Source organism: Hyaena hyaena, unplaced genomic scaffold, assembly GCF_003009895.1.
Source record: "Hyaena hyaena isolate Hyena2069 unplaced genomic scaffold, ASM300989v1 scaffold_163, whole genome shotgun sequence".
NCBI classification, from domain to species: Eukaryota; Metazoa; Chordata; class Mammalia; order Carnivora; family Hyaenidae; genus Hyaena; species Hyaena hyaena.
Window position 1 is genome coordinate 1431076 of NW_024080794.1, and position 72089 is coordinate 1503164.

General features: G+C 42.3%; 1 protein-coding gene and 1 long non-coding RNA gene across 2 annotated transcripts; one reads left to right on the forward strand and one right to left on the reverse strand.

The window, feature by feature from the left end:
• Nucleotides 1–410: 410 nt before the first annotated feature.
• Nucleotides 411–43697, reverse strand: KL (klotho). The gene is made up of 5 exons (XM_039239823.1): nt 42876–43697; nt 9757–10267; nt 8756–9024; nt 2707–3808; nt 411–2206 (listed from the first exon to the last, which is right to left on the reverse strand). The coding sequence occupies exons 1-5, from the start codon at nt 43695–43697 to the stop codon at nt 1869–1871; spliced, it is 3042 nt and encodes a 1013-aa protein (XP_039095754.1). The 3' UTR covers nt 411–1868.
• On the forward strand, nt 3608–11073 carry LOC120236811. Its single transcript, XR_005529776.1, has 2 exons — nt 3608–3766; nt 10800–11073. It is a non-coding gene; the product is annotated as an uncharacterized LOC120236811 (long non-coding RNA).
• Nucleotides 43698–72089: the final 28392 nt, after the last annotated feature.

Below are 72089 nucleotides of genomic sequence, written 5' to 3' on the forward strand. Positions count from 1 at the left end.
CTTAACAGTAATTAACAATAAGAAACTAGTCCAATGGATACGAATGGTTAAATAACTTGTGATAAATTTATAGAGTGGAATTACTCTACAATTATTAGAAATCATGTAAACAATTATTAAAACAATTATTAGAAATTATTTTGAAGACTAATGACAAAAGAAACACAATAAAAATTAATAAAGATACACAACTATTTACAATATGATCTGATTCTAATTATGTAAAATAAAATAAACAGGCTATGGTAATAGTGGCTACCTTGGTGAGATGACAGGTAATTTTTTCTCTCTACGTATAGTTTCTGTGTTTTTAAATTTTTTACAATGAATATATATTACTTTTATAGTCAGAAAAAATATATACATAAGAGAAACTATTGTTCTCTAGTTTCTAATTTTAATACTAAGTCCAATTTTAAAAAAATACCAACAAAAGCTTATCTTTCATGGAAAAAAATCATACCACCTCCAAAGATGATACATAATACAATACAGACTTTTTATTATACACTATAACCCTTTGTCGGCGAGATTAGTTATGCCTGATATGATCGTGGTTTACCTTGCCTGATATGATACTGGCTTATCTATAAAACAAACATTATGATCATCCACAACTCCAGTGTCATAGAAAGACCCCTGTTTGAAAGTCAGCAAACCTTGTTTAAGGGGCATTAAAAGATAAGACCTCATTAGCCGTTTCTAGAAATCAGTAGCATGTTTCAGTATGAAAGTTCAAAGCAAAACTTCTTCAAAGCTAGTTTCACAGACGTTGCAGCAAAAATAGAAAATAAACCTCAGCAATCACAGAAATAAATCTTCCAGTGTTATCAGACCAAAAGCTTTGGAACCTATGAAGAATTTTTAAAAACTTGATTGAAAGAAATCAGGGCACTTTCTAAAGAACAGAGAGTGAAGTCACTCTTCATAGGATGAGTGATTATTTCGTTCTTACAAGCTCAAGAAAGGTCACATCATTCATTGCAAGGAGTGCTCTAAAATCAAAGGGCTTCTAATCAAATTAATCATACTGTTGCTCATCATAAGTACTTTTTCCTCCTTCCCTCCCCCTAGAGCCACACTGTATAATGCACTGCATGATCGGTTTAGGCTTCCTGAAGAACCCAACATCTCATGATTCATATTTATTTTTCTGCAAACATTTAAAGCTCTCTATATACAGACCCTTGACAAGGCCCCTGTGACACAAAGCCCTCAAGGATCGCAGGGCCTGGAGAGCACCTCGAAAGTCACAGAAAATAAAATTCTACAATTTGCTTAAGTACATCATTAACCAGATATGTAAATTAATATTAGCAGCATTTGATAGAAACATTGCTTTTAAAAGGAATGTCCCAACCTAGAGACCGCTGTCATCTCTCCTATATTCTGCCCATTTCTTTTTTAAGGGAAACGTCGTTCAACAGAGCCCATTAGGCCAAATGATGGCAGTGTAGAGATAGTTACTTGGGACTTAATTTTTTATTCCCACATTTGCAATTATTACTTCAAGATAAACGCTACATTTAGGAACGGGCACTGATCTTGCCATTCAGTTTCTATAAAAATGTTACAGAATGGTTCCCACTTCCCATACATTTGTTACAAAATGTGTTGCAGAAATGATGGCCCCCTGACAATTTTTGATCACCCTCCAAGAAAGAACAAATCCAGGCACTATTCACTTTATGCAGTGTTTTACAATCACCTATGCCCATTTCCAAACCTCTGTCATATGCCACAAAATTTTTTCCTACAAGTCAGATAAATGAAATTCACAGTTTTACAACACTGATAAGTGCAAATGATTAACAGCTGATGTGTGTGCATAATCATTTCAAAATAAATGAACAAGATAATGTACGGGACTACTTGTAACTTCTTCTGCCTTTCTTAGAGTAGTAAAAAATCAGAGAAAGAGAAACAATAAAAGCAAAAAGTAGGAAAGCTATGAAAGCCAGTAAAGATTTACGGGTATGAAAAAAGCTGCATTCAGTGCACAGGGTGAATTCCTCTGGACAGAATCTCCCCGGAGTTCCAGCACCTGGGAAGCCATTGTTGTCAATCATTTTCCTGTAATGTTCCACCGACGGTTTGGGTTCAAACTGATTTGCAGCATAATGATAGAAGCCAAACTTCGGAGCTGTGCGATCATTGAATGAATAAGCAAAGTATCCACAAAGATTGACACCATCCAATATGTAGGCTAGAAAAACAAAAGAACAAACTAGTTATTAAAATTTTTCTGCCCACAGCACTTCACTTTTACACAGTCTTGGTGCATCCGGGAAAACTAAATTAGATTTAATCACAGAAGACTTCTTTCATGCGAGGTACATTGAGCTACATTTAACGTAGAAGGTTTTATATAATTAAACCCACTATGATGTACTTGGGCTAAATATTTATGCACATGAAGGAGGTAAGATTGCTGTGAAGCCATCTGAAATGGGAGACCAGAAAGTCCATACTTTCATGGGCCCCAGCAGGTGCTAAGCATTTTCCCTTCTTTGACTAAGGTTCCGGACTTCTGGCTAAGCTCCGTTATCCTGAGAGGAAAATACTAACTCTCTTTTGGACTTTTTCAGTGTGGCAAGGAATGGATAGCAAGCACTTTGCTTCGAAGGTGGCAGTGGGTGTATAATAGAGTCTCATGCCCTTCGGTGACATAAGCTTCAAGGAGCTTCTGTTTCTGGGGCTCCTTACCTTTCAGAGCTTCGTTTACGTAATTTTGAATGTAATACACCCTCAACTTGTCTTGAGCTGCCATTGGATCATCATCTATGCCGTTGGATATTATATACATGGGGACGTCTCCGTACTTGAACTTCAGCCAGTTGAGAACTTTGCGTAAGCCCCAGGGCACGACCGCCACCTGACTGGGAGAGTTGAGCCAGGTGATGTCCGTCATTTCCTGCACCTCCAGGTAATCATTGTATTTCATCGGATCTTCTTTTTCCCAGTCTGCAAGGATGGTGGTGTAATGGCTTAAAGCCAGGAAGTCGAAGGAACCCCGGATTAGCTTCTTCTCATCTTCAGTGAAATAAGGTAGAAGGAAATTGTTCCTTTGGGTGAGCCAGTCCCTCATCACACGTGGGTAATCCCCAGAGCCGAAAATGGGCTCTGCCAGCCAGCCAAGCTCAAATTCCAAAACCCTCTCCGCCACTTCTTTGTCCTTCTGGGAGAAGGGGCAGGCGGGCTCTACCCAGTCGGCCTGCAGGGCAATGGAGATTTTCCCTTTCTGAGAGGCGCGGAAGTGTTCGTCGTACACGCGCCAGGCCAACGCGTGCGCCTTGAGAAGGTTGTGCCCGGCGCTGTAGGTCATGTTCCGGGTGTGCGGCTCGCCCACCGTGATCCAGAACTTGACGTGGTGGCCGAGGTGCTGGAAGCACAGCCGGGCGTACTCCGCGAAAGCCCGGGCGGTGTGCGGGTTCTCCCAGGCCCCGTGCCGGGCCAGGGGCCGCGGCAGCCCGTGGCGCGGGGCGGCGGGCCGCCAGAGCGCCACCACTGGGGTGACGTTGGCGCGCACCAGCTCGCCCGCCACGCAGCCGTAGTAGTGCAGGACCGTGCGGTTCGGCTGCGACGCGCGGCCCAGCGGCAGGATCAGCGCCCAGTCCAGGGAGAAGTGAAAATGGGAGACGTGCATCTCCTGGAGTAAGGCTACCTGGCGCCGGATGGCAGCGAAGTCCACGCAGTAGGACTTCCGCTTCTTGGTCACCACGCCGTCCACCTTAATTAGCCTCTTACTGTGGTGGACATCCCACAGGTAAACGTTCGGGTCGGTAAACTGAGACAGAGTGGTGTCCACCTGCCGGGAGGGGATAAGCATTAGCTTCACCGGCCAGCCTGGACGCGCGATCCCGCGCACTCCCTCCCCTAGCTCTGACTCTTGAACGGTTACTTTAACGTTAAAAAAAAAAATTTTTTTTTAATTTTTTTTTTAAATCTGAAATTTTTTATCATTTTAGATGACAGTGTTTTCCACACACCTCTCGTCTGTGTTAAGCAAGCAAAGTACTTTTGAACGTTTGTATTTTAATGTTTAAAAATTACTAATAATATGAGACTCCCAAATTGAAAAAAAAAAAAGACAAAAAGATAAAGCCTAAAATCTGAGTGAGTTAGAGTCAGAAAATGCAAAATTACTAATAATATGAGACTCCCAAATTAAAAGAAAAAAAAAAGACAAAAAGATAAAGCCTAAAATCTGAGTGAGTTAGAGTCAGAAAATGCAAAATTGTGTTTAAACTTAAATCGTGGGGACACCTGAGTGACTCCGTCTGTTAAGCATGGGAGTCTTGGTTTGGGCTTAGGTCATGATCTCATGGTACCTGAGTTCGAGCCTCGAGAGGGGCTCTGATTGGGATCCGCTGTATCTCCCTCTCTCTCCCTCTCTCTACCCCTTCCCTGCTCTCTCTCCCAAAATATTTGTTTATTTTGAGAAATTTTAAATTTATAAATTTCATAAATTTTAAAATATATTAACTATAATATATCAATATATTATATATAATATAACTTAAATATAATATAATGATAAGTTATTATATATAATATAGTTTTAAATTTATGAAATTTATAAATGTAAAATTATTTAAATAAATAAGTAAATAAAATTAAATCATACTTCTTAAAATCATGTTCTAAACTGAAGTTTGCTGTAGGTAGAAAACATGCTAAAACTCCGTGACTGTTGCCTTTTATTGGCTTTAGTGTCAAAGACAGGATTTAACAAATTCAATCTGATGGTAAAAGCGATAGTGAAGGTGGAAAAGAGGAACGGCAGTTGTCATTTACACATACCGGGCTATTTTCACATAGCTTTTACGTCTTTCTAAATTACTTTTCTGTGATGATCATGATAGTAACGGTTGGCAATCACCTGATCCATAAGCCTCCAAAATGAAAAACAGGTATTTAGGAAAAGCAGACACATTGTAAAACTGAAATCATAAAATCCTCCCTCCACGTGTAAACCATGGAGGAAAATGCAAACTGAAAAGTCCATCCCAAGGAACCACTGGACTGAACCAGTTTTCTCCTCAGAAACACTCCCGGTCAAAGGGGTCCCTCGGTTTGACCCTCTGTCCGCAAGCAGGGGTCACACTCCGCTTTGGGATCTCTAGCAGAAGTTTCGCTGCATTTTGCGGGCCGGGGTTCCTCTGGAGGGGTGGGTGCCGTGTTTATAAGGGAAAGCAATAAAACCCCAGCGTGTCAGAGGGAAACGGCTTTCTCTGGAGAACCGCCTCCTGCGGATCACCCACGCTCGCGTTTGGCCTGGTCCGGTGGGAATGCCGGGAGAAGAGTTTTTCCACCGTGATGCACCCGCAAATCTTGTTTCCTCAGCTTTGCAAGAGAAAATATTTGCATGCTCTTTTGAAGTGAAAGTGTTCATAGCTTGAAGGATTTCTCTGGCTTATTTTTACAGAGCTTTGAGTTGACTACACTAAATGTATACATTTTCTACCATAATTTTCCCAAAACAACAGTTTTTATTCAGTGCATCTGCAAATAAATACGAGAGACTAAGGTACAATTTCTGGGGGGCAGGGGCATCTGTTCCTTGAAACTACAGGACGCTTAGGAATAAGGGCTTAGGCACAATTCTAGCTAACTTCCGTGAATTTGTTGGCTTTTCTTAACAAAAATGAAAAAATAAAGTGGGGACTTTATTGTTGTATCTGCCCAGGGTTGCTCTGCTCTTTCAAGGAAAGAGGTTGTCCTCTTAAAACTTTCTCACTCCTCACCAGTTCCCAAGGCAAACACCGTCGTGGGAGGGGAGGGGCTCCCTCCAATGTCCGCCCCCCTCCCTGAGAACGCGTATCTGCACAGAGATGCTGCTGGAAACTTCTTGTCCTGGAAGACTGAACCGGAAACTACTTGCCCAGGCGGGGGCTACTATTAGACATCAGGGCAGAGCATGAGCCCTCAGTGACAAGGGGCACAGAGCCCAGCAGGGAGTGGGGCCTGGAACAAGGTCACTGAAAGAGAACAAACACCAGCGACCCACCCTCCCAGAGCACAAATACAGGGGAGGAAGGGGGGAGGGGGTGCCCATCTCACTAGCACCACTTCTGTACCTCCAAACCCTATTTGAACCCACTGTGGATCCCACCGGAAGGAGAGAAATTAGGAAAGGGAGGTTCAAGAGCTAGGGCTGAGGGAGGAGAGAGGAGGGGGGCAGAAGACCCCAAACCCAACAGGGCAAAGCTGGCTAATACATGTCCCTCAGTTGCCTTTTAAATGTAAGAAGGGATTTAAGTCTGAGACTTAAACCTAAGTGGGTTTTTTTTTTTTTGATGTTTATTTATTTATTTTTGAGACAGAGAGAGTGCATGCACAATCAGGGGAGGGGCAGAGAAGGAGAGGGAGACACAGAGTCCAGAGCAGGATCCAGGTTCTGAGCTGTTGGCACAGCTTATTTATTGTTTATTCATGACCTGAGCTGAAGTCAGACGCTTAACCAATTGAGCCACCCAGGGGCCCCAAAACTAAGTCTTTTAAACTGAGGTCTTCAAAAGACCTAAGAGTAATACAACCCAGCAAAAAAATGTATGAAGGAATGTGTTAATTATTTATTATTAATTAATTATTTCCTTATAAATAAAAGACTGCCATTGGATGTTTACAAGAAAACGGCAACTCATTTCAACTACAAGATCCTCCCTCACTTCCAACCATTCTTCCAGATACTTGTTTTGAACTGAAGGGTAACAGAATATGCCACCCCAAAATGTAACTGTAGGAGTTCAGGGCCTGCCACCCCAAAATAGGCCCCTCTGGTGTCCTGATTATTTTGAGCTGTAGGCACTCAACCAATAGCAAATGCAGGGAAAGGCTTTCTCTGAACTCCCCTTACATCCCTAAAGACAGATGCTCCAAAAGGAACTCTATTGTCCTTTCCTGGGAGTTTTATCACCCAGGGAAGATCGAGTCTTGTCACAGGAGACCAGAGGCCACCACAAGACCAAGGCAGACTTTTTCAGAAACTCTTGTGGCTCCCATCTATTCTTCCAAGGGCCCATTCACCTTTCCTAAACATTTTTTATTCTTCCCTAAGAGATCTATATCTTACCTCTGCTTCCAGCTTTTTCTATTAAGATGGTATTTAAGCCTGAATTCTAAGTCACCTCAAGGACTTAGTCATTTTTCTCTGAGTATCTCTCATGTATATATCAGGTACACATGTTAATAAACTCTTGTTTGTTTTTCTCTTTTGAGTCTGGCTTTAATTATAGGGAGGTCTCAGCAAAGAACTCAGAAAGATATAGGGAAAGTTACTTTTGCTCTTCTACTGTACCAATGAGTTAGCTAGAAGCATCCAACAGCATGCTAAACGCCATTGTTTGTCTATGGATACCACACTTTGTCTCTGTCTCTCTTTTTAATGTTTATTTATTTATTTTGTGAGAAAGAGAGAGAGAGAGAGCGCAAGTGATGGAAGAGCAGAGAGAGAGAGAGGGAGAGAGATAATCCCAAGCAGGCTCCAAGCTGTCAGCACAGAGCCCTACACAGGCTTAAACTCACCAACCGTGAGATCATGACCTGAGTGATCATGACCTGAACCAAAATCAAGATTTGGATGGTTAACAAACTGAGCTGCCCAGGCACCCATGTCTCTGTCTTGATCTTTATTTTCACACTCAGACTGTTTCAACAACACCCTATCACCACCCTGCTCACTTAACACCATGCTCTGTGCACTCTATTATTTGTGTATCCATCATTTTCAGTAGACCTCTTTGGGTTTTTTGTTTTTTGTTTTTGAGAGAGGGTGCCAATAAGTGAGGGCAAAGAGAGAGGGAGAGAGAGAGAATCCCATGAGGGACAGAGAGAGAGAGAGAAAGAAGGGCTCACCCGAGGGGGGGCTTGTGTTCACCGGAAGTGGGGCTCGAGCTTACCCTATGCGGGACTCTAAATCACAAGCCGTGAGATCATGACCTGAATCAAAGTCAGATGCTTAACCAACTGAGCCACCCAAGGCACCCAGCAGTAGGCTTCATTGAAATCAGGGGTCAAGCTTAGTCATCTCAGTGCGCATTCCTCTCAACTACGCAACCCCAGCAATTAACACAGGGCTTTCTACACGCTAAGCATCCAATAAGAGCCCACTAAAATATTCCATCAAAGTCTGAAAAACAAATTCCTTTAAAATTGGGAAGTTAAAAATAATATTGAAGATTAAATAGTAAGTGCTCAATAAATATGGGTTGACCATTTTGAAGAACTTCCTTACCATGTCAGTAACTAGTTCTAGAAATGAAATTTCAAGCAGTGAACCATTGGAGCAAGAGTTTTCACTGCTTGACATGCTTTTGCAACAGGGTGCAGTTAAACCCCAGGAGGGCTCTGTCTGCTGTTCCTGCCTCAGGCTCAGCAGCTCCACTGAGATCTCCGAAAATTTGAAGTTCTTTGTCATATCTTGTTTATGGAAGAACTCAACTGCTGTAAAAAGCACCCAAAACCACTGTATTAAAAGGGAGTATTTTTATCTTCTTACTATCTTTTCAGATATTAAATATTCATATATTTAAGTTTGTTCCTCCTCTGGGACTGACTTAAAGTGCAAGATGAAGCTAAGAAGATTTTTGGAGAGAAGGGTGCAATGTTTCAAATTGTGCCCTTAATATTCTCATTAAGGAATCACGTTTGGCCTGAAGAATGGGCAATGTGTCATGACAACCTAATAAGGAAGCACTACTTACTAGCGATAGGGCTTGGTGAGACTGCTGATTGGTTTTGTCAGCTGACTTACTTGAATGTAGTTGTCAACAATTCCCCAAGCAAAGTCACAGGGAAATGTCCCTTCTAGAGGTTGATTTTCAGGTAAAGGAGGAAAGCCATTTTTCTCTATCAGCTTTTGGTAGAACAAGGCTGAAGATTTCGGCAACAGTTTCTTATCCTGGCTTAGAAAGTCGACATAGAAGAGTCCACGCCTGATGCTGTAGCCTCTGTGCCACTCAAAGCCATCCAGAAGGGACCAGGCTGTGTACCCGATGACGTCCACCCCATCCAGCCTAATGGCTGCAGAGAGAAGAGAGGAGAACAACGTGACCCCTAGCTGGGCACTGGCCTCATGATTCAAGACCATTTGAGGAGTTTACTACTTATGAAAATAAGTTACGTATAATGGTTATTGTTTGGTAAACCAATGATGTTTCTTACTAATAAAAGGCTGTCACACCTGGATAATTCTACAAATAAACATTTTCACCAACAGCCTTATCTCCAATATGTTTTTACTTAGAATATTTTATTTCCAGTAAGTGGTCTTTGGGCCTGAAATGATGGTCTTGTTCCAATCCTAGCATTGTGCTTGCTGAAATAAGTGAATAAAATCTTTAAAGGCATAAGCTACTTAACATTTTTTTCAGAAAGTGTTGATATTCTTTTTTCTTTAAAAAGTCTTTTCTTCAGTGCAAATAATAAAAACCTAAAAACGTGTACAGAGATCCAGATGTCCTGGGATTTACTAATCCTTAATAGAATCTAAAAATCTAGAGTGGTAACTCTGAAAGTCAAGTTATTTCACACATTATAACCCAGTTTCTCATTTACAAAATGAGTTTAAAAATAAATTTAACTTGCTCAAGTCCCCAGATGAGTAAGGTGTTACATAAATGCATTTCTACTATTGCCAAAATGAATTTCTTCATTACAATTAAAATCTATAAACTCATATAGTTTATTACTGACCATCTGAAAGATTTTCCTCTGACTTCTGGCAAGAAATCAGAATTTTATCCCCAATCCTACCTTTTAAGGTTTCCATTATGAATTTTTTGAGATAATACATGTATTTGGCATCATCTCTCTTGGTGGTCCCTGAGACAAACCAGCCATTTTCCACAATAAATATTTGAGGGTGGTTATATTCAAGGTCAATCCAAGAAAGCAATTGCCTCAGGCTGGGAGATTCTAACTGGCGGAACTTCATGTGGGGGTCCAATAGTTGAAAACTCAAGGTTGGTCCAAAAGAAAGAGCAAAGAAGTCAGCTGTTCCCTTAATGAACTTTTTCTCAGATTCAGTAAAATCAGGCAGAAGAGATGAAAGATTATTCTTCATGCTCTCAGGATAGTCACCATCAATAAATATGGGTTTGGCAAACCAGCCTAGTACAAAGTCAAGAGACTTTTGACATTCTTTGATGCTGTGGTCGGTCATTCTTCGAGGATTGATCCAGTGGGAGCTTAGGGCGATGGAGACCTGGCCTCCCTGAGTTGGACGGAAAGAAGTATTGTAGAGATGCCAGATTTTGGCATGAGCCTATAAAAAGAAAAGCCATGGTCAATTTATCTCTGATTGTGAGAAGAAATATATAATACATATCTGAATATTCAACTCTATCGGTGTCTGTTTCTCCTCAAGCCTAACCTAATGAATTACCCCACAATGTGAAAGTCACCTGGAAACAATAAATTATTTCAGGGGTAGGTCAGCCCACAGTGAGCTGCTACCATGTCTGGAATTATTTCTATTGTTTTTCAATAGCCAGTGGAAAATGTGAATTTCTTGCCTTGAAGTTACGATTCATACTTTGAGAAGTTAATGAAATAAGAATTCGTTATAATATCTTACTACTTAATTGAATTTGGATTATGTAATTTTTAATTAATAGGCTTCATGAAAAGAACCAATCCTGCATTATGATCACACCAGGAATTTCTAAATAGGATTATATATATTTTTATCCTAAGAGACTCAAGGTGACTCAAATTGTTAGAGTCAATTTAATATTTTGTATTCATCTTTCACAACTAAAATTCTGACACATGTTCCCTTTATTCTTAATTTTTAGTCTTCCCTAAGAAAAATCGGCACAATAAAGTAAAAGGCCAACTCTAATATCTAACCTCGGCCCACCCTCTGGAACTCTGGAACAGTGTTGACTTCCCACAGGACCCAGAAGTGTGAGGTATGAGCCAAGAGCAAAAATCACCCAAATTCAGCTTTGAGGAGATCAGATGTCCATTATTAGTCAGCACTCAGCTGGGAGTTTCCTACAGCAATGAAATGGGCTTTGCTTCCTTAAGATTAACTTTCTACTCCCATAAAATCTTACTGACTCCTGATATCTCATTTTCACTTGTTTTCGTTGTATTTATGAAGAACAGTGAAGATTACAGAGTTTTTCCTCCGTTATTTGAGATAAGTTTCTCTTCACTTCTGAATTCCTTGATTTACTGTCCCTATTTTTCTACAAATACAAGAGGCTGTTTATCAGCATTTTACTCTCCTAATATATCCTCCTTGAAAACCCCATTCCAGTTCTCTGTTTGACTCATATTCTCCAAAATGATCATGCCAATTTTGTCCCGCTCCCTGGGCCTGAAGAAGCTCTTTCACTCAGTATGCCAAATATGCTCTTCATTTTTCCTAAATGTTCTTCTGTGGTTCATTTCAGTGCAGGTGTCCAAGAATGATCTTATCACTGTTCTTATGAGTTCAGCCAAATATTTCAGTGGAATAAAATAGTTTATATCTAACTTTCATTTTTAGTTTCTTAGTAAATATCTATGATGTTTCATTCCACTGACTATATTTTTTCATGATGTGAAGCAGCTACCCTTAGGCTAAGGAGGAAAAGGGGAATAAAAGTTGATCAGAAGAATAGTAGCATTTGCCCATGTGGTTCAAGAAAGGGGGGCTCAGTCGTGTTAGGCTGCTGGCTTTGTGACGTCCCCCACCTTTATCTTCCTCCCATCTAGCACCGGATATCTCTCTTCCCCATTGTCAAGAAATCTCATCATGTCATTTAACAATTAAACAGAAAAGAAAAGGAACAGTTCAGGCTAGTCCTCAGGATGTGAGACCAGGGCAGTTTCCTAACTTGGCCCAGTTGAGGCCCATGACACTCATGTTCTAAGCCTAATAGACACACCCAGACAAACCAAGAGCTGTGATGGAGAGAAATAAGGGGCCAGGCAAGAGTGAGAGCAGTCCAAGAGCTTCCTAATCTGGGTCAGTTTTGCAGGTAGCAAAAGTAGGAGTCCTGCCATAGAATGGCCTGCACAAATGGACCACTCCTCTAACCTTGGATACTTTGACACGGTGCAGAGGAAGTCTGGCAAGGAAACCAATGGCCTGAGGCACATGGAAGTACACACATAGTCTCTCATGTCAGATAAAATTCCTGCCTTGTCACATTTTTGTGTGCCTTTAACCAAACTACCTACCCTGGGCAGGTGAGACTAACTTTCTTGTGTCTTTCACAGGGATGTTATGAGGATTAAATAATTTACAAAGAACACCTAACACAGACTTTGCATATGGTAAGGTCTCCATGAATGCTTATTCCTTCTCTCCATAAAGGATGAACAGGCAAAAAAAAAAGGAAAAGAAAGCATAGCAGGTCCAGGGAGTACCACCTGCTAAGGGATTCTGCCTAAGAGCAGCCAAGTGAGATAGTGGTACCACCTGGGGTTTGGATTAGAAGAGCCTTAGGTTGGGGTCCCATCTCCCCCATCCATTACCAGTTTGAGCCTCAGGTACTTCTCTGTTCCAAAGGGAACAGCATCTATTCTCCTGCAAGGATATGATGGGAATCAAATGATATGATGCAAGTATCTACTAAGTAGTTGATTATTTTAGAGAAGTATATACTAGCAGCATTGGGAAGTTGATGGTTAATTTTATGTGTCAATTTGACTGGCCTAAGGGACCCCCAGATAGCTGGTAAAATGCTTGTCAAGGGTTTAGCTAAACGATGCCATGGTAATCCCACCTCAGTAGCCATTTTGTTTAGCCAGGCAGCCTTGAGGGACCTTAAACTGACACCAGCCCCTCTTGCAAGTGCATGCCCTAGACAGCAGCCTGCAGGGTCACAAGCAAATGTAAGGTCCTGACATGACCTCCCTGACAGCACTTGTGATCCACAGGCTTCCTTTGCTCCCAGCACCTATGCCTTATGGGTCCTTTAGATAGACCCCATGGGGCTTACCAAAATCCTTTTCTTTGGTTTGAATTGAGCAATCTGGCCCTTGCCTAGGAACCTTAATGAAGACATGTATTTAGGTCCTGCCTCTCTCTTTGTCTGCACTCTGCCTTGACCTCCCCATGTGGCCCCTTCAGGCTGAGTATTTCCTCCAGGATCTGTGAGTAACAGACTTCTCTACTTCAAGTTCTCTTGTGCTCTGTTGTTGAACTGAGGCTCACCATACAACACTGTGCTCCACTTAACAAATGTTAATTTAACAAAACCACAACATTATTTCTGGGTGTGTCTATGAGGGGATTTCTGGAAGAGTTTAGCATTTGAATTGGTAGGCCGAATAAAGCAGACCACCCTCGCCAATGTGGGTTGGCATCATCCCATGCATTAAGGGGCTGAAGAGAACAAAAAGGGGAAGGAAGGGTGAACTGTTTCTCTGGAGGACACAAGCTAATATAGAAAGCTTCTTGGATGTCACTTGTCTTAACCATCACCCCATTCCCCAAACCCCTACTTGATTTGTTATTTGAGTGCTCTCCAAATCAGTCCAACTTGGTGGTCATTCCACACATGGCATCTTTTCCAGGAAGTGCCCCACCCCCAACCCCACCCAACCTGCCACACTGGGCTACATGTCCCTCCTCTGGGTGCCCTCTGAGTCTCAGGCACACCTCTCTCGCATCTACTTCGGGTAATGATGCCTTCCTCCCTAAACTGAGCTCCCTGGGTGTTCCCTCATCCCCTCCCTGACACATGGAGGCCCCATTGTCTGTTACACTGAACTTAACCCTGCTTCATTCACCTTCATTCCATGTTCTGATGGTAGATTTAAGTAGTTGACTGCTGTAAGGCAAGGCATGGGAAGGCCACCACTTTAGGTGTGGCAACAAATAAGGGCAATTAAGAGGGGCACATGGTTATGTTTAGTTTTGCATTGCTTTCTAATTATTCCAGGTACATTAATCTTAAAAATTTATTTTAAGACCGAGATTTAATAAAGCTAGTGACAAGGATTCAGGAAAGTAATTAAGGGTGTATGTAAGAATGTTCATCTATGCCCTATTTCCAATAGCAAAATATTGAAACAACGGAAATGTCCATATTCAAATACATTCACACCCATATATGCATATTTTAACACATTATGATATGACTAAAGATATACTACTATTCAGACATCATAAATAATACAGAAGGACGTCCATTTACATGTTAAAACTGTTTGTATAATAACAACTGAACAGAAAAGCAGGCTACAAAGCAGTAAGTAGAGTTTAATAGTATCTTTTATTAAAGGAAAACATGTACATAAAAATCTGAAATGATTTATAAGTTGTTAAAAAGAGGTTTTATAGCAGGCTTATGGACAGTATAATTCTCTTCAGTTTGCTTATCTCTATTTTTTTCATTTCCTACCATACACATGCATTGCTTCAGAGCAATATATTGTATTGTTTTAGAGGTGGTTTTTTTTTTTAACTTAAAATTTAAAAAAGGAAAATAGCCATAGGAGCTGGATGGCTGGCCCTACTGAACTGTCCATAATAGTAATTTGAAAGCCATCATCTAAATAACCCCTGCCTAATTGTTCTTTGTGGTGCCTTAGGGTCTCCTCCCCAAATCCTGAGTCCTGGGTGTACTGAACCCTCCACGAAGGTCTGAAATCCCCTAGGCTTCCATGCATGGGTGCATCTCTCTCAAGTTCCCAATCCCTCCAACTTCAGCCCACTTCAAAACTCAGCTCAGACATCACCCTTCTGGGAAGTCTTCCCTCACATCTTCCCTCTCTCTGCCCTAAAGTGTCCACTCCATGTATCTCCACAGCTGCCCTCTGTCAAAGACCTTCACCATATTGTGTTGCATTCATTCAAGTGTCTAGATTGTAGGTGTTTCCAAGGCATTGACTAGCTCTTTTATGTCTCTATACTCATATTCTAGCAAATGTCTGGAGTAGAATACATATAATAGATGTGGAAGAATGAGGGCTGGCAGTGAAAATCAGATCAAAGAGTGTGGGACAATCACACACATATTTCTGAGCCAGAACAGGAAAACTTTCTCATAAGATACCCTGGTTGTATTTTATTTCTGACACCTTGAAAGACAGAAAACACTCAGGCACACACCATCACCAAGATAAATTAGGAGTTTGTCATAGTAAGCTGCTAAGAATAATACTACATAGTCTCAAAATGCACTAATAGTCCAATTTGGGGCATATGACACTGGTATATAATATCCTCGTCACTCCCTTCCCAGGCTCAGTGTTGATTTTGAAGTCTATGTTCTGAAAAATCTAGGGAAAAAAATCAGTCTTATATTTCTTTCTGCCAATCAGCTAGTATTACCACATTTTAGAAGTTAAGTGAAGGGGCACCTGGGTAGCTCACTCAGTTAGGTACAAGAGGCGGAACAAATTTGAAGCATATAAATGACCTGACTGAAGACTTACTATAAAGCTATAATATTCAACATGGTATGATATTGGCATAAGAATAGACAAATAGATCAAAGAAGAAGAATAGAGAATTCAAAAATAAATCTAGTGCAAATTGATTTTGAACAAACCCTTAGATGGCAAAGGAAAGCCTTTTCAACAAACTCTCTTGCAACAATTGGGAAAGCATATGGGGGAAAAAATGAACCCAACTTTACACCTTGCATAAAAATTCATTTGAGATGGACTACAGATCCAAATGTAAAAGGTAAAACTATAAACTCACAGAACAAAACATAGCCTCTGGATCTTAGGGTAAGAAAAGATTTCTTAGAATGCAGAAAGCACTAATCATATAAGAAAAAACTGATGAGTTGGACTACACCAAAATTAAAATCTTCTCTTCAAAAAAGTTAACCAAAAAGACTAAGTACTGAGAAGAAATATGTATATGTATAAAAAATATATATCTGTGGGGCGCTTGGGTGGCTTAGTCGGTTAAGCGTCCGACTTTCGCTTAGGTCATGATCTCACGGTTCGTGGGTTCGAGCCCCGTGTCGGGCTCTGTGCTGACTGCCTGTTTCAGAGTCTGTGACTCCCTCTCTCTCTGACCCTCCCCTGCTCATGCTGTCTCTCTCTCTCCTAGAAATAAATAAAACATTTAAAATATATGTATATCTGACAAAAGAATTATATTCAAAATAAATACCAACATCCTATCAATTCATAACAACAACAACAAAAAAGAAATAACCCTATCCCCACCATGAACAACAGATCTACACCTATGATCAGTCAGCACATGGAAAGGTATCAACGCCAACATTATCAGGGAAATGCACATTAAAACCATGATGAGCTGTCACACGCACTGGAATGCCACAGTTAAAAAGATTGACAACGAATTCTGACAAGGATGAAAAGCAGCTGGAACTTTCATACATTGCTGCTGGGAGTATAAATAGTACCACCACTCTGGAAAACAATTTGGCAGTTTCTTATAAAGTTAAACATGGGGTTTCTCTGTAACTCAGAATTCTACACCTAGCTATTTACCCAAAAGAAATGACAAAATAAGTCCACAAAAAGACACAATATCAAGATAAAAATTTACAAAAGTGAATGGTTCAAGGGTGCTTACAGTAGCATTATTCACAATAGCAAAAGAAACTGAAAATAACACAGATCTCCATCAATAGGAGTATGTATAGACACTGGTCTGTTTATACAATGAATACTACTCAGCAACAAAAAGAATGAACTGCTGTTTAATGCAACAGTATGGATTAATCTCAAAAATATTATGTATAGTAAAAGAACCAAAACACAAAGAATACATGTGTGTGGTTGCCTGATTCCATTCACATAAAATTCAAAAATTAGTCTGCTGTGGTAGAAATCAGAACAGTGGTTGCCTACGGTGGATGAGAATTGATTAGAAAGAGTCACAAAGGGGGCTCCTGGTTGGCTCAGTTGGTTAAGCGTCTGACTTAGGCTTAGGTCATGATCTCATAGTTCGTGGGTTCAAGCTCCACACTGGGCTCTGTGCTAACAGCTCAGAGCCTGGAGCCTGCATTGAATTCTGTGACTCCCTTTCTTTCTGCTCCTCCCTGGTCCCTCCCTCCCTCCCTCTCTCTCTCTTTCTCTCAAAAATAAATAAACGTTAAGAAAAGAAAAAAAGAAAGAGTCACCAGGAAACTCTGGGGTGTTGGGAATGTTCTGATCTTCATACACAAGTGTATACTGTTGCCAAAATTTATCAAAGTGTACATTAAAATATGTGCATCAATTTTAATGATCTATAGGAAAAGAAAGAAAGCCTTAGTCATAAGCAAAGCTATTTCAGGGACAGAAATTGAATTATCTAGGATTTACATGGCAAGAGAAAACTGATTTTCTCTGAAACACAATTTATTTCTGAAACCACAATAGTAATTTGTTGCTTTAAAAAAATTGCAGTTGGGGCACCTTGGTGGCTCAGTCAGTTAAGTGTCTGACTTTGGCTCAGTTTGTGATCTCATGGCTTGTGAGTTCAAGCCTGCGGGAGGGCTCTGTGCTGACAGCACAGAGCCTGGAGCCTGCTTCGGATTCTGTGTCTCCTCTTCTCTCTCTGCCCCTCCCCTGCTCACACTCTGTCTCTCTCTGTCTCTCAAAAATAAATAAACATTAAAAAAATTTTTTTAATTCGTAGTTATGTGGCTTTTAATTAAAGGGATCAATACTGATTTATTCTATCACTCATTTATTCATTCAACAAATGTCCCAGGCACTTTTCTAAGTTTCTAGAAATCAATAGGATTCAAAATAGGATTCTGATCTCACGCAGCTTACATTCTAGGGAGGAGGAGAGGTCCTTGGAGTAAAGCTGAGTAAGAGAATAGGAGGTTGTAGGGATCAGGATGGGGGAGTGTAGTATGAAAGGCTTCTTTGATCAGGGATGTTTGAGGAGAAGTCTATCAATAACAGGACAAAGGAAGGGCACTAAAGAAGACCTGGAGGGAAAAAGCATTCTGGGTAAAGGATGGGGCAAGTGGAAAGATCTGTGGGTCCTGTGGGAATGTGGCAGGCTGCAGGCAAACCACACAGAAAGCAAAGGGAGACTCTCCTTAAAGAGGAGATCAGACTAGGCATTTAGCCCCCACACCCACCCCCAACCAAGGGGCCTCTTGCCAATGACAGACAAGTGTGGGAGTTCAAAAGTCCACCTGAACGGCAACTGTGGGATACAACGGACAGTCCAGAGGACCCGCAAGGGATCAAGCTGAAATGGCAACGTAGCTTGTCCTCTCCCTTTTCCTGGTTTTGCTCTCGTGCCTTCACTGACTTCTCTCGCAAGCACCTCTTGACTCAAGGTCTGCTTCTTGGCGAGGCGAACCTGCCTCAGGCTGGGCCCAGGTTGGCCTGATAGGGGACAGTGAGGAGTTTTGATTTATTTTTTTCTTTTCAAGTTTTTATTTAAATTCTAGTTAGTTAACATATATGGTAAAATTGGTTTCGGGTGTAGAATTTAGTGATTCATCCTTTACATAGAACACCCAGGGCTCGTCGCAAGTGCCCATCACCCATTTAGCCCATCCCCCACCCACCTCCCTTCCAGCAATCCTCAGTTGCTCATGCATTCTCTATAGTTAAGAGTCTTTTATAGTTTACTTCTTTCTTTTTTTTTCCTTCCCCATCTTCATCTGTTTTGTCTCTTAAATTCTACATGAGTGAAATCATATGGTATTTGTCTTTCTCTGACAGACTTATTTTACTTTATATAATACACTCGAGCTCCATCCACATTGTTGCAAATGGCAAGATTTCCTTTTTTTGATGGCTGAGTTATATTCCTATATATATATATGACCACATCTTCTTTATCCATTCATCACTTGTTGGACATTTGGGTACTTTCCATAGTTTGGCTGTTGTTGATAATATGCTGCTATAAACCTCAGGATGCATGTGCCCCTTTGAATCTATACTTTTGTGTCCTTTGGTAAATACCCAGTAGTATAGTGAAATTGCTGGGTCATAGGGTAGATTTCATTCTAAATTAGGTGACATTCACTAGAGGGTTAAGCATAATGCTTAAGAACATGGGCTACATCAGACTGTTCTAATTCTGTGCCCTTATTAGCCATGTGATCTCGGACCTATAATCTAACTCTCTGTGCTTCTGTTTCCTCATCTGTAAAATAAGGACAAGTATAGCATCTTATGTTCATATCCTTATGGGGATTAAATAAATCAATATATGAGAAGACTTATAATTGTGACCCATTGGGGGTAATTTTGTTATTCAAGTGTGGTAGTAATGGAATTTAATTTATGGTTTTAAAAAGATCACCAGCTGCTATGTGGCAAAGAGACTCCAGGAAGGCCAAAATAGGAAGAAGGAAACCAGTTAGGCAGCTATTGTAATTGTCCAGGTAAAAGATGTTGTTGGTTTGGACCAAAGGAGATAGATAGAAGTGATCAGATTTTGGCTATCACTGAAGGTGGAATCAGTAGAACTAGCCAATGATTTACACGTGACTTGTGAGGCAGGGAAAGAATCAAGGACAACAGAGAAAGCAACGAGTAGGGGATTTGGGAAGGAAAGTGATCAAGTTCTGTTTGGGCCATGTGCCGGGAGCCGCACCGGACTCTCTGGATGGCAGTCACAGCAAAGAGTGGCAATATTTGCGCAGCTCCTGCCATGGGGAGTGAAGGCTGATGTCTCCTTCTGCCACTGCTGACTCATGTTATCCTGTTTCTCAGTAAGAGCGGCAGCTGATATCTCTTTCTGCCACTGCTGGCTCATGTTGGAAATATCTATACACAACTTAAACCTATATGTTATGTTGTTTCTCAGTAAGAGCGCCCTGTTATTTTCTTGGTCATGGCTTATCTATATGCAACTTAAACTATATCTTGTTTCTCAATGAGGGCATCCTGTTAGCCTATCTATATACAACTTAGCATATGTGTTATCCTGTTTTCCACTAAAAGCATTCTATTATAAGTTCACTATGATCGGAATAATTCAGCAATTGTTATCACAAAAGACCTTCTGTTGTAAAGAAACTCCTTTCGTTGACCTCATATTGTGGTTGAACCTTTAAATAAAGACACCAAAACCGACAGGTCAGAGATGCCTGCCTGGTGATCAGAAAGAATCTCGGGGCTCTCTCACTCTCTCTCGCCGACACTGTCCATCCTTCAGGGACCCTTGGACCTGCCGGAATTGGCCTCCGACAGCCATGGATCTGATATCTAGGTGAAGATATTTGGCTGATGGCTGGGTGTATGAGTCAAAAGATGGGGAAGATGTGGATGGTATTAACAATCATTCAACTACATTTCAGAGGTAACATTGACAGAGTCACTTTTGGCTATCATTCCTTAAATTTTTTTTTAAATGAAATGGAATGATTCTTAAAGGATTAATTTAATGCTCCAAATAATCACAGTTAAATTGACTGAGACCAGCGGCAAAGAATTGAAATGCAACCCATAAGCAAAACATAATTCAAGCAGTTAATTTGTATCCATAAATAATGGGTCTCTTCCAGCCAAGAGGAGACCTCAAGGTATTGTCTAGTTCTAAATTAAAGGTACATTCTCTAAAGAAAGGTCAAAGTACTAGACAAATTTTAGAGAGCCCCAGAGGCTTGCTGTTTTCTCCTTTTGGCAACCTATTACTATAAGAACAGTATCCAAGGACTTTCTTAGAAGTCACTGCCACCCTGGGCTGTTACGCAAGTATGCCAACTCTCCAGTGTTTGTGGATGTAGACCAAATTAACACTTTTCTTCCTATCAGCACAGCTCTGTGGATTATAAACTGCTCTTACTTCAGATGGAAATTCAAGCAACCTCCACAAAACAACTATCAAAGAGAGCATAAAAATAATTTCCAGAACGTAACCCACTATAATTTTTAACCACAAAAATACGGTGACCAGTAGTCTCTGTGAGAGACTCATATACATTCTCAAATGTTGCCCAAGACCTGACTCGACCATCCAGGTCCCAAATGTACCCAGGGCCTCAGATCCACCTTCCCTGACACCCAGAAAGACACATGTATGGAAATAAGCAGCCGCCAGCCTTTCTTGCCTTCACTTTGGACCTCTGAACAAACAAAATGAGTAGAATTTCGAGCTTGAGCACCAAGCCTCACAGCCTCTCACAAGTTAAGAAGAAGAACCAGTACAGTTTCATATCTCATCCCCTCCCAACCAGCAATTTTACTACAGACAAGTCAATTTCTCTATACCCCTCACCTAGGGCTGTACCTTGAATGACAGCCCATCAATCCTGAAAGGACATTCTACTTTTAATAAATCATAGTTATCTACAGATAAAGCATATGCAGTATTACCTAGTTTATGGACTCATCTGTGCATATATGAAATAAATAGACATAGGACAGGATTTAATTTTGACTTCAAGGTGAATGACCAAGGCAGACCAATGAGAGATTCTCCCCAAGATTTTTCTGCTGTATAGAGGCAAGGGTCGCTCCTGCCTCTGGACTAAATCTGGAGTTGTTGGCATGGAAGAGACCCTCTGTGTGGGATGTAAAGAAGCCAAGCAAACCTAAGTGCAGAGAGAGAAAGAGAGATTGCCCCTCCCCCTCCCCATGGTAATTACCTGCAAGACCAATTCCCAAAGTCCCTGGAACTTTTCTCCAATTCTGTGAATTATCCCAGTGTCCTTCTAATAAAATCTCTTTTCTTCCTTAATCTAGTTTTAGTTGGGGTTGGCCATTTGCAGTAGAATCCCTAAATACACATTTAACCAAATGTGATATTCTATATGACCTCACTCAGATAAAGGCATGCTTTTAAACCAGGCAAGACAAAGGCCAAGGTCGATTTTTAAGGTCATGGCATGATTTCAGAGTTTTGTTCCCGAAAATCATTTTGTCTGGATTTTTCCAAAGCAGATTACATAAAAGGCCTTATTCATTTGTTTTTATGCATAAACTTCCCTCAAATGAAGTAAAAGGTATTTCATAACTCACTTTGAGTGAATACATCAGTAAATCAGAGATCAAGTTTCTTGCCTCATTTATCTGTATAGAACTAATCAACATCCATTAATTCATTCAATTTAATACTAAATCATGCTGCTATAAAAATCCTTCCAAATCACTGATGCTAGGTTATTCACAAAATATCTGGCTTCTGACAAAAATCCACCCCGTCCATTAATCACCATGTTATTGGAGACACAGAGGAGTTCCAATCTCTGGATTTTATAACTCTGTTTTTCTAAAAGCAACAAAATAAGAATGGTGAAGGAACAGGTAGGGAGGCATCAGGCTAGATGAGAAAAAGAGACAAGACGATAAAGAACTCAGATAAGGGATGTTTATCACACAGTCAGCAAAAGCATCCTATGGCTCATCCATCAGCTAGAATCTTTCCAGTAAACATCTATTTCTAAAATCACCAACGTAAATCTATAATACCCTCATGACAGCTGCTCTCCAATTTCCACAAAACTGAGAAAAGTATTTTTCTCCTAATAGTCAGCTGTACTTTCTAAATGTTTTACCTCTGCTTCTTTGCCTAATTCACCTGCTCTGAATTATCAACAGCAGATGTCAACTGAGTGACTCTCTCTGCGACTTTTAAGATCATTTATCCGTTCACAGACTCATTTACAGCTCTTTGCTTTCGAAATAACTTAATTCCCCTCGCAGGTAGAGAACACTTTCCACCTAAAGAAAAAGTGACATGTACATGTTGTAAGGGTTTCTGCCTTGTCACATGGGGTAAAATTACGGAAATATAAAATATGTTTTATGGAGTATCCAGTAGCAGAAATCCCCTCCATTTCCACCCTCTTTCCCATTTACCTTATGTGGTAGCAGTTTCTTGTCAGTTTTTCACGGCAGGTTCCAGTCATGATATCAAGTTATGAGGAGCCACAGCAATTTGGAAAATCTAGACTAGCACTAATTAGAAATTATCAGAGTATGCTGTGTGGTAAGGGTAGGTAAGCATTACTTCATGAAAATTCTGTTTCAGTTGTGAAAATGTCAATTTTCTTACCATGGGTCAAATCCAAGCACTTGAAAATCACTGGTCTAAGTTAACGGATATTCGTATTCTGCAACTATTTATTGAGCTGCCTGTAAATGTATTTATTATATAATATGTATTATATGCTAAGTGTTTATTTACCTGCCTGGCTCAGTTCTAGCATTTTGGGGAGGCAGCATAGGACAAATTGGGCAAAAATTTCTGCCCTTACAGAGCTTCTATTTTAGCAGAAAAGATAATAAAGAGCAAATATAATAAGCATGACTAAAGAACGTTAGAAGGTGGTAAGTGGTACAGAAAATTTAGAACAAAATAAGGGTGGTCTGAGTGCCAAAGAGAGGAGATCCATTTTCTTGGTTGGCGCTCACAAGAATCTTTCATTTGTTCCCCCATTAAACATATTGTGGTGTTAAGTCTCCTTTGGCATCTCTGTAGGGCAAAATCCATATGTGTTCTTATTGGGTAACAATCATTTCCATTAACATCTACCCTCACAAAACTTAAAATACCCCAATGCATAGTAAACAACAAATCAAGCAAAGACCCACCAGAAAATCAAGATCAGAGAATGGGATTAACCCAGGTAGGCTACCTACCGGCCTCAGCTCAGGAAGACACCCAATCATTCGGCCCCATTTCCATATCTAGGAAAGAATTTTAGTGATCCTTAATAATCCTCAAAGATTATTCTTAAAAAAATTTGTTAATGTGTTTTATTTATTTTTGAGAGAGAGAAAGACAGAGTGTGAGTGGGAAAAGGGCAGAGAGAGAGGGAGACACAGAATCCAAAGCAGGCTCCAGGCTCCAAGCTGTGAGCACAGAGCCCATAACCAGACTCCAACTTGTGAACCATGAAATCATGACCTGAGCTGAAGTCAGTCGTTTAACTGACTGAGCCACCCAGGGGCCCCCCTCAAAAATTATTCTTTCTTTATCCACAACTGCTCCTCCCAAAACTACTCTCCTGGGCTTTGGTAAGATTCATTTATGATCTAGAGATCTTCAAATGTTCTTCAAGGGGTATTAATTAGCATGTATATGGCGCTTGAGCAACTACTAGATGTGTAGCCTCTGTCTGAGGTTTGCATAAGAAATGGAAGATTACATTTTCAATAGCCACTATTATGCCAGAGGGATTTTGTTTGTTTGCTTGTTTTGTTTTTTAATTGCTCTTACAGGGTCTTCTCTTCTGAAGCTAAAAACCAAACCCCAAAAATTCTTCTTACACATTTCGTTTGCAGTACCTATACATGTGGTGACCACCTCTCTCTCCACAAGGCTCCCCGGATGTACTTCTTAAGCCAGGAAGTAGGTCTCTCTACTTCCTTCACAGGCCAGGTCTCTTGGAGAAGCAGTTTTGGATGGGGTGGTCAGGCTTAAGAGGCTTCTGAGCATAGGCTTTTTTTGTTTTTAATGTTTTATTTATTTCTAGGAGAGAGATAGAGAGAGAGACAGCGTGAGCAAGGGAGGGTCAGAGAGAGAGGGAGTCACAGACTGAAACAGGCTCCAGGCTCTGAGCTGGCAGTCAGCACAGAGCCCGACGCGGGGCTCAAACCCACGAACCATGAGATCATGACCTAAGCAAAAGTCGGACGCTTAACCAACTAAGCCACCCAGGCGCCCCTGAGCATAGGCTTAAAACAGATGAGGAAGCTGGTTCTGTGGATTTGGGGGCTAGGTGGCGTGGGGGGAATGTTCCAGGGAGTTCCCAAGGCATAATAGTAAGACCTTCAACAGAACTAAAAGACAGTGAGTGAGAGGCAGGAGTTAGAGTTGAAGCCAAATGTGTTAGTACCTGTAAGAGTATTTCCAGAATGGGGAACTGTTTGATCTAACCCTCCTCCGTGATGAAAGGGAAAATTTAAAGGAGATTAAATATGAAAAGAAAAGAAGCTTTTTAATCAAATTGTAAATGGCATAGTTTTACTCCCCCCCTTTCTTTGTTTCTTACAGATTAGCAATAAATACAGGGAGGGAGCCATAGGCAGTTTCTGCTATAATTCCTCCTGAGAGATTGTTCGCTTCCTTGCATTTTTCAGAAATTAGAACTGCAAAGGAAAATCAAACAAGACCTCTGAATTGAAACACACTTTTCTCACAACTATTATTTGTGTTATCATGTAATCATTATTTCACCAAGCAAATATTTAAGCAACAGGCAATTTGTGCAGGACGTGTAGTGTGGGATCAAAGCCCAGCTACACAGAAAGATTGTGACATAAGATTGAAAATGAAAGGGCTGGGGTGCCTGGGTGGCTCAGTCGGTTAAGTTAAGCATCCAACTCTTGATTTTGGCTCAGGTAATGATCTCACAGTCGTGGGATCGAGCCCCAGGTTGGGCTCCATGCTGGGTGTGGAGCCTGCTTAAGATTCTTTTGCTCCATCTCCCTCTGCACCTCCCCCACTTGCTCTCTCGCTCTCTCTCTCAAATAAATAAAGTCTTAAAAAGAAAAGAAAATGAAAGCGCCATAGGAAGGATTTAAAAAAAAAAAATACAATGGAGCTTCAGAGAAAAGGAAGACTCCTTCCTGTGGAGAGGTCTTCATGTAGGAGGTAATTTCCAAACCATATATTGAAAGATGTGTAGGTCCTGGGGAGATGGAAAAACCCATTTCAGACAGATCACTGTGAGCTGGAAAGCCTGTGATGTGTGGCAACTCATATTTTTCAAAGACAGAACATCCCCCATGATCCAATACAATGTGACCTTGCCACTCCTCCCCCTGAGGGGTCTGTGTTCCCTCCCCTTGACTTCGCAGGGGTTGTGACTGATCTGACAGACATGACACCACTTCCTTCTAGTTGGTTCTCTTGGGGTGCTTGCAAAGCAGAAGCTAGCTTCCATGTAAGAAACCTGACTGACCTGAGGCTCACAAACTATCTGCACTAACTGCCCATCATGCAAGAGCCCAACCCAGTCAAAGTGACAAGACTACAGAGAAAACTTCCCAAATCCTGACCCACAATGTGGAAGCCAGTAAGTCTTAGGGTATGACGTAGCAATAATAAGTGGAACTGATGCATATGGTTTAGTGTTTTTTTTTTTAAATATTAGTAATGGTGAGTCTCTAGATATTTAATGAACATAAAAAATACTGGTGAAAATTTAGGGCTCACATTCTCCTCCATTTCAGAGTGCTAATATGTGGACAAGAAGAGAACTTTCTCTTGGTCTAGACATTCACTACACACTCCCAAATGAAACTGTGCCAAGGCAGCATGGAGTAATGGAATGCACACTGGGAACTGGTTCAGGAAAGCTGGGTTCTGATCCCAGTTGGCAGCCACAGAAAAGTCAGTTAGACTCTGAGCCTCTCAACTAAGTTACCTGACCCCCCCCTCCAATACACAAAAGCGCTTCAAGTTCTATAAAGCGTTATTCAGTGGTACAGGTTTTAAAAAATTATTTTAATTACCTAAATCCATTTATGTAGCTTGAAATCAAAGAGCACCAAAGGCTTACCATGAAAAACAGTGTTTTCCCCACCCCTTCTCAATCGCCCTCTCCTGCTCCCTGCAGGCAGGCACAGTTAACTTTAGCTGGTTTCTTCTAGTCATTTCCATCATAGTCCTAAATAACCTGCTTATTCCAAATGTAATAATGCATCATGATAATGAAGAGATGGCACTTTTATGTTCCCCAACTTTCTTTCTTTTTTCTCCCAAATGTCTGTTGTTGTTTAAACCATTAATCAGTACTTATATCAAGGTTCCTATATTAATAATTGTTCATTGCAAAGCCAAATAGGACACCAACAATATCCCCCCTGTCCCCACCCCACCAACGTTTTTGGACAGTTTTTTATTTGCCTTTGTAAAAATAATCACCTCATTATTAAACTTGTAAAAAATTCTGTGTGTTTTAATGCTTTCATGAGTCTCCATCGTATTCACTGCCTTACCACCTGGTCCACTGGACACATTTTCACCTGCTCTACTAGGCCTTTCCATCTTTCTGGTTCCATCTGGACTAGATGCTGTCTAGAGCTGTACTTGTCCTAGGATTTTTCTCCATTTCTCATGGATTGAAGCCACACTCTGCTGGATCCAATTTCTTCCTATTTGCTCTGCAATTTTGCTGGTGCATACCTTCCATTAGCGTCTTAGAGCAGATTACATTGAAGGTAAGCTTTCTAAATCCCTATATAACTGTGCATGCATTGTTCTAGGGTCTCAGTTTAAAGCTGAAGGCTCACATTCAGTTCTGGGGCATTTTCTTATGTCATTTCTCTAGTAATTTCCTGCCCTTTACTTCCATATGCTCTTTTTTGGAAATCCTGTTAGTCTGATGTTGGACTTTCGTACTTGATCTTTTCAATCTTTTCCCCTTGTCTCTAATATTTCTATTTCTTTGTCATTTTTCACTGCTTCGAGGGCATTTCTTTTACTTTGCTCTTCAAACTTTTTACTAAACAACAATCACATTGTTGATGTCCAGGAATTTCTTTAATATTCTCTGTTCTTTTTTCAGCTTGTGGGTATTTCATTTCCTGCACAATTTGCTTTTTTTGGTTTGCTTTTCTGTTGATTTATTTTATCTTGTTTCATGTTGAGCACTTTCTTCAAATATTCTTTGATGCTTGGATGTCCATTCGTATTTGAGAGAAAAGTACTTAAAAACTGGTCAAAAATGAATATATATGATAGTACTGTTGTTTCTTGAATAATTTATGCTTGAAAGCTATATTTTCAGAGTATTCACTGATGAAACAAAAATTTACTGGTTGCTTACTGTCTACCACTGACAGATGTTCGCAACACGGATTAATAGGAGATGAGGCGAGGTGACACACAACGTCCCACAGACTTTACTCACAGCCCTATTTCTTTTCAACATTTTTATCATCAAAAGGATGAAAATTCACAAAGCATTAATCTGGATATTTGGAAATGCTGCAAAGCTCAATTCAGAAAGAGTTCTACAGACTGAAATGTTACAAATAAGTGCTACAACTAACAAAATTAAGGTTTTTAAAAATTAATTTATTTTTTACAGAGAGTCAGGGAGCGGGGGAGAGAGAGAGAGAGAGAGAGAGAGAGAGGGAGAGAGAATCTTAAGCAGGCTCTGCACTGAACATGGAGCTCAATGCAGGGCTTGACCTGGAGCTCAAGGGGGGCTCCATCTGACTACTGTGAGATCACGACCTTAGCCAAACCAACCGAGACACCCAGGTGCCCCACAAAATTAAGTTTTAAAGTGATCAAACAAATATTTTTTTCTTTTCATTTTTATGCAACTTGTAACAATAATTGTAGTTCCCTGCCCTGCTCTCCACTCTCCTACAACCCCCCCTTTCCCTTTGCAGAGGTTAACACCTTTGACTCCTATGACTTCTGAAATTTACACATTTCCATACTTCCACACTTTAGGCACTATCCACTGACTTCCTGTTATGGTAGGTGAGGACTTAGCTAGATGGCATGGTTTGGTTTAAAAAAACTAATGTTCCATAACTGACATTACTCTGCTAACGTCACTATTACTCCCAGCTGGGCTTTATAACATGGTAATTAAGACTATGTTTTCTTTCTTATTTTTGTTTTCCTTAAAGTTAATAATTGTATTTTTCATTTCCTTAGTTTTCTTTGTGCCTATGGCTAATTCTACCCACACTTTGCAATGGTTTATCAGCATAAATTTCTACAAGTTCACATCAGCCTCTGGTATTTTTCTTGGAGACACACTTCTAGAATCTTCTCCCCTTCTGGACTGGTTGCTCTTAGTTCTGCTGCACAGTTGATCTCCTGGGTCTACAATTCACCATCACATTCCTGGATTAGACTTACTATTTTGTCTTGTCCCTTCTTCCTTTTTGTCTCCATCATGTTCCTGATGAAGGGTGCATGGAAGGTTTATTTTTTGAGACTTTGAATATATTGAAATCTCATTATTTTACCTTCATAAATGATCAATAGTTTAAATAAATATCAAAATCTATTTGGAAATATTTTTAAAATTCTGGTTGGAAATTCTCCTCTTGGGAGTGGCATCCCTCACTGATGTTTGTGGTAGCCATGAAAATGCATGGCGCATAATGGAGTCACTACCCCTTCGGACCCACCACTTCATTGGCCTTGAGGTCATGCTTCTCACAGGTTCCCTTAGGACTGAACGTAGCAGGGGTACTGTTGTAGACCCATTCCTGCAGGCCGGGCTCCCCTCTAATGGGCTATGTTGACAGGCCAGCAGTCTTTCTTAGACCTCTACTGCAGTCTGGGACTCTTCCCACCTAAACCTACTTCTTGCCCACTCTCGTTCACAGATGTCAGACAAGGCCGGGTCTAAAGGCTCTGCCTTCTGTGGCTCTTTCCTCTTTATCCTTCACAGTTGTTTCCTTCAGTAAATGTTTTGCATATCTACTCCTGTCCTGACATTTGCATCTCAGAAGACCTAAACAAATACAAGTCAGGTTTCACTCCTGGAAGGCAGTGGAAAGTGCCATTCTGAGTCATGCTAAGGGGGCAGATAGTTTCCTGGCATAAGATGGTGTTCCGAATGCCAAATATTTCACCAGTGGGACATGGGGAAACGTCCTGGTGAAGGGGAATGCATTGTAGGCGCAATGATCCAGGCATTCCAATGCCCACAAGGAGAGGGGAATTGACTGGTTCCGGCCGTACTGTACACAGAGAGGTCATGAAAAACCAAGGACATTTAACAAACAGTCAAACACTCAATATGAGAGCCAGAGGGCTTCACTGGTAGCTTACAGAGAGGTCCTTATCTCTTGCAGTGGAAGTATACACACAGCTTAGCCCCAGACCTCTGACCTGATAGAGATGCAGAGCTCCAGAGATGTTTAAATGCTCAGTTAAGGTAGGTCTGTTATGCCAAGGTCAGAGCCTTGGTTGGGAAAACCTAGAACTCCAAAACATGGGCAGTAGTTGCTGGGATCTTCAAAACCCTTGGAACCCTTGGGGATTACAGAGGTTGTTGGCCCTTGCCTAGTTAGAAACAGCACTTCCTTTTCTGAAGAAGCCTCACCTTTAAATGGCAGCAGGCGCCTTCCTCAGATGCTGACAGGCCACTAACTAGGGTTAAATCCTAGGGTTAAAACCTGGAATCATCGGGCCTGACAGAGGAGGTAAGACATTATATGCCAAAGTAGCTTCGAGATTTAGAATTTAGTGGGGAGCCTGGGTGGCTCAGTTGATTATGCATCTGACTTCTTCGGCTCAGGTCATAATTTACAGCATGTGAGTTCGAGCCTCCGCACTGTCAGTGCGGAGCCTGCTTGGGGTTCTCTCTCTTTCTTTCTCTGTCAAATAAATAAACTTAAAAAAAAAAAAAAAAAAGGATTTAGAATGTAGTGGCAAGAACCCAAGGAGTACAACAGGGATTGGATATGCAGGTCCTGGAATCCAGAACTGGAATGGAAGACAGGACAAGACAGAATTCATGGACTAGGGAGCACTCCGTCCAGAAATGTGTGTTCATGCTCTGGCCAGGATCCCAGGGGGTAAGGCAGACTTGCTGTTTGAATGGCTCTGAGAAGCCTAGAAAAAGTGATGGCCAATGTAGAACGGGCAGAAATGCTGGAGTTTCCCTGACAGCTGAGTGAGGAAGGAATACGAGAAGCTGAGAGAAGTGGGTGTGCTGGAATGAGGATATTATGTAAGGCCAAACAACCCACTAGAGTTTGTTTCATATGCGCGCCAGAGGGAGACACATCATGCACCAAGGCCACTGAGAATATGCTAGTGAGGTGGTACAAGCATCGCGAAGAAAGGTTGTGGTGGTACTTCTCTGCAGGTCAGGGCTGATGGTTGGAGAGGCCACCACAGAGCTGGGCTTGTTACCATCCATGGAGGCCATGACACTCTGAAGTAACAGAGATCTGGCAGCGGATGGTACTTAAAGCCAGAAGCCAGAAGGCCACAAATACCATAACGTGGTATTGGCACGATGGCCTTGCTCCACAGGGAGCCGTGACGATGTTTAATAGAACATGGCAAAACAAAAAGCCATGATCCCTTGTTCAATTCCCAGACAATATTTAGATCTGTCACCCACTGACTGAAGAGGTGCCTGAGTCCCTGGGAGGAAGGACCGTGTAGTACCGCAGCACCATTGTTCTACAATGACTCCCCAAGTACCTCACGTTCAATATGGGAATTCTCACCCTTCAGTTCTAAGAAATATCTTGACATTTCACCACGTCATTTCCCTTCTCTTTATGTCAGTTATCTATTGCTGTAAAACAAACCGCCCCAGTTAGGGGATTGAAATAACAAGGATTTGTGATTCCTCTGGTCTCTGTGGGTTAACTAGGCTTAACTGGACAGTTCTTCTTCATGTGATACAGCAAAGGTCACTCATACAGCTGCACTCAGCAGGTATCTCGCTGGAGGCAAGAACATCCAGGATGATCTTTGATTTCCCAAAGTCTATCTTCACCTTTCAGTAAATTAGCCCACGAACTGATGCCAGCTTTCATGACGAACAATCCAAAAGGACTTCCAATGTGAATGCACTTTAACTTTTGGTTGCTTCACACTTGATACTATTCCATGGTACAAAACATGTCCCACCACCAAGCCCACAGTCTGGGAAGGGGGAGGCACAGAGCATGGATGCTGGCCAGCATGGTTCAGTGAGGGCCACAGGCCTAACACCCCACTGCAACCCTGCCTTCTCCTTCTGGAACTCTCATTATTTGAATGTCACATCTCAGGCTAGGCCACTAATTTTTGTCTCCCATCTCTTTGCCTTTTTTTCCATTCATCTTTCTGTCTTCTTGCTACATTATTAGGTTTCATGCATCACCTTTATGTTCCAACTTTTCTATTAAATCTTTCATTTCTGTGATAATGTTTTTCATTTCCAAGTGTTTTTTTCCTCCTGACTGTATTGTTATATTATCTTTTTCTTATATCCTATATTCGGTGTCTTCTCTTTTCTCAGACTCTCATTGGGGTTTTTAACATTTGTTTTTCTTTATTAAGCCATAACTGACATATAACATCATGTTAGTTTCAGGTGTACATCAGAGTGATTTAATATGTGTATGTATTATAAGTGATCACCACAATAAGTCTCATTCACATCAGTCACCACACATAGTTGCAGTTCTTTTTCTTCTGATAAGAACTTTTAAGATCTATTCTCTTAGTAATTTTCAAGTATACAATACAATATTATGAACTACAGTCACCATGCTGTATATTATATTCCATGACTTACTTGATAACTGGAAATTTGTATCTTAACACAGAGTTTGGTGGATTTTTTTAGTGTTTTCTCCCTGCATATTATTGGTTTCTCCAAGTTTCCTTCAAAACTAGTTGAGTTTTGTGGTTGTTGTTGTTGTTGCTTTATTTGTGTGGGTCTCAATCTTTCATGTTAGAGGCTTTCCTCAGACATCTGTTGATCTTTGACTGTCTACTCATATTTAAGAAGGACAAACAAAGAACCTGACTGGACATTCTGAGCTACAGTGTAGGCAGGCTTGCTGACTTCAAGTTTCACTGTAGAGGGATCTGTCTCATCCAACTGTTGTGGAAACCATTAGGACCAGGATCTGAGGTCTTCCCACATGAACTCATCAGACTCCCTGGAGAAGACTCTTCCAACCCCGACCTGGAGAGTTAGCCACACTGCCAGCATTCTGAGACCCCAGTAGGAGAAGATGGGGGACAGGGTGGGGGTGGGGAGGCTGGGGGTGTCTCAGCCATCAGCTGCATATGTTTACTTTATCCTTATTTTCAGTATAGGACTCATGCCCTCGAATGTGCTTGATGTCCCTCAGCCCAGACACTTCCCAGTCTTCACTCTCTAGAAAAGTAACCTCTAGTTTTCTCCTGAGTGGAGAAGGGGCAGGTGCCCAGCAGTGAGGAGAAGGGGGTGGTCTAGAAATCTAGTTCTTTCTGGAATAGCTTTCAGCCAGTTCTCCTCATGTGAGCACTTACTCCCTTCTCCTCCGGATCCAGAGTATTTGGTCTTGCTACTCTCGCAGACTCTTGAAGATTCTGCAGGCACAGGAATTGCTCTTGGCATCTCTTGCTGCCAACAGACTGCCTCCTCAGGCCTGCTCAGCCCCTCACACTCGTCCATCTGCTTTTCGGCTCCCAAAGCTTTGCTGCTACTCTGCTGTCTCCACTGTGTGCGTCTTTCTCTCCAACCCCTTCCCTCCTTCTCTTCTGCCCTCACTCCTCCCCCACCTTCAGTCTTTTAACAGTTTCTTTACTACTGTTTGATGGCATTTCAAGGGAGAGAAAAAAAAATTTTAGTGAGTAAATTCAATCTGCCATCTTTTTCCAGAAATACTACTTACTATTTCTCTATCACAAAAGTAATACATCTTGCTTATAGAAAAATTAGAAAATCCAGATAACCAGAAAGAAAAAAAAATCATCTGGGGGTACCTGGGTGGCTCAGTCAGTTAGGCATCCGACTTTAGCTCAGGTCATGATCTCATGGTTTGTGGGTTTGAGCCCCGCATCAGGCTTTGTGCTGACAGCTCAGAGACTGGAGCCTGCTTTGGATTCTGTGTCTCCCTCCCTCTCTGCCTCTCACCGCTCACACTCTGTCTCTGTCTCCCTCTCAAAAAATAAAAATAAAAATAAAAATAAATCATCTGTACTCCCACCATCCAGAAGTAACCCATTGTTCACTTTTTTCCTTTCCCAGTTCGTGGAGGGGGTGTATTCTCTGATTCCTTCAACAAACACCTGCATGCTCCCTGTCTCTACACCTTGTGAGGCTCTGGGTATAAAACAGCAAGATAAACATGGTTGCTGGCATCTCAAAGCTGACATCTGTCGAGGGAAGACAAGCAAACAAATCATTGCAATAAAATGGGTCAAGTGTGATTAGAGAAGTAATACAGGATTTTATGGGGGCACCAAGCAGGAATGCCAAGTCTAGGTTTGGGGTGTCAGGAAGGGGCTAGAGAGAGCCCTGCAACAGCCCAAGAACTGTAAAGTGCTCACTGCTTAGTCACATGTAGTTTTCAGCAGAGATATGTAAGAAGCATAATATAACTGGCACTTTTCTCTTAACGACACACCATGTACAACTGTTTAATCAAGATATCTAAACTTTTTAATATCCAAATACTATTTCACTGTATGCATGCCCCACTATTCCTTTAACTGATCATCTTAATATAGCTCGGTAATTTCCAGTTTTTAAGATTTATCCACTATCTGTGGTAACCGCCTTCATATCTTTGCACAGTGAAGATGAAATTTACTAAGATTAAAAGTTCAAAAATAAACAACAAAAGGAGATTTCAGGAGAGGTCTGGCTAAACAGCAACTTACACAGGGAGACATCAAAATCTCAGAGGTTTTAGCTGACTACAGATGAAGCCAGTCCATGGGGAGGTGACAGCCAAAACAGCTAATGCAGTCTTGGACGGTATTAACGTAAGTCAGAGTCCAGGAAAAAGAAATGTGCCCTAAACATCTAGGGCAGCTAAAATTCATTCTGTCCATCAAATTCTAAAAGAGGTCTTGAAAAATTCTAGGTTTACTTTTCCAGGTCCTTTCCCTTGATGCTTCAGCCATTCCAACAACCGATCCCGTTGGGCGAATTGCCACATGGGCTCGTCTACCCCGCCTGCGTGCTGCTCTCCTAGACCGCCACAGCCCTTCTTATGTTGGGTACCTGCACACCAGCCCCAGCAATAGGGGCTATTGCCCACATCTCTTTTTGTACATAAGCTGTGCTCATTCATTTACACGTTGCTTACAGCCCCCCTCCAACTGCATGGACACAGCAGACATTGTATAACCCACAAAACCTCGAACCTGGCCCTCTGCACTGAAGCTTGCTAGCCTGTGCTCTTACCAGTACAGTTTTCCCTGACTACCCCCAAAACTCTTACCCACCCCTCCTTTCTTGGCACTTGCACATTTTTTTTTTAATATTTTTTATTTATTTCTAGGAGAGAGAGAGAGAGAGACAGAGTGAGCAGGGGAGGGTCAGAGAGAGAGGGAGTGACAGACTCTGAAACAGGCTCCAGGCTCTGAGCTGGCAGTCAGCACAGAGCCCGACGCGGGGCTCGAACCCACAAACCACGAGATCATGACCTAAGCGAAAGTCGGACGCTTAACCGACTAAGCCACCCAGGTGCCCCGGCACTTGCACATTTTAATATAATTATTTGACAATTATCTCTCCTCTACTAATCTGTAAGGGACATGAGGGCAGGGCTGTTATCCTTCTTTTTGTGGAAATGTGAGAGCCACCACCCTTAAACTGCCATCACTCCCCCCAACTACAGCCTCTACTATAGCTGGAGCAGACCTGCAGGCTCAGAGAGCAGGCTTTGTCCTCTCTGGGTCCGGGGAGGCTTTGACACGCCACCCTGGCCAGGAAGCGTGGAAAGGGCCAAGCGATTGGTCCATATTAGGTAAACAGGAGGAAGCTGAATATCTCAAAGAATGTACTTTGAGAATATCGATGCTAGGACTTCCTTTTGTCTTCAGATCATTTCAAGGAGGACATACCTGGTCCCAGAACAGAAGACCCTACCACCCTTGTCCCCCACCCCCAGCTCTGCCAAGCCCCAGCAGAAGGCCTGACATTGAGTAAGGAGATGCTGACTGACATCAGGGAAAAAGTAATGTCACTGATAGGTGAAGGGGTTGGAGGGAAAAGACCAAGTGATGAGGAATCCAGAGAGAAGGGGGTGTCAGGCAGGAAGGAGGAGGAGCACCCCCAAAGGCTTGCAGGGGCCTGGAGATGAGATACATCATCTACCGTCCCTCACCTCCCCTGTGGCTTTGCAGCCATCCACTGGACCCTCACAAAAAGAACAAGTAAATAAAGCCAGAGGTCCCTATTCCCTCCAGGATCTAGATCTGGAGCCTGGAAGCTTCAGCTCCTTATCCTCAGTCATCTACATCCATCTCCGGCCCTTCTCGGGACACACACAGGCCTGCCAACTAACCCTAGGCTGTTCTGCTCCTTGAAGACCATGACCCACCTCCCACTCCCGGAAAAATAGAAAGGTCAACTTTGCCACCTCCCACCCGACCTTATCCTCAAGGGTGAGAAGACACAGAGACCTCTCTAGGGCCACATTTGCATTCTCAGAATTCAACAGCATGCCTGCCTGCCCCACAGCAGGCTCGCAAGAAGTGGACTTTGGCTAACAGTCCCTCTCCCTCTAGTTCTTCTTGAGGCAGACCGCAGCAAGAAGAGAAAATACCTAGGAAGAACAAAGTGGCCTTTTCAGATATTTGAAAGGCTGTCTCATCAAAAAGCACTTAGTCTTACTCTTTGAGATTTGGAAAGGCCAAGAACCATCCAGGGGTGAGTCTTGTAGTGAAGTCCTAAATGGAAGAGGCAGGCTTCCCATTCAATATAAAAGATAAAACTGAGTGGATTACTTGGGAGGAACAGAGTTCCTCTCCTGCAAATAGTCAGGTAGAAGCTGGAGGACCCCAAGAGAGTCACCACGATGGTTTGCCCTGAGAAGAAGTGTGACCTAGGATTTTCCCGGCCCCTTGTATTTCTTTCTTTTTTTAAAAATCTTTAAAATATTCATTTATTTTTGAGAGAGAGAGAGACAGAGCACAAGTGAGGGATGGGCAGAGAGAGAGGAGACACAGAATCCAAAACAGGCTCGAGACTTCGAGCTCTCAGCACAGAGCCTGACACAGAGCTCAAACATGAGAATGGTGAGATCATGACCTGAGCCAAAGTCAGACACTCAACTGACTGAGTCACCCAGGTGCCCCTATATTTCTAACATTCTAATTATCAAAGAAAGATACACTACAGGCATGAAAATAATATTTGCTTAATCACCATATTTAACCTAATGTATGTCACTACTTTCATTTTATCTTGAGTATTTCATCAAACCACAAAGATAATGGTTCATGGATGATGTTCTGACATCCATACCTCAAACAATAATGTTATTGATGAAAAATATATTCAGACTGAGACCATAAAAGTTTACTAAATAGTTATCTTTAGTCAATAGATCAAATTATAGCAGTTGTAAACTTTAGTATATTTCTTTCAAACACCAAACTGAGTCCAAACTGAGGTAGTTGGTAATGTGTTTTATGTAAAATGATTTATCTTTGGTCAAATGCTATTGAAAGAACTGCAAAAATTTTGTTCCATTGAGTGCTACGAGTTGCATGTGAAGGAGTTAAGTAGGACAATTTCTAAAGTATTTGTCTAATTCCTCTCTTCTAAAGAGCTCAAGTGCTTTTGCTTTTATTATTATTATGATTGACAATACATTCATACCTCACCTCTGTAGAGTTCTTTACATTTTTCAAAACATGTTGACATTTATGACTTTGTTTTCCTTCTCACAAGATACCTGGGAGATGGGCAGTGTGGCAGAGATCCCTGGTTGCCCTGAAATATCTGGTTCTGCCTGGTTTCAACATAACCAGAATTATTTGCTGAGCTCCCGCCTATGCAGTGGGACAATAATTCACAGGCTCATTACACCACATGACCGAGTTCTGCCAATGGGATGTGAGTAGAAAGGACAGTACAACCTCCAGGTCGGACACTTATACAACCACATTCTTCCCCTGCCCCTTTGTCTCTGTCACTGGATGAAATGAGGGTATTATTTGCCCTAGAAATGCACAAATATGAAATGCATATACCTATCTGGGCAGGAATTTTTTCCCTGTTCTCCCTCACGGTTTTAAACTCCTCTCCAGACACTGTGTGAGAAAGCAGACTGTAAGTATTCAATTTAGAAGAAAGAAAAAAAGGACATACTGAAATAAGTAGAGATTATTTTACATCTACATTTATTCCTTCATTAAAAATTATATCGATTATATTCTTCTATGAGATAAGCACTAAAAATTGAAAAAAATGTGATCTTACAGTCTGTGGCCTCAAGGAGTCACAAATGAGTAAACGATCCACTCTTCCTGTTGTTATCACATAACGGAAATATCTGCGTGGAGTCTTTGAAGGCTAAAAACAGTTTATCCCAAGATAGAGCAGCAAAGAAGTATGGTGATGCTTCAGATTAACGTTGCACCAAGATAGAGTATACAAAAGGTAGATTATGCTTCTCTGTGCAAGTATGGGTGACAAGTATAATTTAGTAGCTTCCTGAGGAGACGTGGATCCTGGAAGATTCAGTAACTCTATATATTTTTACTCATCCACTCCCAATAGGCATGTATTCTATTCTCCTCCTACACCTAAACTTTCCTTCATGCCTTGAAAAAATGGCATTCACAAAAAGAAAGGCACATTTTGTACAAGTTAACTATAATAAAATTCTGGCTTACAGCAACCATATTGTTTGAAAACTTAATAGAACTCAGAAGACTTCTATATGCCAAAGCCTAACTACATAGCCAGGTACACAGTGGAACACTCATTCACTTTGTACTTAAGAAGTACACATGGGTATTATTTGAATGCTGAGTAGTTTGTATTTTTCCTCTTTTTTTATTGACATTGTTAAACCTTGTTATGATTTTGAAATTATTAGTTCTTTTCCTATTCTTAAAATTCTTCTTGGACTTGACTGTAACCTTTAAAAAAACATCGTGTTCAATCAGATATTCAAAGACGAGTGAGTCAGGCTCTTTGGGAGATATTTTTAACTATTTCTGATTAAACACACTAAGGAATTCAGCAGTATTCTATAAAATACATTAACTTTCAACCCAGTTGATTATTCTATCTATGCACCAAATATATTTTAGTGAGAAGAAAATTGGTAAGGTGCCTCCCAGAAGTACGTGGCATATATAATTTGAGCACGTATCTGGCAAATAGATTGCCTCCACTATTACTTGGGAAATGAAAACTCAACCAAATAACAAATCCACTTCTACATGCTACTAAAGCCAGCCAGGAGATTTCCCCCACCTCCAATTCTGGAAACTTCCTCATAATATTGCATAGTGACTATAGTTTTTAATATTTGCTAATTTTTACGATGGAATCATAAATTTGATGATGAACCTTAAATTTTTACTGAAAATGTCGTGTTCTGCCCCATTATGCTTGCTGATCTTCTATATGGTTATGATTTGGTACTCCTTGTCCCATTGGAAAATGGCTAGAAAGACTGACAAAGAAAGCAAACCCTAGGAGCCTCAGTTTGTAAAGGCAAAGTCAGGCTATTAAATGGCCAGGAGCCACTTACTGAGCACCTACCAAGGACGAGATAGCACTTTAAGAGAGATGAAGTGAACATGATTTCCTTACTTAAAGAATTACCCAGCTAGTAAGGCGGTGAGAGGAGGCAAATGGTTACATGAAGGAAGCGTGTGGTAGGAGGCACCAGAAATGACACAAAGTGGGATTCCCGAGAAGGAAGAGATGGCGCTCAGGTGTGGAACCAAAAGAATAAACAGTTCAAATGTGAACTGGATCTTTAAGGAAAGGTGGGATTTTAATAAATGAGGGACTTTGTCTTGCTCACAGAGGATGATATCCTTGAGAATGTCCATCATGGCATACCACAGGCAGCCAGGGCAGAAGCAAGGACATCAGCTACCAGTCCATTCCAGTTATCCAGGCAGAATCTGACAGGGACTTGGATCTGAAGTGGTTGGACTCTGGGTACATTTTGAAGGTAGATAAGGCAGTAGGATTTGCTGATGGATTGAAAGTAAGATGTCAGAGAAAGAGAGGAGTTAAGGTTTGGGGCCCGACCAACTGAAAGCAGAGTTGCCATAATGGATATGGGACGTGTAAGGAGTTTGCTTTGGGATGTGTTAAATGTGGCCTGCCCATCGGGCATCTAAGTGGAGCAGACAGCTGTTATCCCAGTCTGGAGCTCAGAGCACAAGTTCTGGCTGGAGACTCCAAACTTGGAGTCATCAGGATCTAGAACATTCAAAGAGTTCACTTGGAGTGAATCTAGAGAAAAGGCCCCATGGTGGAGCCCTGGGCCCTCCAGTATCTAGAGGCAAGGTGAGGAGGACACAGAAATCTCCAGTGAGCGGAGAGGGAAGCAAGAGAGTCAAGCAGAGGAACTGTGTCGAGAGAGAACAGTGTCTAGACAAATGCTGCAGACAGATCGGCTATGATGTGAGCACTGATGTTAATGCATAGCCTGCTCAATACCAGTCATGTCTGTTCTTCCCATTAGCATTCAAGGTGTTCTCACTTAGTCTCACCTCCTTAAGTGAAAGGTGGTCTCTTTTTCCACAGGTTCCCCATACAAACATTTGCAAGACTCCCACGTGGGAGGCCCTCGCATACCTTCAGCTTGGTCCTGGTGCTCTCAGAAACCCATGGGCAGAATACAAACTCAGAGGCACTGCTGGGGCTGGAGCCACAACAATAGGCCTCAGTGCTAGTTTTTCAGAACCATCTTGCAGGAGCTGTAAAGGTAGAGCACTTGCTCTTCAAGTCACAGAGAAAAGGCATGTCTGCTTTCTGGGTTATTCAGATGAGCAAAGCAACCCCGGGCTCCTGAGCTCTGTGGGGAAATCCTTCTTTTATTGTGTTTCTCCCTGGCTCTGGCTTTCTTTTACACACACACACACACACACACACACACACACACACACACTATATTTTCGAGGTTTATCTAGTACCACAAACCCAAAAGAACATGGAGACCTCCATTTTGAGCAGATTCCCCCATTATTCAACCTGCTCTTTGTTTGGCCTGCCTCCCATTCTCAAGGCCATCAGACAATGATTCTTGAATCTTGGGGTTAGCATGGGGGCAGGAGCGAGGCAGCTAGGGGAGAAGGTTGGTTCAAATCCCCAGCCTCCCTAGGGGAGGCTGTAAATTAGTGGAAGCACAGAATGGGGCAGGGAAGGGGTGCTGGCCAGCTTCATCCTTCACCAGCATCAGACCCTCAAGTGCAAAAGAATATGCTAGGGGCTTAGTGGCCTTAACAGCAACATCTAAGCCCTGGCTGAAATGTTCTATTACCCATATATGCACAATATGTTTTATCATTTCAAATAAGGTCCAAACTTCCCTACCTCTCTCTCCTTAACACAGCCACCAAGAAAGAACATTGAAAACAGAATGAAAATATCTCACGTGAAAAAGTTAAGCTACTGTTTTTGGTAATGACAAGTTGTTTCTTCATAGTATATAAGAATGACTACATTCCAAAGCAAAGAAATTTGAAAGCAAAATTAATATTTTACAGCAACTAGCATTTTGTTTGCAGCATCAGCAAACCAAAGTGTCCACCTGTTAACTAATTTCTTATGAATACAAAGTCCACTGTGTTTCTGGGAAGGATGGTTAGTGTTTGTCAAGGTTTTTTTTGTTGTTGTTTAAAGACATAAAAATATAACTGAAAAGTTAATCAGAGGGCCAAGAGTAGGAACAAGGATCAAAAGCATGTTGACCATTTCAAATACCAGAGTAACAGAAAGCTCCTTCAGTCCCCATTCCTGATTTTATACATGAAATGATCATGTAAGTCAATGCAATAAAAATGGATAACTTTCTGTATACATACAGAGCTTATTACATGCACTCCAACTAGAACTTGTATGATTTAAATCTAAAGTGGTGATTTTGCAGGAATGCTCTGTTGGGTCCTCCAACTGGTCTACAAATTTCTTATTTCTGGTATGCACTAAAATTTCCTTATGCCTTTTTCAAAAGAGGGACCAGTTCTTCCCATACATTTTCTACCGCCAACAATAAACAGGTGGTGTTTAAGTTATTTTGGTTCCTTAAAAGAATTGATAGACTGAAAGAGTTGCTTACTATTGCTCCAAAGCATCTTAGTGGAAAAAAATATGTATCAGTCTGAAATCACAGTTTTTTTGTCAAGCAAATCCAGCACTCCCCTATGATCTGCCATAGCAAACAGGAGCTGACATACAATCTTCTTTAGCCATTATTAAAACATTACCAGGAGCTCAGAGTGCTAAGTCACCTCAATAATCCAGTCCTGTTCTGCCTCAATGGCTTCAATTAAAAGTGTGTAGAAGTGGTTCTCATCCTGAATTTGTTCAAAATCTGCAGCTTAATTCTCAATTTAAAATAGGTCTTCAGTAAGCCCACAAGTCACCAAAATACAGTACCAGAAGTCAGACATGTAAACACTTTTATTAAAATGTTTGCACATATACATAAAGAATTCTTTCTCTCCTGATACAAAACTGTCCAAACTGTACCAACAACTAACATCATTATAAAGCAAACTTCAAATCAGTGGGACCTAAAATCTTGAGCACTGAGTGAAGAACTAGGAGGAAGAACTGAGAGGCAACTTGATCATGGCATATCAAGAATTCCTGCTGTCAAAATGTACTGAGCCTTTTGCACAAGGGTGTCAAAATCAGTTGTGTCAGGCTAGTAATAATCTCATCGCCAAGGAGTCCTTTGAATTGGAGAAAGGATCTTGCAAGTACTGTTGTAGGACACCATCTATATCATCCTGAAGCTGCTTCTGTGTTTTTATGGCTGGCTGTGTTTAAGATTGTCTAAGGGGTCTTCACACCCTGATGACTGGTATGGTTGACAGATGCAATTCTGCCTGTCACAGAAAGAACTTCCAAAGAAAGTTTAAGCTCAGCTCTCCAGGAAATGTCATTTTGACACCTTTGCATTTGCTGCAGTTTGAACATGGGTCTCTCTCTCTCTCTCTCTCTCTCTCTCTCTCTCTCTCACACACACACACACACACACACACACACACAGCAGATCTTATTGGATTAACATTGAACTCTTGACATCACAAACTCTAGCAAAGACCAATGTTATCTGAACGTCTTCCTAACAAACCTGTTTCTTTCATCCACCCAGCTCACTCCCCCCTTAGCTACTATTGGGAAATGGTCCTCTCCTCACCTCTAGGCATTCCCCTACCCTCAGAGAAAGGAACTTTCCTTTCTCTCTCCCCATTCCCAACTGCCTGGCTTCCCAGCTGCCCCAGCTGCTCAGCTCCCGCCCCAGATGCGAATCCTAGGTGACCTGAGGAATGTGTTCAAATGGAACTTCCTCCGGGCTGGACGCGCAGGCCCCCGACTCGCCCCTGGCATCTCCAGAGGCCCTCGCCCTGCGTGGCCCGCTGCCTGGCCCCCCGAACTCACCAGGAGGAGGTTGTGCGCCACCAGATACCCGAGCCGCGCGCTGCCCCGGATGCCAGGGGCCAGGCGCCCGGTGGCATAGCCGTGCCAGGCCACCACATAGGGGTTATCGATGGTGATCCAGTACTTGACCTGGCCGCCGAAGTGGCGGAAGCAGAGCTCGGCGTAATCCCTGAAGTGGTCGGCCAGGGCGCGGTCGGCCCAGCCGCCGTAGGCGTCCTGCAGGCGCTGGGGCAGGTCCCAGTGGTACAGAGTGACCACGGGCTGCACGCCCAGCTCCCGCAGCCGCTCCAGCAGACGCCGGTAGTAGCGCAGCCCCTCGCGGTTGGGGGCGCCCGCGCTGCCATTGGGGAGTACCCGCGCCCACGAGATGGAGAAGCGGTAGTGGGTGACCCCGAGCTCGCGCAGCCCCTCTGTGTCGCGGAAGACGTTGTTGTAGCCGTCGCTGGCCACGTCCCCGGTAACGAGTGGGGACGGCGACGGGGCGCCCGACGGCAGGCGGGCTACCGGGGGGTCGCCGGGGGGCGCCGGGGGTTGGTGGGTGAACGTGTCCCAGATGGACGCGCCCTTGCCGTGCTGCCGCCAGCCGCCCTCCGTCTGGTAGGCGGCGCTGCCCACGGCCCAGAGGAAGCCGTCGGGGAAGGTGTCGTGGAGGAGGCCGGCGGCCTCGGGGGCCGGAGGCTGCGCGAATCGGGCCCAGGTCTGCGCCCCGTCGCCGGGCTCGGCGCGCAGGCGGCGGCCGCCCAGGGCCAGCAGCAGCAGCAGCAGCGAAAGCGGCGGAGGCGGCGGCGGCCGCGGGCGGCGCGGCGGGGCGCGGGCGGGCATGCTTCGCGGGAGCCGGGCGCCGGGGCGCCGCGCCCCTTTATGCCCGCGCCCCGCCGCGCCGCCCGCCCCTGCCGGCGCGCCCACCCCCGCTTCCCTGCCGGGCCCCGCTGGCAATAATTACCTGTGAGCCGGAGCCTCCCCGCTCCCTGGAATGGGGAGGGCGCGGGGGCGCAAAGGGCGAGCGCGTGCCGGGGAGGGGGCGCGGCGGCGGGCAAGGTGCAGCGCGCGCCTCTCGGGGACGTCGGAGAAAAAGCACCTGTTCTTCGCTGCTCCCAGGAGCGCGGAGGATGTTTGGCGACGCAGGTTCCTGCCGCGCCACCTCCTCTTTCCCGTCCGCGCGCACCCCTGGGAGAAGCCCCCGAACCGGCGTTCGTCGAGGAGGGAAGGCGGCCCACCAACTTTCCCCGAGCTCAGCGCAGGCTCTTTGCCTGCCCCCGCGGAACCCGCCCGTGGGGAAGCACCTGCTTTCTCATTGCCTCCACTCGGAGGCCGAGAACAACTTTGGGCGACACTGCTAGGGACAATTAGGAATTCCCTGAAACGCATTGGGAGGCAAGGTGGGAAAGCCAGGCGGGCACTCGGAACGTCTTGAGAAGCCAACTCGTGGAGAGCCGCCCCAGTGGCGCAGGGACGGAGGGCCGGTCCCCAGGCACCTGTGTAGAAAGCCTTCAAGGAAGACCGAGGAGACGCGTGGGTTGCGTTGACCCTTTGCCCGACTCTCCCTCATACCGTTATCTTGTAGCCATTTCGAACCAGCATTGGTTGTTTAGGCAGATGTTGCAGAATTACTTGCCCACGGCCCAGAGGAAGGCGAAGGTGGCGTGTTCCTGTCATGACAGTTTGGATTGTTCTTATTAAACATTATTTTTAAGAAAAAAACAAACGAAGTACGAAGGTTTCAACTCTAAGTAACTGTTATTTACCTATTTTTTAAAAATCCTATTATGAATAATCATGGTTTAGCTTTCAGCTCTGACTTACTTAGCAAGCAACTTATCTCTGCAAAGGTGTGCAAGCAGGTGTGCTGGAGCCCAGGGTCCCAGAGTGCCACCTGAGCGGAGGAGGGCAAGGGGAGGTGGGATTTAGCCCAAGCAACCACTCCCACCCACTACAACAAAAGAGATTCATGACTTGAATCCAGCTGGCAGAGAGCCCTTTTGACCGAAATTGTGGAAACACAGTCCCATTTGAAGGTGTGTATAGATGATCTACGAATAGCTGATGTCCATCTGGTGTGGAGTGGAGGACGGCCTGCGCTCCACCTCTGTGATCTTGGATGGAACAATCTCTTCTCCAAGGTTTAGGATTCTCATCTGTAACATGCAGATGTCCGTGTCTTCCCTGCCGCCTTTGAGGCCTGTGAAATGCAAACATAAAAACGTGCACACAGATGACTCCATCATGGAAAACACTGACAAATGTAAGATCCTGCAAATATCTACCTCTCCCTCCAGGACCGTGCGCCTCACTCCCCGCACACCTGCACCTGTGCTGAGTGACTAAGATCCCCACCGAGGTAGGTCTACTCATGTGGAATGACCACCCCTGTGCTGTTTCTTACACATTTAAAACTGGTAAAGTTTTGAACCTTGCAAATGCAGGTGTTTTTATTAATTTCCTTTAAATGTTAGCACAATAAATTTATTCCAGTATTTTGTTAAATATCCCCAACTCCAGCTGGCATATATTATCATGATTAGTAAGATTAAGCCATCGGACTGGAACAAGACATATTGTTATTCTTTTACATGCAGCATTTACATTTTTCAATAAATGTGAAATAACAAACAGTGACACTTGAGCAATTAAAAAAATTATACCACACAACTGCACGGGCACACTCGCTTCCCGCTAAATTAAAAAGCATTTATGTCGGCATGCAAGATCACATTTCTCTTCTAGAGCTGAAGACATGTGCATTTGCTGGATTGTAGCTTGTTAAGTTTCAATTAGAAATGCATCATGGGTCTCATGGAAAAATAGCTTAGGCTAAGTGTTCACTTATTAATGTATGGTCTGTTTGCTCAGGGCAGATTGTATCTATTGCAACTTTTATTTAACCAACAGTTTAAAAAAAAGAGCGAGAAGTGGGTTGTTGGTTGTTGTTGTTGTTTTTGAGCGGTGATTAAAAAGAATGACCAAGTTGATTAAATGCTCACGTTTGAAGTTCATCTTTCCTAAGTTGGACATCAAAGACTTCAGCATATGCAGAGATATTCCCAGGTGATAGTTAATTTAACTCAATGATGACGGTTCATGATAATTAAAATTTATTTCCAGAACTTGCTGTTTATCAAGGTTCTGTTTGTGGTTTGACTGGTGGGTTCCTGAAGCGTGAGTAACTGCTAGTGTTGCTCCTCACTTGTTCAGGTTTTTTTTTTTTTTTTTTTGGTTCTCGTCTTTCATAGCCACTTTCGAATTCTAAAATGTGGGTTTCATTAGTGCTTTGTTCTCTGGCAAATAAGAGATTAATTACTTGCTGTGCTTTGAATATGAAGGTGAAGTTATTGATGCATCAATGGAAGGGAAATTTTAAAATTTACTTACTGACTTCTGTCATGGTGATGAATTTCCACAACCAAAAGGTGGTCCTCAAGCCACCCATCATCCACATTCCTTCACCCAGTCCCTTCTTACAAAGTCCTCCTCCTGTGTGCTCCCTGAGCCCATGTCAGGCAAGAGAGCAGAAGGAAGTCCACTGACCTACATGGGCCCAGACACAACCCCAACCTCACAAGCTCTCAGCTCACCAGCCATGACACTCAGCCTCTACCGGGAAGAATGGATATCATCACCAACTATCTCTTTGGGCAATAGCCATGGGCAATGCAACCATGAGGAGCTGAAGACTTCAGATTGTAGGTGACCCCCCCACCCCGCCTTCAAAGATGGTACTGGATTGGAGAAACAGGATAAAGAATGCTGAGAATATGTTATGGAGAATTAACAACTGACACACATGACAGCTGTTCCAGGAATTTAGCAGAAAGAGAAATAATCCTATTTTTAATTGGATGGAAAAGTTTCATAAGTAATGAGACAGTAACTGAGGTTTAAAGAGTAAGATTTGCAAGATCTTGAGGCAAGGATAATAGAGAAGCAAAACATGGAAGAAAAGAGTGTTTGTGGTGTATTTGTATTAAAAACACCTATTTGTGCAGGGAAATAGTGAACTAAAAAGGTAGATACAGCCTGGGGATTTGGACCAGAAATTCTGATACTGGGATGGTGGACAAGATGAGGGTGTTTCAAAAGAGACAACCAAAAGCCAAGGGCTGACTGTTGGTAGGGGTCTCCATCCATGAGGAGAGATGGTGGAGTAAGAAAGGAGAAGAAAAGAAAACAAAACCCTCAGGGGAGTTCTGGAAGTCCCAGGATAATGTGTGTTTTGAGCTAAGGAGTGGAGTGCTTCAAAAAGGAGAGATGATCAAACTTGTTGAGAAAAGACAACTGATCTAGAAATTGGATCATTTACTAACTTTGGAGACAGATTTTATTTACTTTGTAAAGAGAGCTCAAGCCAGATACCTGCGGTGCGAGGTATCCGTGAGTGTGGGAGGTGAGGAGCTAAAGGCCATCGGTACCTCCTCATCTGAGAAGTTGGCCAGTGGAAGGAATGTAAGAAGATGGTCACTTGAGGGGTTCACAGCTCACAGAGAACATTTTTCAAGGTGAGGAGCTCTGCACCTGTTTGTGCATAGAGGAAGAAAGGTCAAGGAGAAGGAGAATTGGGAGTCCAGTTCATCTTTTTGATGAAGCAAAATACTGGCAGCACTGGCTACGATCTAAAGTAGATGATTGTAGACTTTTAAGGTCCCAGCACAATAAACAGAGAGACGGTGAAAAGACTGCAGAAACAAGAGAGTGTAGCTGGAATGCTAGCATGATGGAGAAGGCAGCCTGTGCAAGCACCTCAGGGCAGTGGACCAAACGCACCTACAAAGGTGACAAAGGGAAATCCCTTCGAAGGCTTCAAGACCCCAGCAGATGGGTCCTTGGGAAGCTGAAGCCCTGCTGAGCTCTCTAGAGCTGAAGTACGTCACGGAGACACTAGACTGGGCTCTGGCTGCTCCTGCAGCCTGTGGAAACTGAGCATTTCTCGATGGTTCCATCTCTTCTGAGCAGAGCAGGGAGGCTGAGGACTTGAATCCTGAGCCTTCTCCCTCCTCCCCACCATGTCCTCCTAAGTGACACTGCTGCCTCCATAGTCTGGAACTAATTGATACCCCAACTAAACACATTCTGACACAAGGCTCATGTCTAGAAGCACAGAGCATGGCACCAGGGCTGAGGGCATTGAGTTGCCGGAGTCAAGATGCCTTTACTCCCAAGGGTGCCTGAGTGGCTCAGTTGGTAAAGTTACCAACTCTTGTTTTTGGCTCAGGTCATGGTCTCATGGTTCATAGGATAAAGTCCCATGTCGGGCTCTGTGCTGACAGTGAGGAACCTGCTTGGGATTCTCTCTTCCTCTCTCTGCCCCTCCCCCACTCACGCTATCTCTCTCTCTCTCAAAATAAATAAACATGAAAAAAAAGATGCCTTGCTCCTTTTCTGTCAAAACTACCCTCAATATGAGGAGAATAAGAAGCATATCTACTTTCACTGAAATTGAGAGAATATAGAAAGAAAATGAAGGTAAAGGACTGGTATGTGAAATTAGCTGAGGGAGATATGTATGGGAAGCAAGATGATTTGCCTGGCGTCATTCCAGAAAGGATCAAGGTCTGAGATACTATGAAAGGAACAGGCAGCTGGAGGCCTGAAAACAGGATCAATTATCCCAGTTTTCCGCTCTTCACACAGCCCGGCACTATGCATTCTCTTGTCCTACAGGGAATTTATTCTCTCTGAAGAAATGGATCCAAAGAGGCTCTAGCTTTGGGGACAGCACATATGGAGAAGAGCATGGGTGGGGCAATTAGGAAAGTAGATCGAATTCTGCATAGCCAGAGTGGGACGCCCAACCCTTCTCCTCAGGCTAAGCTCCAGGACACCATCAAAGCAACTGGCAGTAAAGCTCTATCTGCTATGAGCCCTGCCAATGAACATAAAGCTTCCAGACCACTTTTTAGTGACTTATTCTTACATCTAAAAGAACAGCCAAGAAACACCAGATATATGAAGGAAAATTCCTAATGCAAGAGTCAAAACTGTCATTAGCATTTTCAAGTTACGATAAGATTTTGCATCTATGGTTCAAGAATAGGATAAGAATAAAAATAGGAACAATAGAGATCCAAAACCGAACTCTTGGAAATTAAAAATGTACCAAATAAAAATAAGATTTTAAATTTGGTGACAGTATTAGAAAATAAGAAAATATCTTAATACCTAGTATAAAAAATAAAGCATTAGAAAATAGGAGATAAAAATTAAGGAGTTTAGGAAATCATACATCCAACTTAAAGGAGTCAAAAGAGAGAACAAACAGGAAATTCAGAATTGAACATCATGAAGTTTCAGTGAAATGGGTCTAAGTTGCACAATGATGATAAAAGACCCAAAGTAAGGCACATCATTGTGGAATTTCAGAGTTCCAAAGATAAAGATAAGTTTCTAAAGTTTTAGCTTAAACAAAACCAAACAAACAAAAAACAAGAACGAAAGTAGTGCTGGACTTCTGAAGAGTAACACTGAAAATCAGAGAACAATGATGCTATGCTTTCAATATCCCAAGGGTTTAAGGTTATTTTCAGCCTAGAATTCTGAGCCCCACCAAACCAATAATCAAGTGTGAGTAGTAAAGTAGATATCTTTGATATCTTTCAGTTATCAAAGATCTTTTTTTAATTTAAAAAATAATTTAAGTTTATTTACCTATTTTGAGAGAAAGAGAGAAAAAACAACAAGCATGAGAGGGGCAGAGAGAAGGAGAGACGGAATCCCAAGCAGGCTCTGCACCATCAGCTCAGAGCCCAACATGGGGCTTGAACTCACGAACTGTGAAATCATGACCTGAGCTGAGATCTGACCTGAGCCAAGATCAAGAGTTGGGCACTTAACCGACTACACCACCCGGGTGTCCCTAAAGGTCTTTTAAAAGGTGATTTCAGTGCATCTTTTTTCCACAGCTATGAAAATACATGGTCCACCAACACAAGGGAATAGACCAAAAAAGGAGAAAACATGAGTTGCATGAAACAAAGGGTAAGAAGGCAGATGAAATGTGAAGGGAATTTATAGGGCTGTAGCAAAAGGAAGCCTTAGGACATAGCCAGTTTAGAGCACAAGCATCCGGGGGCCCCTGGGTGGCTCAGTCGGTTAAGCGTCCGGCTTCGGCTCAGGTCATGATCTCGCGGTTCGTGGGTTCGAGCCCCACATCGGGCTCTGTGCTGACAGCTAGCTCAGAGCCTGGAGCCTGTTTCAGATTCTGTGTCTCCTTCTCTCTCTGACCCTCACCTGCTCATGCTCTCTCTCAGAAATAAATAAAACAGTAAAAAAATAAAATAAAATAAAATAAAAAATAAGACCTGCTCTCAAACTGCTTTGCTCTCAAACTGCTTTGCCAGAACTAACCAACTGTGGGGTTACCAACGCCTAACCATCCTGGGAGACAAGAAATACCCAACTTCAGCTCCCACTAGCTCTTGACATGGAGGAAGAGATATATCCAAATCAGTTTCAGTAATAGACGGAGACCCAATCATAAGACTACAGAATGATTCCCCTTACCCCACACCTTGCCACCACATCAAAGGACTCCTGTATAATAAAAGGGGATTACAACAAACAGAACGGTGAACCTCAGACTCTCTTTAAGAAGTTTCTAGAAAAAAACGAAGGATTATAGGAGAGACAAATAACAAGAACACTGGAAGAAATTTTAACTTCTGATACCACACCTACAACAGAAAACACAGCCTAACTCCTAGCCCGAGAGACATAAAACCTCACAATCAAACCTCTCAGTTCCTTTGACCACATAGATCATGTCCAGTTTTCAACAAAATATTGTACAAAATTACATGCTAAAAGGCAAAAACAGACACAATCTAAGGAGACAAAGTAAGCATCAGAACCAGACTCAAAGAAAGAAAAAAATGAGGTAATCCTTTCCTTGACGGTGGGGAGGGGGGTGGGAGGGGGAAGCTGTATGATAAAGGAGAAGTTAGAGTACATTCCTTGGCTCCACTGTCAATGACTTTTACTTATTTACACTTTATATGAACATAATAGAGAATTATGATTATAACCGTATGGGGCAATTGTATCAATGCCTCAAGAGAAAGGGGTACACACAGATCATTTTTAAATGTGTGGTAACATACCAAGAAAAAACAGCTGGAAGAGTTGAAAGGGGCAAAATCAGAGGGTTGGTGATTTTTCAATAAAATCTTTCAGACTGACATTTTAATCTGTATGCAAATTAAAAGAAATATCATGTCAATATATTTTGGTCCAAAGTGAGGAAGGACTATATCTACTTGAGAGAAGAAAAGAAGAAAGGTGGGTAAAGCTACAGAGAGAGTTGAAGGCAGAAAGGAAGATGTACACATATATTCTGAGGTGACGGGCTGATGGGGGTGGGCAGGGAGAAGCCATGAAACTGAACACTAATGGTTTCTGTCTTCTAGTGCAGTAGAAGGCTCGGGCAGCTGTCAAGAGGGGGGCAAGCAGCAGGACAATGAAAAAAGGTAAAAGCCACCGTAGTGAACTTCCTGCAGAGTCAACAAAAGATGATTGAAATATCACTGAACAGCAGGAGTAAGTCTCCAAAGCATGCATTTTTAAAGTATCTAAACCACGTTTATCTCAAATATTTGATGTAGTACTTCAGGTTGTCTAAATGCCTGTGTTTAAATTCACAGTTTTATGACCCATTTCTCACTGAAATGTATAGCTGTACTTTTCATACGATACAAAATGGAATTTGCTGTTTCTTTGCGTCTGGCCAGTGTCTGCTGTTGATTAGGACCAAAGGCGATGGTTCAGAGTTTGGACGGCCCAATGAGCATTCTTGGTTCACTCAAAGATTGCCCCTCTGCTCCTGGCCACAGGCTTGAAATTGATGTCCTGAGTCACCAGGGGCATTGGGTGAAACAGAAAGGGAATTAACTAGTTGGAATGTGTCATCAGTATAGAAAAATGGCAGAAAATGCATCACTTTCCTAGCATAACTAATAAAATTCGGATGTAGGGTCTGAGCCCTTGACCGTGTGACAGGTGAGTTGTCTACAAATCCTCAGCCAACAGTGCTGATGTTGAACCCACACTATTTGGGCCATCTCCCTCTAAACAGAGAACCTGAAGGTCTCATTCTTTCAGCAAGAACCTCTATGTAGCCTAGACATTTTGATCTTTATAATTTGTTTTCTATGGTGTGAATTTTGTGATCCTAGCTTAGTGCCTCCCCCTCTTGTTTACCATCCCCATCTCCTAGTCCTTGGCCCTCCATCCATCTCTCTCCGGACATCCTTCTTCTGAGAGTTCATCTCTTCTTTGGTTTCAGTTGTTGGGGTGATTCACAAATTGGAATCTCTCTGCCCTGATCTGCCTGCCCGTCCACTCCATACCTACAGTGCCTGCCCTGCACTTCAACCAAGAAATCTCAAGCTTCCATCTCTTAAATGGGCAAAGCACATGAAGAACTGACAGGAGAAAAATCAGACATAGTATAAACATAAAAAATATCCAGTGTCAGAGAAGAAATGTAAATCATGCAAAAGCAGTCAAAGAATTGTGAAAAGAAGAATAAGGAAGATTTTTCACTACTATAAGGGAAGCAATGTAGTAATGGGATAGGAATAGTGAAAAAATAGTAAAACAGGGGCACCTACATGGCTCAGTTATTTAAACACCTGACTTTGGCTTAGGTGGTGATCCCACAATTCATAAGTCTGAGCCTGGCATTGGGCTCTGGGCTGACAGCTCGGACCCTGGAGCCTTCTTCAGATTCTATGTCTCTCTCTCTCTCCTCTCTCTCTGCCCCTCCCTTGCTGTGCTCTGTGTCTTTCTCTCAAAAAGTAAATAAACACTTAAAAAATAGTAAAACATACTGGAATATACAAAACAGCTCTGAATGGATGTATAGATCAATAGATATAATAATTTAACAATAGTTTAACATAAGCTAAAATGGAGGGAGTGGTTTTTTTAAACTGGTGAAAATGGCCATTCATTCATTTGAAAAAATAATAACAAAGTTAGATTCCAAATTCACACCACAATAACAAAATATTCCTAATGGATTAGTTAGTGAAGTAGAGTAATGTATAAAAATACTAGAAAAATGCAAGAGAATTTGTTTATAATGTTGTAGTGAATAAAACCTTTCCCAGCATGAAGCAAAACCCAGAAAACATAAAGGAAAAGACTGACAATGTTCACTGAGTGATCAAAGACACTACTTAGAATTAGAGACAAATGACAGATCTGGAAGAAAATATCTGCAGAGTTAATAGCTATGATCTACAGAGTTCCTATAAATAAATAAGTAAATAAGTCAGTCAACTCAATGTGAAAATCATAAAAAAATGTAATAAGCATGTCATAAAAGAAAAAATTAAAATGCCCAATAAACATAAGCAAATAAGAATGATCAAACTAATAGACAGCAAAAGAAAAGAGATATCATTTTTCGCCTAGAAACAGGGGGGAATTCACATTTAGTGTTAGAGTACAGGAAAATCTGTATTCATATACTACTGATAAACGTGTAAATATTTCAACTTTGGAGGACGGTAATTTGTCATTATCTATAAAAAATACACATGCCCACACCTAATTCAGAAATGCCACTTCCAGGACTCTATCCTACAGCCAGAGAGCAACAAGTGCATAAAGATACATGTGAACAAATTTTGTGTAGTTCCCCATTATGATAGAAGACAATAGGAACATTCCCAATGCCCTTCAATAGGGGAAATTTACATAAATTATGCCAGAAACATAAATTTCTTTTTTTAATCTCCTGGTTGAAGATATGCCAAATGTGTTGTACCTCTGAGGCATAGAATCGAAGGAGGGGATTTTTTTTTCATTTTATTTTTCCTGTATAAATACTTTCTGCCCATCCCTTACCTCTGTGAAGGGGTGGGGGGGGAGGAAATGAAGGAAAGGTGGGCTAAATCATCACCTACGGATGAACTCAGTCGTGTAGTACCAGTGGGTAAAGTGATGCTGTATGAATGGAAACAATCAGTAACCTCTCTACCTCTTCTTTTCATTCTATTTATGTCCCAGAGAAAAGATTGGGAATATAAAGAGAAATTCTGACATGAAATTTGTGTTCTTATAAAAGCAATATGAAAGAAAGAAAGAAAGAAAGAAAGAAAGAAAGAAAGAAAGAAAGAAAGAAAGAAAGAAAGAAAGAAAGAAAGAAAAAGAAAAACAGAGGGTTGAGGAATAGATGCAAGCAGCACAGAAAGGTAGGAAGGAAGGGGAGAGGAGGAGAGGAGCCAAGTCTCACTGATCATTTCGAGTGAGCATCCACCATCTTGGTGACAACACTTGGCAACAACAGGAGTGGGAGTGGTTTCCTGTTCCCAGAAGCTCAGCTCAGCCACCATTGTGCTTTGAAATGTATCCCACTCTGTGAGTGACTTAATGTCCTTTAATAAACAAATCCCTTCTCTGCTTAGACCAGCCAGAGTTCCAGCCTTTGTAACAGTGACCCATATGCTAATCATGTGGCTTTATCAGCCTGGTGCCCCAACCTCGTCAGAAATCTTAGACTTGGAAGGAAGCCTGGGGTCTGAGGACCTCCACTCCCAGCAGGCACGGAGTCTTCTCTGACCCCTTCCTGCCCACTGCCTGAACATTTCTTCTGACCTGGAAAACATCACCTGGTGAAGACTCTGCAGTGTCAAACCAAATATTACTTGTTCCATTGGATCTGCCTCCTTGTCCCTTTTACAGGAGTATCTTGGTTCTGTCCCCAAGAGCCACATAGAGCCTCTAGCTTAAAGCCCTGCTCCTGTGGTTTAGAGGAAGCACTCGCCAATCTCTCACTCATATCTGTGCTCCCGCAACATCTGATCCGGAGTGAACTTCTCAAGGGCAGAGCTTGGTGCCCTCACGCCCCGCATAGCACACAGTAAACAGTGGCGGAGTGAACAAACACACGGCGGTTTACATCTCTGCTTCGGTCCTACCGTGACTCTAATACGACTGAGCTTGTGACCACTCGCTCTTATAAAACCCATACCTCCAAATAAGGTCACCGAAGTGCCAACACTCAGCCCCGCTCCCTGCCGTGGGGAGGGAGAGGCCTCCCTGCACCCTCCAGGAAGTGTGACCTGCGGACGGTGCTGGAGGAGACGGATGAGAAGTGCTGCGGCAATATTGTGGCACAGGTGACAAGGTATTTTGTGAATCGAGAGGCCTAAAAAGCAGAAGTAGGGAATGAGGTGAGAGCTGTTACCGCCTCACACTTCACAGAGAGCTGACTGAAGCCTCGTGGGTGGACAGCTGACAAGGAACCATGTCAGAGGGCTGACCTGGAGCTGGGTCACCAGCCAGGGCAAGGGGGAGACTTCGCAGCCAAGGTCCTCGGGGAACCGTTAGCCATTAGAATGCCAGAGGCGAGGACAGTCTGGCCCGAACTAGAATTAAATGTACAGCAACCAGGCCAAACCCAGAAATGTATCTGATATTCCCAAGGCTTTATTCACTCATTTAATGAATATTCACTGATCACCTATTGTGATAGGCAGTTGTATGGGGCCCACAAAAATGCCCATGGTCTAATTCCTAGAACCTATGAATATGAAAAGGAATACACAATCACAAGGACTTTGCCAATGTCTATAAGGGTCCTGAGAGAGAGATTATCTTGGATTATCTGGGTGTAATGAACTGAATTGTGTCCCCTCAAAATTCACACACTGAGGCTGTAACCTTTAACAGGATAGTGTTTGGAGTGTTTGGAGATGAGGCCTTTGGGTGATAATTAGGTTTAGATGAGGTCGTAAGGGTGGGGATCTTAGGATGGGATTAGTACCTTCAGGAGAAACACCAAAAAGTGCTCTCTCGCTCACTCGCGCTCTCTCTCTCGCTCGCGCTCTCTCTCTCTATCTCCCCCTCCCCCTGGATCTCCCTTTCCCTCTCTTTCTGCCAGTGAGGACACAGCAAGAAGCAAACCATCTGTAAGCCACAAAAATAGCTTTCACTTGAACCGAACCATGCTGGTACCTTAACTCAGATTTCCAGCCTCCAGAACTGAGAAAATTCAGTTCTGCTGTTTGAACCACCTAGTCTATGATATTTGGTTATTGGGCAGCCCAAGCCAACTGACACACTTGGGCAGGCCCAGTGAAATCCCAAGGGTCCTTATACTGGACCGAGGAGGGCAGGAAAGCCAGAGTCCAAGAAGGAGATGAGGTGATTCCGGCAGAGCTGGTCATGATGTGGGACCACGAGCCAGGTGCAGCCTTTAAAGGTGGAAAGAGCAAGGAGATACATTCTTCCCTGGAACCTCCAGAGGGAACATAACCCTGCCAACACTCTGATTTCAGAACTGTAAGTTAATGAACTTGTGTTGTGCAAAGCCGCTACGTGTGGGGTAATTTGTTACATCAGCAATAGGAAACAAATATGCTGACTACGTGCAGGTATTGTACTCTGCATCTGGCATCGAGCAGTGAACAGAATGAACAAAATCTCTACCCTCTTCTCATTTATTTCTAGTGAAGACAGAAAATAAGCATATTAAGTAAACTGTTCAGTACATAGCACATTAGGAGGTGACGTGTGCTATAGGGGGGTAAATATGTAGTCAAGGAAGAGAACAGGACTACCCTGCTGATGGCGAATGGCTGCAGCTGTTAACAGGGTCAGAATGAGCTTCACTGAGGGGTAGAATTTCAGCAGAGACCTGAAGGAGGTGAGAGAGTGAGCCATGGATATATCTGGACAAAGAATAAACGCCACTGGGAAAAGCCAGGGCAAAGGGCTCAGGGAGGACCTGGCCCACTCAGGACCAATACGAAGGCCATTGGAGTAGGAACAGAGAACGTTGTCTCTCACTCTGAGCACATGGGAAGCTGCTGGAGGGTTTTCAATGATGAGGGTTCACCCGATGTGAACTCGGGTGGCTTCTAAAGGATCACTCTGCCTGCTCCTTCTGGAAAAGATGGGAAGTAAGCAGGCCAGAAGTGAGGGGGTAGCAGTATAAGTAGCAGGAAGTAGTCAGATTCTGGATCTATTTAGAAAGTAGAGCCCAGGATTTCCTGGAAGATTAGATGTGGGGTTGAGAGAGAGGAGTAAGGCTAACTCCAAGTTAAATTAGGAGGTAGGTTTCAACCAGGAAGCAACCCATGGTACTGCTTATTAAAATCCCAATTAATAAGTTCAACATAATTCCGTAACCATTAGCCATATTTTTAAAAAGGTACCATTTTTTGGCCACGAAAGAGACACTAGAGGCGCCTGGGTGGCTTAGTCGGTTAAAGCGTCCGACTTTCGCTTAGGTCATGATCTCGCGGTTCGTGGGTTCGAGCCCCACGTCGGGCTCTGTGCTGACAGCCAGCTCAGAGCCTGGAACCTGTTTCAGTCTATGACTCCCTCTCTCTCTGACCCTCCCCTGCTCATACTGTCTCTCTCTCTCTCTCTTCATACTGTCTCTCTCTCTCTCTCTCCTAGAAATAAAAAAAAAAATTTAAAAAAATTAAAAAAAAAAGAGACACTAAAAGGGAGAATACCCTTGACCTTAAATTTGTGAGGTGTTAACAAGGGTTTAGCCTAAGAGATACTCTTAGGTGCTGCATAAATGACTTTGGGACCACCTGAGCTGGTGTAACAACAGTACAGGGGCTTAAACTCAATTGAGAGTCTAGGGGGAGACAGTCCACAGTTTGAGCTGGTCCTGCCATCCTCAGCCCGCATGTCCAAGATGGCCCCCGTTACCACAGTTTCTCAACCATCAACAAGGAGACTGACAAGACAGTGTCCAGAGTAAGCACCTCTAAGGGAAGGAACCAGAAGTTGCATTCATCCTTTCCTACACATCCCGTGTGACAAAACAAAGATATATGGCCATCCCAAGCTGCAAAGGGAAGTGGGAAATTAATCTACAGCTGGGAAGCTGAGTGCCCAGCTGCAATTTGAGGATATCCATTACTCTTAGAAAAGGGCAAGAAACAGTGTCAAGGAAGGGTAAGCAGGCTCTGCCTCACCTTCCTGGGGGTATCACTGGTACAACCTCTCTGAAGGGCAGCTGGGAAACACGGACTGAAATCTTAAAATGTTGAATCACAATTTCATTTCTGAAAATTAACCTAAAGAACTCATCATGACATTTTACAAAGCATTGAGGATATGAATTTGAAATTAAATTCTAAACAATATACTGTTCTCACAAATCAGAGAATTAGATTGTAATGCTCGCCTTGTAAATGTAGGCCTTCTTCTTTGTCTGTTTCCCTGCCCTGAGCCATATGAACCTTGGAGATAAGACTGGATCAAATTCACTTTTGATCCCGTGGGCTCAGCATTCAATATGTATTTGGAGTATAAAGGAATGACAGGAAAAAATTGTAACTGTGAACAAATATTTAGCTATAAGAACAGCTACCAAAAAGAGTTGAATGGAAAAAGCAAAAGAATGGAAACACCCTAAATCTCCAACAAGAGAAGGTTGGTATAATAAATTATCCATACAATGGACTACTATGTGGTTGTTCAAAATGGCTATGCCATGACACTGAGGAAGGTTTACAACATAGTAGTGTTAAAAAAAGAAAAAGCTAGGGGCGCCTGAGTGGCTCAGTCAATAAAACATCCAACTCTTGATTTTGGCTCAGGTCATGATGTCATGGTCCACACTCAGCGTGGAGCCTTCTTAAGAATCTCTCTCTCTCTCTCTCTCTCTCTCTCTCTCTTCCCCTTCCTGGCTTGTGCTCTCTTTCTCTTTTTTATTCCCTAAATAAATAAATAAACTTTAAAAAATAATTTAAAATTTAAAAGCAGGTTATGCAATTTTAGGTAAAATATGATCTAACATGCTCTAAAATTCTCACACAAATACCTATACATAGCTGGAAAAATGTATACCAAAATTTTACCTCTAATTATTTCTTTTTATTTCCTTATACTTTATAATACAAGGATACGGTGACTGTGCATTGCTTTGGGAAGTTAAAAAAATTATTTTTAAAAAATGAAAAAAACCTATTTTGCTTCCAAATCTAGCCCACCTGCTCATTGGTCTGTTTCTTCCAGAGTTGACAATAGTCTCCCATTTCCAGGCTTACACGTTTGGAGTCCTTTCTCATGCTTCTTTACCCTTGTCTCCTTGATGCAATGATCAGCTAGATGATTTTGTTTCTTTCCTCAAAATATCTTCTCTATTTGCCCTTTCCTTCTCTCCTTCCTTCTTTCCATACCTTCCCCATCCCATTCGGGCTCTATAACTTCTCCCAAAGTCTCCCAGTTGGCCTTCCTGATGTCAGCCTCTCCCACTCCAATCTCTGCTAGTTATTACTCCAAAGTCTTGTTTTGAAACTGTTTAGAAAGTCTTTTAAGGGCCTTCCCTACACAAAAGTGGGCCTCAAGGCCCTGACTCCATCTGGCCCCAAGGGTGATCAGAGAAGCACCTTCTCAGCAGCCACAATCCTAACTCCACCAGAAAGTTCTCCCAAGGAGCCTAATGCCCCTCCCTATGCCCAGCCCTGGTCATGGACACTTTTACTCAGAAATGATTCAGTTAGTCACTTTTCCAAAAGGCAATTGAGTTTATTTCCCTTTTTTTTTTTTTTTTGAGTTTATTTATTTATTTTGAGAGAGTAGAAACAACATGAGTGGGGAAGGGGCAGAGAGAGAGGGAAAGAGAATCCCAAGCAAGCTCTGCACTGCCAGTGCAGAGCCTGACTCGAGGCTCAAAAATTCATGAAACCGCAGGATTATGACCTGATCCAAAATGAAGAGTCCAGCACTTAACCAACTGAGGCACACCCACGTGCCCCTGAGCAGTTGAGTTCCAAAGCATGAACGTATCTCAAATCTCAGTGTGAAACATGAAAGCAGAATGCAAAAACAGACACTTGAGCAGAGTAACGAAAAGAAAACAGACAAGACACCATGGGAAAGCGGAATTGGGCAGAGGGCTCCTTCTTCCTCGCTCCTACTCCAGACGATGGTTTCTCTATCCTCCCGGCAAAGCCCATGGCTTCCAAAGCCTCCAGACCGGGGCATCTGCAGGTCCTCCACAGCCATATGAGCTCCTCCTCGTTCACTGAAGACCTCAGCACCTGACTTGGTCCTTCTCCCTACTACTGCTTTTATTACCCTTCACGTGATTTGCTTATGCACTGTCACCTCCACTCTGGCCTCTAAATACATTGATCTCCTCATCTCTGATGCTCCTGGCCTCCAACCTGCTTTTTCCACAGGCATCCACGCCATACCCTAGACGTTGTCGTTATCAGTGACTATATCACCTCTAATATCTCATGCTTAGGTGCGCCATCTGTAACTGCCCCCTGCCACCTTTCCATCTTACTCCCACCAGTACTTGCCTGGCAACGATTCTATGGCCCCATGAAGACAGGGAATCCTGTGGGCCGGCCACACCTTGCCACTGTGCTACCATCTCAACCCCGCCCACAACCTCACTCCTTCCCTTCTACAGCTGAGATTCCTTTGTCTCCATTCTAATCACATCCTTGCATTCTTTCTCAATGCCCTTACCCTTCTGTCAAACTAGTAGCCTGGCCAAAAAAAAAAAAAAAGGCCACCAGGTGGATTATCTCAAAATCTGTTACCACAAGTCCCATGTGGGCCTTCAGCCCAGCCCAGCCCCCCTGCACATTTCCTGTGTCCTTCCTCTCCACTTCCTAATTCATAGCTTCTCCTCTTTCTTCAAGCTCTAACACCTCCTCCCCCATTCGCGCCCTCAGAGGCTGACCTTGCTTCTCTTTTCATTGAGAATTCAGAAGTGATTGGAAAATAAACTTCACAACCTCTCACAACGAATCTCCCATCCCACATGCCTCTGTGCTTACACTCTGCCTCCCATCTTACCATAATGCAGAAATGCCCAGTCCCTATCCAAGGTCAACCTCTTCTCCTCATTGGCTTTTCACCCCATCCCCTCCTGATAACAAGGAACTCCATTCTTGAAGTTCCCCCTCCAGCCTCATTCTTTCCCTTCTTTACTGAAGGATCATTTCTATCAGCATACAGACATACAAACTCAGGATGCTATATCGGACGACACCACACCCCCTCCACACCTCCCCAAGACCACTCTCTTAGCAGCAATTCTCCTTGAAAGAATGATCTGCATTCACTGTCTCCAATTCCTTTCTTTCCGTGGACTTTCTCTATTAAGTTTAAAATATTTTAAATATAACATTTGATTCATAGAAAAGAATAAATAAATTATATGTGCAAGATGTAACACGGACTAATTTAATGAATCTACAAACCTGTCACCCAACCCAAGAATTGGAAGATTACCATTGACTTTGATTTATATCATTGCCTCTTGATTGTCTCCCTCTGGCAACCCTAATCCAATCCATCAGCAAACTCTGTTGGACTCGATGTTCACAAATTATCCCAAATTGGACTGGTGCTCACTATATTCACCACTATCACCCTCATCCCATCTGACATTATTTAATCCCAAGTCACTGCAGTCACCTCCTCTCTACTTCCAGTCTTGCTCCCTGATTCCTCAAGCAGCAGCCAGACTGATACTTTAAAAATGTCAAGTTGGGGCACCTGGGTGGCTCAGTTTGTTGGGCATCCGACTTTGCCTCCGGTCATGATCTCACACTCCATGGGTTCAAGCCCTGTGTGGAGCTCTGTGCTGACAGCTCAGAGCCTGGAGCCTGCTTCAGATTCTGTGTCTCCCTCTCTCTCTCTGCCCTCCCCCACTCACTCTCTCTCTCTCTCTCTCTCTCTCTCAAAAATAAACGTTAAAAAAATTTTAATGGTTATGTTTCTGTGTTTAAAAAAAAAAGACAAGTCAATCATTTCCTGTTCAGTATCCCCCTGTGGCTTCCCATTATGTCCAGAGAAATTCGGGACCTTGAGTGTGGTCCAGACCCTGCCACCTTCCTCTCCTGCTATTCTTCCTTCATCCCATATGAGACTGCCAATTCTGCTTTAAACAGACCAGACATGCCTTTGACTTTGGTCATTTGCATTTGCTGATCCCCCTGCTCAGAATGTTTATCCCTATATATCTGCACAAATTGTTTCCTCACTACATTCAAATCTTTACTTAATGGATATCAGACAAAGATCTCCCCTGATGAAGCAATATCAAGTAGCAGCCCTCATCTCATCAGTTTCTAGATTTTTTTTTAGTTTATTTATTTATTTTTGAAGGGGGAGGGGTAGAGAGAGAGGGAGACAGAGAATCCCCAACAGGCTCCACGCAGTGAGTGCAGAGCCAGATACAAGGCTCAGTCCCATGAACTGCGAGATCATGACCTGAGCTGAAAGCAAGAGTCAGACACTTAACTGACTGAGCCACTCGGGTGCTCTTAGATTTTTTTTTTTATAACATACCAGACATTATAGCACATATTCATTTGTTTCTTTGTATATGCTCTGTCTCATCTTGCTAGAATATACATTCTATGAGAGCAGGGACTTTGAAAAGTCACGGCTGATGACCTGTTTCTATCTGGTGCCCAGTGTATACTAGGCACTTAAATATTTGTGGCATGAAAGAGATGGCAAACCAGACAGAACAAATCTCTGTGTCAGCCTAATCGAAGATCCCTGGTCCATATCTCCTAAAATCCCACCATATTTCTGCAGGTGGACAGTCACTACTTATGATATACCAGGTTTGAAGGCAGTACCCACAACATGAAGATAATTATCACTGAGTCGTATGAAATTATTAGGTAAAAGAGTCCCATGGAATTAAGAGGATGGCATACAATCAGATAGAAGTGCTGATAGAACCATGCACTCAATTTCATTCTGTACCCGGGTCTTGTCTCTCTAAGACTTTAGAGCTTTCTTATGAGGAGTTGAGGCAGTATTTGGAAAGCAGTTTTAAGGTATTGAGGGAAGCCCTGAGCATCACCGTGGCTCAGACCGGTGATGCCAGCAATGTTCACATTGGGGCCAGGGGTTGATGTAGAGCCTCTTAGGCTGTCGGGGGTCCCTGAACAGACCCCAGGACTTGAGAGCAGCTTCAGGACCCACCATGGTGGTCTGCCCCAGGCTCAGGTTAACCCACAGTCTAAGAGGATACTGGAGAACAGGGCATTCCAAGCCCTTTCTCTCTTTAAAGTTCTGTTCAAAGAGTATAAAATGGGGGGAGGGGGCAGGAGGGAGATTCCAATACCTTCTTAGATTTGTTTTCCAGAACCTCCTAAAAATGAAGAATTCCTCAAAAAACATAATGTAATATTCCTCCTCCAAATGTAATACTGTGAGGAGTAAGCAGGGCACTGCACCAAGACCCTCCCTACCCTTCACCTACAGCAGTTACTAGGTCACATTGTTCTTGGCTACAATGTCAGGTACAGCTTTTCTTCATACTGTCCAAGGTCAGGGAGTGGAACCGCTTACACCAGCTGACCTCCCACTTTAGCTGCAAAAACCTCCCTCAGAAAGACTGACTAATGAACCATGATGGGCTTCTCTTCCTTCCATTTACCTGCCTCTGGGAGGGCCAAGCTTGGGACAACTTCCTATACTTCTCCAGCAAGGGGCCTCTTACAGTGCTCCAGTGGGTCCTCAAAAATAAGAAAAAGGGACACCTGGGTGGCTGAGCATCCAATTCTTGATTTCAGCTCAGGTTATGATCTCACAGTTGTGGGTTTGAGCCCTGCGTCAGGCTCTGAGCTGACGGTATGGAGCCTGCTTGGGATTCTCTCTTTCTCTCTCTCTCTCTCTCAAAATAAATAAATAAACATTAAAAAACAAATTAAATGCACAGATAACTTCTCATTTGACTAAGGAAGCAAGATATACCCTTACCAAGACATTTAAAATATACAAGCAAGTGTGGACAAACACAAAACGCACTGTGAGAGAGGAGAGAGGAATGTAAACAAAGGGACAATAAAAGAATGAGCTTGATTTCTTCAGGACACTTTTCTTGTTAGAAGCCAATCCTTAACAAAAGACAGTCCTAGCTAAAGAACACAGCTGCAAGTCATGACCTTCTTCCAAAACCAGTTTATTCTTACTCCATTATTGGGACTTCTGTTCTCATGGTCACTCAAGTTCAAAACATCTTCAAAACATCACAGAAATTTACTGATAATATAAATCAAATTATTAATGGAATAATGAAATTAAACCAAAAACAACAGGTAGTGTTTTAAAACAGGTTTAGAAATAAGACTAGCATATATATATATATGTTATATATATATATATATATATAACTGTATACTAAGGTTAGAAATAATATACCATCTAGATTTATACACTGACAAGAAAGACTCAGAATCATTCACTAATTTTCTCAAGACAGTACAATCAATACGTGATGGATCATGTTTTGAACATGAGAGCTCATGGTCTTCCCTCTTTCCCAAACCACCTGTCATTGTTTGTTTCAACTTCATTCACTGATTACCTATTGTTAGAAAGCACTGTGGGTATACAAAGGTGCACCTGATGTGTTCAATTCAATTTTATTTCCACAAAATTATTGAGTGCTTAAAATGAGATTTTCTTCTGTATGAAGAAGCCCTGACCTTTGGCAATGGCCCAGGCCCAGCCCTTACCCTCAAGGGGCTGGGCGGCAGGGAAGGGTCAGGACAGAGGAGGAGGCAAATAAGCAAACAACCACCAAGTATGTTGCATGCTAGCTCAGGGGGACAAATGAGAAATTTGGCTGACATGATTCCAAACATTCTTTCCAGCAATGATTGTTTCATGACTCATTATTACCCATATTAGCATCAGCTTTTCTGTGAAATATTTATGTTTCTCTTAAATAGTACTTAACTTCTGTATTATTCAATATTTTTATAAGTTCAAATTTTGTATCCCAAACTAGATTTGAGGTTTCCTTTTTTTTTTTAAGTTTATTTATCTTGAGAGACAGAGAGAAAGCATGTGAGCAGGGGATGGGCAGAGACAGAGAGACAGAGAATCCCAAGCAGGCTCCACACTGTCAGCATGGAGCCCAGTGTGGAGCTCAAACTCGTGAGCCATGAGATCATGACCGGAGCCAAAACCAAGAGTCAGATGCTTAACCGACTGGGCCACCCAGGTGCCCTGAGATTTGAAGTTTCTTAAGACAAAGTCTATTCTTACCTTTTTTCCATCCCTAGCAAAAGTCAGAATTCAGTAACTACAGATTCATTGATTATGAATGTCAATTATTTGCAAATAAACAGATATCCATGCTCTCTCTTCTTCCTGTCTTACCCCCTCCCCCACATATACTAAATATTGGTGATGCAGAGTATTTATGTCTGGAGAGGTTTCTGACAGGGATGGTCTCCCTTTTTCTGATACTTGCTTATAAGCTTAAGCCTTTTCTTAAGAGGTATATAATAGCATGGGGAAATTACACTGCTAAGTGAAAAAGGACAGAATATAAAATAGAATACATAGAATACATCCCAATTTTAGTAGAGAAATGGGAAGAAGAAATATGTCATCTAGCCTACAAATGAAGGTGTCAGACATTGTCTGCTGCTGGTGAAGCCACATGAGGGGCTAGTAACGTCCAGCAGGAAAATATTAACACTAGTTCCCTCTGTGTGGCAAAGATATACGTATTAACATTACTTGATTATTTTTTTCTGTTCTTTCTATACTGTCCAAGTGTTCTAGATTATTAGTTTTACAATCAGAAGAAAAATGTTGATTAAAAACATCTGCATCAAGTCTGCAAGATAGCCAGGGGGTTGCTGCTGTGAAGAGACCCAGCAGACATCAGAGCAGAGGGAGAAAAACAAAAACAAGAAAAAACAAAGGAAAACCAAAAGCCAAACAGACAAAAAACATGGGGTGAATGCAGTGGTGCTAGAATTTCAGGGTTGATCTGCGTACGACCCCGCCGGACATCTCAGACCTGTTCGGGGAGGTACCAACGTCTGTGGATCCACCACAGCTGACTCAGTTCATAAAGCCTGAAGAGCAGGCAGCAAAACTCACCCCTGGTTGGCATGTTTGACTCATGAGACTCATGATTCACAAAGACGAGGAAGTTCATTTTAGGGGGAAAAAATTGTAAGCCATTCATGTGCACCAGGAGCTTTGTACTCCACCGAAACCTCACAAGGAAAGCTGCTAGAGTTGTCCCAGGCGGCCGGATGAAGACATCTGCTGAGCAGAGGCAGCTGGCCAGAAACTTAATAAGACACCAGACCACGTTACAAAGAGAATATAGAATATTGCTATGGAAAAATTAATAGTGTTGTGTGCATTAATGAGCAGGAACTGACTGAAGCATCAAAGGCAGGAGGCAGTTTGGTTTTTGGAATAATAATAGAATTCATGAAAAAAATGTTCACCCGCATTCCCAGCTGAGGTCAGACAAGGCAGTGGTCTGCCTTCCTGTTTCAGCTGTCGTAAGGAAGCGAGTGTCCTTTTTTGGTGGAGTAAGTACTGCATTTTTTGCATTCGTGTGCTTCTGGTTCATGATTTTGTTGTTTAAAACAGCTCCCGAGCATAATACTGAAGTGCTGGCTAAGGGCAAGAAGGCTAGGGTGTGCCTTGTGGGGATAATAAATGTGTGGGATAAGCTTCCTTCAGGTGTGGGTTAGAGTGCTATCAGTTGTGAGTTCAATGTTAACAGGATGATATATATTAAATAAGGTTGTCTTAAACAGACACACACATACAGCAAAGAAATGTATTGATCGATGGGTGAAAATGTGACCAGAGCCTCTCAGGAACCCAATCCTGTATTTCCCCAGACCAATGACTCACTATTTGCTAACTCAATGTTCACAGCAACTTTACAGAACATAACTACTATGAATAGTGAGAGCTGACTATATTACCATTTCAACAATTTTTAAATATTTTTTAATGTTTATTTTTGAGAGAGATAGAGAGACAGAGTGCGAGCAGGGGAGGAGAGAGAGACACACACACAGATTCTGAAGCAGGTTCCAGGCTCTGAGTTGTCAGCACAGAGCCCGAGGTGGGGCTTGAACCCACAAACCATGAGATCATGACATGAGCTGAATCGACTGAGCCACCCAGGCGTCCCATTATTTCAATAATTAATATGAAAATGATTAATGAGATATATTGCATTATTTTTTGTGTTAAGTCTTCAAAATTTGATATGTATTTTGCACTTAAAGCACATCTCCCTAGACTGGCCACATTTAACGGGCTTAGTGGTAATGTGTGGCAAGTAGCTACTGTACTGGCCAAAGCAGATCTAGCCTATGACTCCACAAAGAAATTGAAACCATCAGACAGAACACCCCAACCATTACCAAGACCCCCCCATGACTGTCCCTCCATGGAGCTCTGGATCTCATCCATTACTCTCTCCAGGGAACTTGCCCCTTCATCAGGGCCTTTCCTTCCTGTATTTTTTTCTCTCTCCACTGGCTATTAACCTTCAGCATATAAATGCACTTGTCTTCCCAATTTAAAAAACAAATAATAAAACAAGGGATCTTACGTGTCCCTCACGTACTTCTGAGTTAGAATTCTTCCTCTGAATGTATTAATTTGTTCATTCATCTGCCTTCTCACTAAATTAACCTTAGGGCAGTGATCATTTTCTACCACATTTTATTCAATCAATAAATATTTACTAGATCCAAGATCTTCTAGACACCAAGCACTTGTGATAAGGCCCCAAGGATACTGTGACGAGAAAAAACAGGCATGTCTCAACCCTAAATAAATCTTACAGACCAATGGGTGAGTCAGATGTTATTCAGATAAAGCCTCAAATAAATGCATAATCACAAGCTGTGATAAGTACTAGGAAGGAATACACAGGGTTTGAGAACTTGTAACAAGGAGACCTGATCTACTTTCATCAGACTTCTCTGAAGAAGGAGCATTGAGCTAAGTCAGAATTAGTCCATCAGATTCTAAATTCATCTCATGAAAATGAAATCTTCAAGAGGGCATGGAGTTTATTTCATCATTGAGTCTCTAGCACCCTAAATCAGTATCTGGCATGTAGTAGGTACTCAATAAGTATTTGTAAATGAACTTTGCAAAAGAGGAGAGACAAGGGAGGAAAGAGGGAGACAAAGAGCATTCCAATTTTATAAGATTAGCATGCTCAAAGACCCTGTGGTAGAGGGAACATGGCACACTCAAGAGACTTAAAGGCAGTATAGAAAGACAAAGAGAATGAGGGAGAGGATGGGATGAGATGAGAATAGAGACAGGAAGGAGCGATATCATAAATGCATCTCTGGCCACCTTAGAGATTTTATCCTTCAACTAAAGAGACACAGATTTTCAAGAGAGGAGGAGGGAAAGAAATGACATGACGAGATTTGGCTTCAATGTGGAGAAAGGTGGAGGGCTGGGTATACATGTGTGAGGCCAGGAGTCCTGTCAAGAAATGAGATAATGATAGTTGTTTGGACTGACAGTGACTAAAGATGGGGGAAAGTGAATGGATTTGAGAAATATTTAAATGTTAAAATCAACAGGACTTGAAGTCACTGGATAAACCCAGTGACAGAGATGGAGAGAGATGTCAAGGATGATCACTTAGTGTCTGTTAAGTGGATCCATTCTCTGAGAGCAAAACCCGGAAATAACAGTTGTGGGAATGAATCACAGGTTTTTCGATGTGCTGGGTTTGAAATACTCCTGGGACAGTGAAGCAGAAATGTAAAGAAGGTTGTACTACGTGAATTCTCTGGAATTCAGAGACTCCTGGGGTGGAGATACCAACCTGAAAGTAATGGTTATTGAAGCCCAGTATCTGGCACATGATAGGGGTTTAATAAATATTTGTTGAATAAATGAATGACTAGGGATTACTAAGAATTTGTTTTATTAGGACATATAGAGGTTGTAGTGACTTGAGACTCAGAAATATCCAAATATATCTCTAAACTTCTATTTATCATAGGAGACTAATATACACATAATTTAAATAACACTTAATCTTCTCCAAGTCTATCACGTTATTTTTGTTGTGGCTTATTTTTAATTATATTTCTTGGCTTTTAATGGTTTAATGGCCTCACGCGAGACAAAAGCTACATTGAAGATAGCATCTTATTTATTATTATACGTCAATTTTTCAAAACATGTAAGCAAGATAAAGTATCTTAGAACAGACTTTTCTCCAGCAATAATTTTTTACTTTTCTCTCTGTTCTTGCTGCACATGCAATTCTCTAGCGAAAATTAATAAAGAGTCTCATTATCTCATGTACATAAACCATATTTTGGTTCAGATAACATCAGAAAGAGCAAATACAAATAAAGCACCTGGCACAAGTAGAGTCTTAACAAATATTTATTAAACTGAATTGAGTTGAGAGATCACAAGGATTTCCTATTCCTGTTCCATTTACTTGTTTATTCTCTTTTATCCTGTAGCCAAACTGTGCCCCTCCCCCATCAAACATTCTAGTGTGTTTTACAAATATCTTCAAATGTGTATTTGTTATTTTGTGCAGATATATCTTTTCTCTCGAAAAATTTTTGAAGAAATTAATGAATTTTAAAATTTGTATAAAACAGACCACTTAATTATTACATGTTGCTTTGCTTCATGTAAATAGACACATAAGCATATAATCTCCCTTCTCTTTTTTTTTTAATAAATGTTTATTTCCTTTTGAGAGACAGAGCAGTAGTGGGGGAGGGGCAGAGAGAGAGGGAGACACAGAATCCAAAGCAGGCGCCAGTCTCTGAGCTGTCAGCACAGAGCCCTTCGCAGGGCTGAAACCCATGAACTGTGAGATCCTGTCCTGAGCTAAAGTCGGATGCTTAACTGACTGAGCCACCCAGGTGCCCCCAGATGATTTTTTTTTCTTTCTGATTATCTGGATTTTCTAATTTTTCTATAAGCAAGATATATTACTTTTGTGATAGAGAAATAGTAAGTAGTATTTCTGGAAAAAGATGGCAGATTGAATTTACCCACTAAATTTTTTTTTCTCTCCCTTGAAATGCCATCAAAGTGTAATAAAGAAACTGTTAAAAGACTGAAGGTGGGGGAGGAGTGAGGGCAGAAGAGAAGGAGGGAAGGGGTTGGAGAGAAAGACGCACACAGTGGAGACAGCAGAGTAGCAGCAAAGCTTTGGGAGCCGAAAAGCAGATGGACGAGTGTGAGGGGCTGAGCAGGCCTGAGGAGGCAGTCTGTTGGCAGCAAGAGATGCCAAGAACAATTCCTGTGCCTGCAGAATCTTCAAAAGTCTGCGAGAGTAGCAAGACCAAATACTCTGGATCCGGAGGAGAAGGGAGTAAGTGCTCACATGAGGAGAATTGGCTGAAAGCTATTCCAGAAAGAACTAGATTTCTAGATCACCCCCTTCTCCTCACTGCTGGGCACCTGCCCCTTCTCCACTCAGGAGAAAACTAGAGGTTACTTTTCTAGAGAGTGAAGACTGGGAAGTGTCTGGGCTGAGGGACATCAAGCACATTCGAGGGCATGAGTCCTATACTGAAAATAAGGATAAAGTAAACATATGCACCTGACAGCTGAGACACCCCCAACCTCCCCACCCCCACCTTGCCCCCCATCTTCTTACTGGGGTCTCAGAATGCTGGCAGTGTGGCTAACTCTCCAGGTCGGGGTTGGAAGAGTCTTCTCCAGGGAGTCTGATGAGTTCATGTGGGAAGACCTCAGATCCTGGTCCTAATGGTTTCCACAACAGTTGGATGAGACAGATCCCTCTACAGTGAAACTAAAAGTCAGCAAGCCTGCCTACACTGTAGCTCAGAATGTCCAGTCAGGTTCTTTGTTTGTCCTTCTTAAATATGAGTAGACAGTCAAAGATCAACAGATGTCTGAGGAAAGCCTCTAACATGAAAGATTGAGACCCACACAAATAAGGAAACAACAACCACAAAACTCAACTAGTTTTGAAGGAATCTTGGAGAAACCAATAATATGCAGGGAGAAAACACTAAAAAAATCCACCAAACTCTCAGTCAAAAGATACAATTTTCCAGTTATGAAATAAGTCATGGAATATAATATACAGCATGGTGACTGTAGTTCATAATATTGTATTGTATACTTGAAAATTACTAAGAGAATAGATCTTAAAAGTTCTTATCAGAAGAAAAAGAACTGCAACTATGTGTGGTGACGGATGTGAATGAGACTTATTGTGGTGATCACTTATAATACATACACATATTAAATCACTCTGATGTACACCTGAAACTAACATGATGTTATATGTCAGTTATGGCTTAATAAAGAAAAACAAATGTTAAAAACCCCAATGAGAGCCTGAGATAAAAGAAGATACAGAATATAGGAGCCTGGAACTCATGAACTGCGAGATCATGACCTGAGCTGAAGTCAGATTCTCAACCAACTGAGCCACCCAGGTGCCCCTCTCCCTCTCCTTTAAAAAAAAAAAGGATTGGATGCTTACTTTAAAACTATCAGAATCACATATTTTTCTTCTTTTTTAAGTTTTTTAAATTTATTTTTTATTTCTGTAATTTTGGTTAAATATACAAAACATAAAATTTACCGTTTTGGCTCCGTGCTGCATGTGGAGCCTGCTTAAATTTCTCTCTGTCTCCCCATCTCTGCCCCTCTCCCCTGCTCATGCGTTCTCCCTCTCTCTCTCTTTTTTGTTTAGTGTTTATTTTTGAGAGACAAAGAGACAGAGCGTGAGCAGGAGAAGGGCAGAGAGAGAGACACAGATTCTGAAACAGACTCCAGGCTCCGAGCTGTCAGGACAAAGCCCGACACGGGGCTCAAACTCACAAACGGCGAGATCATGACCTGAACCAAAGTCGGCTGCCTAACCGACTGAGCTACCCAGGCACCCCATCTCTTTCTTTAAAAAATAAAAAAATAAAAAATTCATGTCTTAACTATTTTTAAGTACATGGTTAAACAGTATTTAGTACAATCACAGTGTTGTGTGATTATGACCACCATCCATCTCCAGAACTTTTTCATCTCAAACTGTCCCCTTTAGATACTGTCTCACTGCAAACTACCATTCTACTTTCTGTCTTTATGAAGAAAAGTTCTTAATTTCAATGAAATCCAATTTATGTATTTCATTGCGTGCTTTTGAAGTCATATCCAAGAAATTATTGCCAAAGCTAAGGTCATGAAGCGTTTCTCTTATGTTTTTTTCCTTTTTGCCTTATGTTTTCTTCTAAGAATTTTATAGTTTTAAGATATACTTTAATTTGTATTAAACAGAATTATGTAATATGCCTCATTCTGTTTCTTGTTTCACTCAGTGTTATATTTTTAAGACTCATCCATGCTCCTACATGAAAATTGAATCTGTTGTTTCTAACTATGGCACAGTCCTCCATCAGCGTTTGCCATCATCAGCCTTTCATCACTGACTCTCCATGAAGG

Bases quoted from the DNA above. Each gene is read 5' to 3' on its own strand.
- KL (XM_039239823.1), bottom strand. From the start codon at position 43,697: ATGCCCGCCCGCGCCCCGCCGCGCCGCCCGCGGCCGCCGCCGCCTCCG. The intron at 10,268-42,875 runs GTGAGTTCGGGG...TTCTTTTTATAG, and splicing joins TGGCGCACAACCTCCTCCTG to GCTCATGCCAAAATCTGGCA. The intron at 2,207-2,706 runs GTAAGGAGCCCC...TTGTTTTTCTAG, and splicing joins CGTAAACGAAGCTCTGAAAG to CCTACATATTGGATGGTGTC.